Source organism: Melospiza georgiana, chromosome 2 (genome assembly GCF_028018845.1).
Source record: "Melospiza georgiana isolate bMelGeo1 chromosome 2, bMelGeo1.pri, whole genome shotgun sequence".
In the NCBI taxonomy this organism is placed as follows: Eukaryota; Metazoa; Chordata; class Aves; order Passeriformes; family Passerellidae; genus Melospiza; species Melospiza georgiana.
Genome location: NC_080431.1, coordinates 83,132,393 through 83,194,967, shown reverse-complemented (window position 1 = coordinate 83,194,967; position 62,575 = coordinate 83,132,393). Strand labels below are relative to the sequence as shown.

General features: G+C 47.4%; 1 protein-coding gene across 1 annotated transcript; it reads right to left on the bottom strand.

Moving 5' to 3' along the window:
• Window positions 1-2,104: 2,104 nt before the first annotated feature.
• On the bottom strand, window positions 2,105-35,764 carry CASQ2 (calsequestrin 2). Its single transcript, XM_058045561.1, has 11 exons — window positions 35,302-35,764; window positions 21,360-21,444; window positions 19,843-19,943; window positions 17,508-17,619; window positions 15,725-15,798; window positions 14,829-14,959; window positions 10,567-10,612; window positions 7,812-7,866; window positions 7,077-7,177; window positions 6,663-6,737; window positions 2,105-2,925 (listed from the first exon to the last, which is right to left on the bottom strand). The coding sequence occupies exons 1-11, from the start codon at window positions 35,533-35,535 to the stop codon at window positions 2,716-2,718; spliced, it is 1,224 nt and encodes a 407-aa protein (XP_057901544.1). The 5' UTR covers window positions 35,536-35,764; the 3' UTR covers window positions 2,105-2,715.
• Window positions 35,765-62,575: the final 26,811 nt, after the last annotated feature.

Here is a 62,575-nt window from a genome sequence, read left to right as displayed (position 1 = left end):
AGGAGTGCCAGCTGTAGGATTAGCTCTTTCCTGCATAACTCAAGGGAAACTTTCCACAAACAACTGGCACCACTCCCCAGTATGAGTTCACCTCTACACTTGTACATCATTTCTTTTCCCCCTAGAGGTCTCTTGCTCTGACATGTTCAAGTGCCTGTGCAACACCTGTGCACTTGAACATGTCCCTAGTGCTGTCTGCAGGGTCTGCCTGGGCAATCTGTGCCTCTCAGAGCATCTAGAGTGGGGCACTTCAGAGCAGAGGGGCATCTACAGGGGGAGAGGAGCACACAGAAAGCACTCAGGCACTCGGCACATCTGGAGATTGTGCCAGTAAGGAAAGCCAGTAGAGGAACTTTTCATTATTCTTTGTGTTTGGAGTGACTGATGAGGAGGCACATGGTCATTGCAGGCTGTTACCTTATGCCAGGTGAAACTGTTCATGATTTGCTCCTGGGAATAGCCCAAAGGTAAAGATAATCTAGTTCTTTCCTCAGGTCAGTAGCTGACCCTTAATCACAGACCAGGAGGCTACCAAAGGGCTGCTTTTGCCTCCTCTTGCTCCTTACCAGTGTGGGTGAATGAGACCTTGAGTCCTGCTCGCTCCCCCAGCAAACCTTGAGGAAAAAGGAGAGTGCTGGGCACCCTGTCAGCCAGCAGAGAGTAGGAATGGAAGAGAGGAGGAAACCTCCATGCTGAGAGCACACTGAATTTCAAGACTTTTGGAAGTTATTCATCACCTCAGAGCAACCAGTTGATTGTTCTCCCTGAACAAACTTGGTTCATCTTCTGAGCAATCATAAGAAAGCATGGAAGAGCAAATGGTTGACCTGGGGGCTTTGCTGCCCTATCTATTCTTCCAACAAGCTGTGTCTGAAAAGCACATGTTGAGGGTTTGATGCTCAGCAAGGAGCTAAATTGGGCATAAGCCATCTACCATGTTAGCATAGTATTCATTCTATTGCATAGAGACAGAGAGAAATCCAGCTATGTCTTGTTCATACTGGTATTTTCCAGCAAGGGGACATGGCACAAATGGGAACATAGCAATACTTCAGCTTTTTCATACCAGTAGTTTCAAATTTCTATTTCAGCTAATGTAGAGAGAGGGAGTCAAAGAAACTGATCAACAGGTAGGGGAAAAAATATCTATAAAATCTTGCTTTGCAGTTCATCTGATAAAGGAAATATATAGTGTGTAAACCTTGTTTCTCACCAAGATTCACATTTGTGTAACTGATTCTTTTGTCCCTCACATCACATTTCTCTGTCCTAAGCCAGTATAAGGATGGTCAGAACAATGTTTTTTGTTTGTAGCAAGAGAGGAGATGCGTACACTACCTATGCTAGCAACTCTGAACAACTGCAGAACATCTCTATAAATGTATTTATACATCTCTGAACTCTCCATACATTGCACTATTGCCAAACATAAGAAGCTGAGACAATTGAAATTTGCCAGCATGGGGAAGCAGGGAGACCTAATGCAGCCACAGTGCCTGGCACATGGATGGTCCTGCACTGACCAGGACCATGGAATGGACCCTGGGCTTTGTGAGTGACCCCGTTGACTGCAAACTGGCACCCTCAACTCCTTCTCAGCCTGCAGCCAAGAGAGGCTTCTCACATGGGACATCTGAGTCTCTAGGCAGGGAGTAGCTGTGCAACTAAGTACTCAAAAGCCAAACAGCTTGAATCCTCTTCACTGCTCACACCCCAACACACCTCATCCACTGTCTAATGTGTTTGGGTGGATGTGTTCCCTCCTGACGTCTTGATCATGGGAAAAGATGCTGCATGGGCTTTGGGTGAAGAGTCAGCAAAAGCTGGAAGGTCATGGGGAATAGGAGTGCTTCAGGATGGGCCCCTGTGGATGTTTCCATTGGCTTGGCTCAGTGCCTTCAGGCTCAGTGGTTTGGACTCACACTGGGCTCAGAGCTGGACCAGCCTGTCCAGCAGTTCAGGAGTTCATGAGCTTTGTGTCTCATATCAGGATCCCTGCACTGACCCCAGCTGTGGCCTGAGCTTTCAAGAAGAAAGAGGCTCAGAGAGGGGACCCGGTGTTTGGTTTTGCATTGCGCTGCCAGACAAGAATATCCTGTCGTTATGTGGAATCACTGAAAACTTTAATAGCATCCCTAAAACCTCCCTCCCCTCCCAAAGCATTTTTCTGGCTCTTAGCATGTTAGGGAGTAGCCACAGACTCCCACAGCAGAACTTGCAGGATTGAGTGGTCTTGGCAGAGTAGCTGCAAAGGGCATCGTGTTTAATAAAAGGGCTAGACTTTACAGTTAGGGTTTTCCCTATGTCTTGAAGTGAGATTTGGTCTTTGGATGTTAAGTGCTGGGCTGATGAACACAGAAAATACAAAGTGGCTCCCTGCGTCCCTCTGGCAGCAAGCAGGCAGGCACTTTTCTCCTGCCCTGGGACACTGGGGCAGATTCCCTGCAGGTTCCTGCAGTCCTTGCTAAGGAGGCGTGATTCCCAGCGGTGCTGGGCGCCCGCAGGTGCTGCCCTCCGCAGGGGCGGCCCTGGGGGCTCAGCACCGCTGGGAATCAGGCCAGGGGCTCCCGGCAAGGGCGAGGGCAGGGGAGCGGGGCCGGGGGAAGAGAGGAGCAGCGGTGCTTGCTGATGCTCAAACAAAGGTCTTCCGATGGAGGGACCTGCCGCAGGGCCGGGGCTCTCGGGCCCCACAAGTCAAACTGCACAGAGTCACAGTTAGTCGTCGTCGTCATCATCATCGTCATCGTCGTCGTCATCATCGTCATCGTCATCATCATCGTCATCGTCGTCATCGTCGTCGTCTTCATCGTCGTCATCATCCTCGGTGTTTATCTTCCCAGAAAGCACGTCCTCTATCCAGTCCTCCAGCTCCTCGGCTGTGGGCAGGTCGTCATCATCCCTGATGTCCATCCAGACGCTGTCAGCCTGTGGGGACAGGTGATGAGGGTTAGCTGCCCTCAGGGACACAGGGTGGGACACAGCTGTTGGGGGGAGAGGGCAGGAGCGCGGTGGGATGCAGGCATTGGTCCCTCTTTGCACAGCCTGTGGGCAGGCTCAGCAGAGCATCTCTGCCCTTGCACTGGGATCCCCACCTCCCCCTGGGGTGCTGCTGTGTCTGACCAGGGCAGGGGGGCTGCTCAGCAGGTTTATGGGAGTGTCTGGTGCTGTGTGCCCTGATGAGGTGTGTGCCTGTGAGCAGGAGCACTGCCCACCTGATGCAATCGTCACTCCATCTGGACAGTTCTGTGGACTCCAAGTCTACGTAAAGAGATATCAAAGAGGCCTCTGCCAGCACCTGCTGCATCATCCCAGTTTGCAGGACATCACAGTGGTTCCTTCCTTCCATCCAGAACCCTTCTGGGACCTCTTCCTTGGAGCCTTCACAACCTCCTATCAGCACCCTTTCTCCACAGCCTCCTTTACAATCACCCTTGCCTCAGGACCTTGCTCTGGACTCTCCATGTGTGATAATGGCTCCTACTCTTGGAAGAGCCTTTCCTTAGATCATCTCAGCCATGCTCCTGTGCACATCAGGGATCTCAGCTGAAGAGTGGTGAGAAACACCAATGCTCTGGACTGCAGGTGCCCCTGTTCTTTCCCCCTGGCTGTCTGCATTGCTTCCATAAACAAAAAAAGATGGGAGAATTCAATAAGAATTGAATTCTTATTGAATTCAATAAGAATTGAATAAGAAGACAATGACAAATTTGTGACTGCTACCCAGGGACAGCAAGATTATTTGGTCTCTGAGGTCTGGAAATGAAAGTTTTCCTCTCTGCTGTGCTATAGGTTCCTTGGGTAAATGCCTGGATAAGCCCCTTTCTGTTCACTGTCTCCCCTCCATAAAACAGGATCAGCCTCCTGTTTTGCAGAGGCACTGTGAGCTTATCTCATGCAGCATTTGATGTTGCAGAAGCAACTTCACATATCAGAAGACATCTACCAGCTTTTGCAAATGCATCCAACTTCTTTCCCTGTCTGTGGTATTTAATTCTCTTTGATTTACGGCTCGCTAAAAAGCCAGACCAATTTCTGCTCAAGGAAAGCGGTGTCTCCCATACAATATTTTCCTCCTAAATCACCAAAACTGCACTAATAAAGAACCCTGGAGAGGCATGCAGTCCTTGCTCCACTCAAATGTTAATGTTCCCAACCTCAGGACTGTTCGTGCGGAAAAAAGTGACACTTTTAAATAATGGGAAGAGGAGTGGCTCCATTTCACCTCCAGAAGGTGCTGTGCAAATAAAGCAGTGATATTTTGCAGGGCATCATGGCCCTAGTCCTGAGCCACAGTCACCACAATGTGATGAGCCAGCTGGGGCTGCTGGGAGCTCTGGTGTTTGCATTGGCAGGTTTTTACAGAAGTGATGGGGTCACAGGGGTTATGTCCACTGAAGCCAGCAGCAGTGTTTATTTTCACTCTGTTGTGTAAGTCCCACTTTGTACCTGTGTAGCTTGGCTGAATGCAGTGATGTAACACTGAAATAATAAAATGAGCTCAATGTTTGTTTTAGATATCACCTGCCAACCTAGAACTTTCTTAAATCTCTCTCGAGAAATAAAGAAAGGACTTAAGAGGAATGAAATAAAACCTGCAAATACTGTAATCAACAGCCTGAAACATTTACTATATCAAAGCCAGATAATGCAGGAGTTTTTACAGGTCTCTGAGTGACTGCTGAATAATAAGGCATATGTTCTTACCTAATTCTGCTTTCTATATGATTCTCATGCCACTGATAATCCCACTTCCATGAACTTCCATTGAGTGCTGTTTAATGTAGCTTTGACGTGACTTAAACGTGACCAGTCACAGTAAATATAAAGAAGGGAGATACTGTGTTAAGGGCATAAGACTGGAAGACTTGGGCTCTCTTTCTGGCTTGTCCATTCATTTCTCTCATGGTCTTAGGTGACAGGTGCTGTTTTGGCCCTTTTTCCTTTTGTCTCTCCCTAAACAATTCTGCTAAGGAGCATTAACTCCCTGGGTCTCCACTCTCTAGGGGTCTGCCCCATGGTCTGGTGGAGTACTGCTCTATTGCAGGCAAAAAGCTCACGTGCAGCCAGGGCTGAAACTACTCCCTGACTCCCAACTCAGCCTCTCAGCCACCTCAGTGGGATGAGCAAGACCCAAGGACTCTGCTTTCTTCATGACACCATTGCTTTGCCTTCCCCACCAGGTCTCCTGTGTTACAGCCTTGCAGCATCTGTTCTAACAGGAGGCACAAGCATCCAGTACACCCTTGCTGTCCCTCTTTTTCTGGGGCAGTACAGGAGAGAGGATGTGGAGGCTGGAAGCAAGGTCAGTGTTGAGCCAAACCAGCACCCAGCCCCACACATTTGTCCCAATTTTAACTCCCTCTTTGCTCTCTTCTGATGAAACATCAAGTTCACTTATGACTCAAATTTTTTGAAACATGAAGTCAAGCACCAATTTACAAACACTTCTGCAGTGGAGAGATTTCTGTTTCCAGAGGCGCTTTCATACCCACACAGGTTCATTTTAAAGAGATTAAAACAAACACCCAGCACTTAAATGTTAAAAATAAACTAAGGTAACAGTTTAGGCAGGAGCATGCTGCATTACAGGTTCTCTGATCATCTGGACTGTTATTGACAGAAAGAGGAAAGAATGGTTTCTCTCTGTGTCAGGGCTGTTCCATTGCACTCAGCAGCTCTGCTGAGATCTCTGCTGGTGAGGGTCAGACGGGTCCCTCTCCCACCTGCCTTAAAAGCTCACAGGGTATGGGCAACCTGAGATCAGTCCCATGATTTCTGGTCTGAAGGCCACCACAGTGAAAACAGTAGCTGCTAGAAACTCATCCCAATAGCACAAATGTGGGTGCTGTGGGTATTGTTCTCCCTCAGCTGTGCCAAAGTAGCACCTCTGCCTCTGCAGGACTCCCTCTGCAGCTGCTCCTGTGGGATGGTGTGGGAACCTTCACCAGGCATGGGGCAGGCAGGCAGGTCTCCTCTTCCCACCCAGATCCCACCAGCAGTGGGTGAAGGGCAGGAGGGCCTGGATGAACCCCAGTGCACCCTCCTTACGGCAGCAGGATTCCTTGATTACCAGTTTATGCTGTACTTCTGTTAAAGCTGTGTATTTATTTAGCTTTTTTCAAGCTGTGCAGTTTCTCCCTGTCATCTGCTGGGGATAATCTTTCCCTCCTACACTCAAGCTGTGCCCTTTTGCTTCTGTAGAAAACAACAACCTCCTGTTACTCCTCTTCTCCTCCCCTAAGCATGGCTTTCTTTTCCCCCTACACACACTTTTTCTACACAAAGCCACCCAAGCTGTTGGAGCAGGGAATGGATGATGGTGCATGCTGTGAGTTGGGGTGAAATATAAGATCTTGAAACCAAACTGGGCAAAGCCCTGAATCCCAGGCCACAGAGGCTGGTGCTGTCCCCAGGAGATGTGGTTTGTGGTTTGTGATTTGGCAGCAGAAACACACTCAGACTAAAGCCCTAAGCCTGACATCAGAGGTGTTACAAACCCTGCGCCATGTGGGAAGGGTGAGGCTTTCATATTTTTTCTCTGTTCTACCTGCACTTAACAGTGGAAATCCCACTGATTCCAGTGTCCCTCCTGAGGGACATCCCCAACCCTTCCAGCACCCTAATTTTGGGATCACTGGACTTTCTGGGCACGTGCTACTCACATCTGTGACGTTCACCACCCCAATCTGTGGTCTGAACAGGTCGATCTTGAAGGTCTTCTCCCAGTAAGTGATGAGCTGCAGGAGTGAGACACACAAAGCTCAGTCAGGGGTGTCTGGGGAGTGAGGAATGTGCGTCCATGTGTGCATGCAGAAAGGAGAGGCTGAACACAAGCTTGGCCTGCCACACATGGCAAAGGAAAGCGCTGACTCCAGGGGTGTTCCCAAGACAATGCCCACTTGGGAGGCAGACCCAAACAAGCAGCTTTCAAGGGCCTGTGGTCCAGTTTCCCATCCTTCCCTGTCCTACATTCCCTGAGGCAATTCCTGCACTCGTGTGTGCACCCCCCCACACCCCCTCATGCCCATCCCATCCATGAATTAAAGCAAGAAAGGCAAACAGCCTCTGCCACTCACCAAAGGAAAGTCGTCAGGGTCAATCCAGACAATGCTCAGGTCGGGATTATCGGTGTTGTCCCTGGCAACCTGCTTCAGGATTTCCAGGAACTCAAAACCATCTGAAATGATACATGAACCACTGCAACTCTCCTGCAAATGCACAGGCACTTTTTGCTTGTGGGGGTTTCCAGCTTCCCTGGCTCCCCTATGCACACAGGAGTTGTTTATAGTTCTCATTAAAATGCTGTCTCCCAGCGCTTTCTTTTGATAATAAGGCTTTTAATTTCAAGCATCCTCCTCGGGTATTGAAATTAGTTACACATGAATTAAGCCCCATAATCCTTCCGTGGAGTGAAACAATGTCACTATTTTCTTGTGGTGAGGAGGAACTGAGCCCCCAAGAGGCCAAAGCTTTCCGATTTGCTGATGGCTCTGAGAAGCACTGATGGCACGGCTTTTCAGGAGTCAGTGGCTTTGTGTTTCCCACATGCCTATCCCACAGCCAGCCCTCAGCACACTCTCAGAGCTGCACAGCAAGATGGATGCAGAGTTAGGGAGCAAATACTGGTACCGGGGTGAAAGGAATGATTATTTTTTTCCCAGGCAATCATCCATTTCTATCCAAAATTTGATCCTGGCTAGCACACCTGCTAGCATAAACACCCAGTAGTTGTCTACAATGCAAACAAAGCAGATGAAAATACATTTTCTTGAAGGATGAAGAGTCACACAAGGAAGAAAATGGGCTCCTACCTGGGTCATCTTCTTCAGCAAAGGCTACGATGTGAATACCCTCCATGTCATCCTCCTGGAAACAACACAACTATTACTGATGGGCCAGGGAGGGAGGACAGAGTCCGGGTGGTTGCTGGAGACAGGAGCACTGGGATGGCTTCAAAAAGGGCAATTACAGAGGGAGGCTTGACTGGAGGCCCAGAGAGAAACCAGAAATGGGAGCTGAGGTGAGGCTGCCTCATGAAGGTATTTAGTACTGAAGGGGGTAGTTGGGTAGTGTTGCTGAAACTCTTTGGATAAAAATTAGGTGGGCACCATGATGGCAATGGCAAGGGAGCTTCTGATGATGTGAGGCAAAAGCTTCTCTGCAGAAAAGGTCAAGGGCTTTCTAGGATGAGAATAGAGGCTCCCCCTTCATGCCTGAGACCACCTATCCTCATTAATTTTCAGCTCCCAGGGGATGGTTTGCAAGGAAACAAATATCTGCCACCATGCTCAGCTCCTTTGGGGCCAGCAAAGAAGTTTTCTCACAATATGAGAGGCAAGGTGGCTCATTTGGGCCCCTATTTGGAGGTGAAGGGTCTCTGCTTTAGGTGAGGGTCTCCGAGAGCAGTGAGGGAAATTGAGTGGGGGGCTCATTTCAGGGCTCCAGTGAGTGGAGGACAGAAATTACAGCCTGGTGGATTACGTTTCTCCATGAAACACATGAGTAATCATATTGGCAAAGGCCAATGGATCTGCTGGCCGGTTCATCATCTGCCTGCTATGAATGTCATCTCTGAATTATCCCATGGATCGGTTTCGCCTTCCTCACCCGCTGTCGGTCCCAGTTTCCATTTCAATTGGTTTTAATGCAAGCAAAAATTCCCATCTAAATGCTAATTTCTTTTCCCTTCTGAGCCCAGAGGTGAAAAAGCCACCATCAAATACTGAAAGGGAAAAAAAACCCTGAAAGATTAAGTGGAAAACATTATCTTTAAAAACAATAGTGGATGCTCAGCCTTTGTGGATGTCTTCAGGGAATACGTTTTCACCGGGACATTCCAGGCAGATTTACTTGGGATTCAGACCACTTACAGCTGGCAAAATTTACACTGTTGCTTTTTCTTCATATTCACCAGCAGCATTGTCAGACAGCAAAATAAAATTAATATGTCTATATGCTACATATAATTACATGTATGTACTGATATAATGCAGCTCTATTCTGTCCTGCAAGGCAGCAAACAAAACTGGACTAACTCCAGGGAAGGCAGTGAGGATGTTGTGACCTGGCAATGAGATCAGAATCCAGCCCCCTGCCTTCTGTAGCTATGAGCCCACTGCTTGTGGCAGAGGCAAGCTCTGTATTCCCAGGCTGCTGGTTGAGCAAGCATCCCACCATTGGGAATTCACACTTTTCATGAGGCTGTTTTAGAATATGGCCGGTATGAAAGTGAAACCACTGCTTGTGTAATTTGGGTCTCGCTGAAGTGCCATTAGAAACCTTGGAGGGGCTTTGGTGGATCTTGGAAGCTGTGTTCTATACAGAATCTGTATTTCAAAACAAAATGAAAAGCTATTGTGCCTAAGTGACTCATAACTCCTGGTTCAGTTTTATTACCTCTTGCCTTGCTATATTAAAGACTCCCAAGGTTTTTGCCACTTTGGAGTCCCGTGGTGTTTCATGTTACACAGCCAAGAAGGGGACATCTAAATGCTGTTATATATGTGTCAAGTCTTTTGGAAGAATGACTGCATCTTCCTTAGTGTCTGTAAAGCACCTGTTCAGCCTTGCTTTTCTGCATTCATCTGGCACTTGACTAGCTTTTAACACCATATTCACCCACAGTGAAGGGATAATTTTGTTATACACAATTTTTCCTTCATTTTCACCCTTCTTTTCCCCTCCCCTGCAGACCCCATGACTCCTCTGTGTGAGATAGAGGCCAAAATGCAGGTTAGTTCTTCACAATTGCTGATTTGCATCTTGCTTGCACTGTGAGAAGTGCAGTCAATACAGGATCTGCTTTGAAATCTATATAATTAACTGTACTGGCTGCCTTCACTTCCATTTTGAATTGTTCAAGTGCTCTTGTACTTTTACAAGGACACATAGTGAGAGGATGGGGGAGAATGGATTTAAACTGAAAGAGGGTAGATTTAGACTGAATGTAGGGAAGCAATTCCTCACTGTGAGGGTAGTGAGGCACTAGAACAGGTTATCCAGAGAAGTGCTGGATACCCCAGTCTCTGGAAGTGTGCAGGGTTAGGTTGGATGGGGCTTTGAGCAACCTGCTCTAGTGGAAGGTGTCCCAGCCACAGCAGGGGATAGGAAACAGATGATTTTTAAGGTCCCTTTGAACCCAAACCAGTCTATGATTCTGTGAGTTTCCATGAGACATCTGCACAGTGAGCAGGCCACAGAAATCATCCCACCAGCAGCTCTGGTGCCCTCAGCACTCAGCTGAGATGGAGCATCCTTGGGCAGGATCTCTCACAGGCCCCACACCTGCCTGGCACACTGCTTATCTTTCCCTCCTCCTTCTCTCTGTGAAGCAAGCAGGAGCCAGCCCAGCTCGCCATTGCTGCTGTGCAAAGCCCTTGAGCACCCTGGTTGAAGTGAGGCACTCGGCAGTGCACACAAGGCTTTCCCATTTTCCCAGAAGAGACAGAGTAGCTTTGCAAGGAAGGAAAGGTGATGTTCTGCCCAGGCAGAGGCTGCAGCTCTTGAGCAGCAGTTTCTTGTCGGAAGCTGGCAGGGGACACGATGGTTCCCACCACAGGTGCTTACCCACGTCTCAAACATGTCCTCGGGGCGCAGCTTCCTCAAGGTGGCCCTGCAAGGGAGACAGAAATGCTCTTTGAGGACATATCCAGCACTGCCACACGTGACACTGTCAGCATCACGGGAAAGTCACCATGGCAGGTTTGGCTGGTGGCTGGAGTCAGCCACCACATTTTGAACGCAAGAATGGGGGCACTGTAGGTAAATTTATGCCTTTATTTTTGGTGATAAAACCCTGCCCATGGCCCCACTGGAGTCACTGCAGTCACTGTTTCTGCTTGGGAAGATGAGACACCTCTCTGTGCTGGGATGTGCTGATGAATTTGTCCCACACATGGCAGACTGGTCTGTCTGTCCTGAGAGCATGAGACAACAATCACTTTTGTTTTGGAGTCCCTGGGACATTCCTAATGGGCTCTGGCCCCCTTTTCTCCTGGTTTCACCCCAGCAAAATTTCAGAACAGAAATCTTTCCCACCTCTGCGGAAGCAAAGAAGACAGCATTAACTCTGGGAAGAAAATTTGGACCCTAACAACTACTGACAAGAAAATTTACATGCTAAGACTGGTCAAAGAATTTTGTTTTTGAGAAGTAGTACATAAAGGTAAAAAAGATTAATTTTCAGACACACCTGTAGCAGGAAGCCTGGCAAGTTGAGAGTTGATTGGTGTTAGAGGGGCACTCAAAGAACACAAAGCCATAGAAGATGAACACAAAGCCATAGAAGACAAACACAAAGCCATAGAAGACAAACACAAATCATCCTTTGCACATCTGCTTGCTGTGGTATCAGCTGTTTGGGAGGATCCCCCAGCAGAGCAGGTCTCCCTGGCTGACCTGCCCCAGGACCTGCTGCAAAGAGAGGTGTCAGTCTGTGAGGTTTTAGAACAGATTGGTAGGAGTGGCAGCGTGTTGCCAGACCCAGGTGGAGTAAGTGAGATGTGTAACCTGTCACTTCAATTTTTCTAACAAACAGAGCAATGGAAACAAGAAAACATTTTGTAGAGGTTCCTAATGGACCTTAGGAGCCACAGAACTGAGCTCCAGTTAGATCAGAGAAGGAGAATCTCCTGTGGATTAATAACATTGAGGGGTGGAAATGAATGGTCAGTTTTCATGACAGAGGGAATTCACCAATTTAGATTCATAGCATATTCTTTGGCATGATCATAAGCATAACATATCCTCACATAATCTGAAAAAGATGGGAAATAGGAATATGGCAACATTTGCTTATCATATCCAATTCTTTGGCAACCAACAAAGGCCTGACTATCAGTTGATACAGAAGATCTCCCGAGACCTGAGTGTCTGCATGATAGACAGACATACAGCAAGTAACACACTTGCAGAAAACCAGCCCTGAGTGTACAGGTGCAGCAATTGGTTCTAAATTAGTTGTAATTAATTTTTGCCTCTCAGGAAAGGAGCCCAGGTGTCACAAATTGAGAAAGAATCAGCTCCAAAGGAAAAAGGCCAAAAGAAGGTTGCAAACAGTTGGGAAATGGCCAAGAGTAAAACAGACCATTATGGCAGTGGACAGCTACAGTGTGAGCCATGACAGTGGAGTTATGTGCAGTTCTGGTCATGCCATCTCAGAAATTATATGGATAACTGAAAAAGGCACTTGGAAGCGTGGGAGTGGTGAGTGAAGGTATGGAAGGACCTCTATTTGGTGAAGATTAAATAGATAAGAATTCTTTATCTTGTGAAAGAGGTGACTGAAGAGGGTTTTGGCAGGTATTCTAAATACTGGGAACGGTAAAGAAAACGTGAATAGCTTAGAACATGGCCACGGCTCTAATGACATCAAGGTTGCAGATTTGATCCCTGCACAGGTCATTCACTTAAGAGTTGGACTTGATGATGCTTGGACTTGATGGGTCCCCTCCAACTCAGAATATTCTGTGATTCTCTCTCTACCTTAAGTATTAATCATTGTTCCTCTTAAAAAAGAGTTAGTAGGTGCCCAGAGAAATTATTAGGTAGCAGGTATAAATGAAACAAATAAGAAAGGTCTTTTGATACAATGCATATTTTAGCTGCTGAACTCATTACAATTTGGTACATTCAGCATCAAAACAGAAATAAGGTAAAAGGAGCTATAGAAATTGAAGAAATAGCCACTAAGCACAAGATCAGGGATACAGTTTTTGAACCAGCAGGTCCTTTCATTGTTGATGGTCCAAAACTAGAGATTAAATCAGGTGAATGTGTATTATGTATTTAGGTGCACTTGTACTTGGCTTTTAAGACACTTTCCCTAGCTGTTCTCTGGGGGCAGCTCTTGGAGAAAGGAAACTCAGTGGGAAGGATCTGGGCACACCCACGTGTGCTGATTGCTGTGTTGACTCTGGGTACTTCCCCGTGTTGGAGGAGTGAGGCAACTGGGGTTTGGGTTAGTAAGAGAGAGCAGCATTCAGCCCCCATGTGGCTACACCACAGCTGCAGACAAGTGGGGTTCCAACCCCAGCATTTGCATGTGAGAGAGGCCCCAACCCAGAGACTGCACCTTGTAATTTGTATTTGTGCCACTGAGAGTGAAATCTGGGCTGAGCCCTTGGAGTGGCAGTGACCCCCGTGCTCAGATGGACACCCACCTGTGCAGCCTTGGAGGGGTCACCCCACGGTGCTGAGCACCAGCTTCCTGACCTTCTGTGGACAGCAAGGACCTTCCCACCACAGCCTGCAGCTGCCCAGCTGACCTGTCTGTAGGGAGCCAGCACATGGCACCTGCTGAGGTTGCTTCATTTCAATCTACAGATCCTCTCCACGTCTGACCAATTCCAGCCTGTGGCTTTAGGTCCTTTACTGCTGGCAAGGCAGGATGAAGCACTTGTGCCCTGAGAAGCTCAGCATGAACTACTGGGAACATATTGCTGTCACTCACTTCTTCCCCTGCCATGGCAGCACCTTGGCAGGTTTGGGATTTCAGACATACTGTTTCATGGACTCCTTTTAATTATTTTCTGAGCTTTGGCACTTGCAAAATACATGCCCATCCCCTTGCTTCTACCAAGCACTGCAAAACATCCTGAAATATCTAAGACTTGGAGAAATTCCACTGCAATTTTGTGCTGGTGATGAGTTTGCCTTATTAGGATAGAATTTAGATGGCTGTGTCTAATCAGCCTTCTGATGCTGCTGCTTGACAGAAAGAGCCTGGGGAAAGGAAAACGGGAAGGACTAAGGCCAAGAAGCCTAGAAGGTCAGCAAAGTGAATTGTGGGTACATGGAAGATAGAGGAGCCCTTCATATTTCAGAAAAAGCAGAGAACTGTTTCTGGTGAGTCTCAGATTCTGGAGATGATCTCAACCTCCAGCTGAGCCTGATTTGAGATCCCCTTTTGATATAGATGGCCCTGCTTTCCTCAAACTCGTCTGGCCCCTTGATTGTCTGCTGAGAAGTGCAGTTGTAGGAGCAGCAGGCAGCCTGTGTCCCTCTCCTGAGGCATGGTTCTAAGGGTATAAAAACACAGCACCTCTGGGTAACTCGGCCCAATACCTAACCCTGTGCTTTTACACAAGATCAGCCTCTCCAGTGGCTTCCAGACTATTTTTGTAGCTGAGTCCCTAAGCAACTGTGCAATAAACCTGATTGCAAAAAGCATGAGCATCCACAGCTCCTCCTGAGTTGATCAAACACTGTAGGCGCTCAGCATGGTTCCCACACAAGGCTCAACACAGCCATAACAGCTGTGGCTTCTTCTCTGTGCCTATGGTCAGCAGGAGCCTCTTAGGCCATTGTGGTTCCTCTGAGCTTGGTCTGAGCTCAGAGCCTGCCTCCAGACAGATCTGACACCAGGAGAGGGATACACCCATTAGTAAATCAGTAAATCTGCTTTTGGGAAGGAGGGGATTGGACAGGATTTGGATTTGGATTTGGCTTGAAAGGCCTTGGAGAGTGTAATTTTCTGTACAGACCTAAATTAAAAGCATGGGCAGTTAGGGCAAGGATTTCACTCTCCACTGCTTTCCAGCCTCACTGCTTTTTGAGTGAGGACTAACCAGGGAGGAAGAAGAGCAGGAGGAGGGAAGCTGTGTTATCCCAGCTCCCTTGTGGTGAACTATGACCGCTGAACAGATACTTGCACCTCTGGGAGTAGGAAAAAACCAGCAATTTCACAGTTTCAAACCTGGGTCAGAAAATCATCAAAAGTAGTCATTATAATAATGTTTTTTGAGAGCGATGCCCTAGAGAGGCAAGGTCACAATGACAAACATCTTAACCCACTTTTCTTGTCCAGGAGCATCCTGCATGCTACTTACCTTCTGTGCTCTCTCACAAAATCAACCAGCTCCTCTTCTGAGTAAGGCTTATCAGGGATGTGGACAGGCTCATCCATAAAGGGTTCGTAGAAGTCCACCTCATTCATCTTTAGGCCAAGCTTCTTGGCAACCTGTTGCAGTGCAGAAGTCACAGGTGAGAGAGCCTGATGTGCCTCTTTGCCTACCCAGAGTCTTTGCTGCTGGCAGAGCTGAGATCAAGGTGCTTCTCCCAGAGCGTGCACTCCTAGGGGTGGCCCACAAAACAGGATGGATCTCTCCTTGTTTAAAAATCCATTGATGCCCCCTACACTACTGGTGTCAAGCACTGGGGCAGAGCAAAGCCTCAGCCCAGGGCCTGTGACCAAACCCACATCAGGACCTGTCTCCATGCTGCAGAAATTGCCTTCTGTCTTGCAACAGGGCCAAAATATCAATGCAGACACCAACACCACTGATGCTCTTGAGTCAGGGACAGAAAGAAGACTCCAGTCTTCAGGTGGATCAGAAGGCAAAAGTGTTTAATGAAAGTAGCGGGTCTTTTTATAATGTGACTTGCTAAGGTGATACTTGATTGGTCTCAAAGCAGAAACATCTCACACCGTTGGTGAACTATGAATAGCACACTTTGGAGAACCATATCTATAAACAATGGTTACAGAAAGAGAGATAATTGTTTGAATTTTTTCACCTAAGTTTCTTACAGTTTCTACACAGCTTTCCAGGATTTTCCCGGGAAAATTATGTCTCTCTCTATTCAGAGGATATGTAATTGCTACACTCCACAAAATCCAGGAATGCTGAAGCTGAAACTAGACAATAGATCTGGGAACATCCTGAGCTCTCAGCAAACAGGTGGTGGCATATGTGAGCTACCATGAAGATGTGTGGATGCTTACCCCTTTGTCAAAGGTGGCAAAGAACTTGACGTAGGGCTGGAATTGTTCAGCAGCTTCTTCAAATGCCTTGAAATCTGAAAGAAGAAAAGGGAAATGAAGAAGATATTTCACAGACAGCTGGCCACACTCTGATCAGCCCAGAAGGTATTGGGGGAAGAATAAATACAAATTACTGCAAACTCCATCAGATGATTGTCCAATGTTTCTTCCACCCTTCCAGGGTTTACAAAGAAGGATGATTTCATGTGCAGAAACGTGCTGTGCAGTCCCACAGTGTTCAGTAAAGCTGCAGAGCCCTGCATGCCACACTTAACTGGGGCTGAAATCAGCAGCTCTGTGAAGCAGGTCAGGGGTAGTTCAGCCTGGGAAATACATCCTTAAGGATTGCTGCCATTCCCTAACAGTCACCAAGGGTGATCAGGCAGGCTTCCCCCGCTGCAGGAGAATGGGCAGGAACCAGGTAAGTTTTTACTGTAACTGCTACCAGGTCTCTCTGAGCCTCAAGGTTCAGGAAAGATGCTCTCAGCCTACCAGGGGATTTTACAACAGGCATTTCCCACCTTTCTTTCAGTCATTATTACTGAATAGTGTTAGGATCACAGCCCTGCCCAAGCTGCTCTGCAGCCCAGTTTGAGAAAGATGAAGGGAGAGGTGGGTGGGCTGTTGCATTGCAGACCTGGTGATATGTGGTTTGTTCACTTAGTTATGTGGTCTTTCTGCTAAAGGCAGGACATGCCAGCATGAGGTGCACACTGCCAGCACTGCCCAGAAAGCAGGGAGAGCACTTGGGGCTGGCACATGAGACTGCAGGGCTTGACAGGGAGATTCTAACCTGAGGATTTTTCTAGGCTGGTGAAAGTTGGGTTTGTCCAGAATGGTCCCTGTGTAGATGGGACAGCCTGGCCAGAGAGTGAGAAAATGAGATTAGTTTTCCCACAGTGGACTTGTGAGACTTCTTAGGTAGTTGTAGAGAAATGATGATAGCTTGTCTTTATAAACAACTTGCAGGTGGTGTTTTCTTACTCTTTTTTTTTTTGTTCTTCTAAAGGACTGTTTGTGAGAAAGATGTTTTTGTTAATTAGCTAATCAAGTGGAATGTATCTAAACTGTTTATAAAAAGAGAAGAGTTTTTCACATTAAAGCTGCTGTTGTGCAAACAAGCCTGCTCGGAGTCCGTGCCGCTTTCTTACTCAACAGCGACATCCCTGAGTTGCACATCCCTCAGGGCATGGGAGCAGCCTCTTCCCAGTCTTGGGGTCAGCAAGGAGGAACAGGCCAGTGCCTCTGCCAGGCTGCTCCAAAGGACCCTGCTCACTGCTGCTGTATGTTTGCCACGGTGGTATTTAATGTGTGTCCCCCCTTCCCTTCCCTCCTCCCTCCTTTGATGCTTTGGGCTCACTGCTCACAGGAAGGGGCACTTTGCTCCTTTTGGTTGCTCTCTCAGTGTAACTGTAACCTCAGCTGATTTTTGGGTGAGGTAAACTCACTTTTACTGCAGGAGCCCCTGGATTATGGCCCTTTTCTCTTGCCAGCAGACACCTTGCAGAAGGGTCACCGATGTTGGCGTAGGCCTGGGCTCACGCATTACACCAGCAGAAACCTGCCTGCAAACACACTCATCCTCCAGCAATTTTCACTCTGTCACAGGCCAATGTTCCATATTCACTCTGTCACAGGCTGCCATATTCCACACCACCCTTCATGTTCATGCAGAACAACCAGTGCCCAGTCCCTGGAGCTCCCAGGCAGGCTCCAAGGCCCACGAGGAACACATTTATCTTACGTTCTGAGTCTTCTCCCTTGAAGTAGCCGATGAGTTTGATTTCGTCGTCGATCTGGTCAAAGGCCTGAAGCTCCAGCTTGCTGTTGATGATCTCCACGGGGTCCTCCAGCAACTGCCATGACAAATGCATGTGGTAACGCAGTGATTTGCAGCACCAACCTATGCCTGGCAGGCTGTGCCACAAGCAGCCTAAGCAGGGAGAAAGAGGTCACCCAATTTCTCTGCTGTTGGAAGCCCTGCTTAGTGCTCTCTGCCTTATTGTGAGGAGCTGAGAGAAGCAGGTCACCTTCAAAGGGACATGTTAGTAGGTTCACTGCAGAGGTGGGAGCATCGAGAGGGAGGCCGATAGAGGACTGGGTAACTCAAATGAATGCTGAGGGACCTACTTTAGAGAGTGATAAGAAGTAGCAATTTCAGCTGGCTTTAAGGAGGTCAAGTTGAAAGGAGCCGGTATGATTATTGTGACCATCTGTGAATGATACCTGTGTATCTAAATCTATATATACTTTTTTTCAAGTGTCATTTGCTGGAAGAAGTCATTACAAAGATCTTGCTTTTGAAAAACATTAACACCAGCTTGCTAGAGGGTGACTAAACAGTGATTTGGAGCAGTAGAAAGTCTGGATGTGAAGTTTCCTGGCTGATCCTCATCCTATACAAAATAGTTTAAACCTATTCTTTGGTCCTACACACATCACCATGTTAATGAGGAAGTTGGAAGACCTGTCTGGCACTTTAGACTGTCATTGATGCAAACTTTGTTTCTCTTTTCTTAACTTTTTCTCTTTTTTTCTTAACTTTAGTCACTGCTGGTGAAAAGGCTCAGTCTGATTATTTTGCCCAGCAACAGTGGTGTAAATCAAGTGTATTCTCACTAGAAGAAGAAAAAAAGCAGGCAACCCACTGCCTACAGAGGTGTAGAGAACCTCTGGGTTTCTTTTACTTTTCAGATGAGGCTGCCAGGGCACCACAGATATGTCTGGTTTTATTTTCTTGCTTTGCCGGGTATTTTCTGTGTGGAAAACACAAAACCGGCAATCCTTGCTCTCTTTCTTTTTTCACAGAACATGATTTTTCAGTGACACATCGCATGGCATAGCAAGGAAAACCTCATGAAGTGCCTTACAGCATCCTTGAGAGTGATGCTCCAGCGTGAGGCTGTGCCTTTGCATGTGCAATTTCCTGCTGCCAGCGTGGCCTGAGCCATGGGAACCTGGGGATGCCCCTGCTGCAGGGTCATGGCAAAGCTCTGCCCTGTCTGTGGCCCCTATGGGATTGCCCATTTCTGTCCCTGAAGCCACTTGCACGTGTTTTGGTCACAGCACCCAATGCACACAGCCACAGACATTGCCATGGGAGAGCTGAGGTCCAAGGGATCTGTTTGAATTTCCTGGCCATGCAGTCCTGGAGCACAGGTGACCATGTAGGCAACCTGGCACCCTGGGAAACAAACCCTGCCAGCTCTGCTGCTCACCTTACCTCCCTTATCTGCACTACTGCACGGCCACTCACAAAGAAAGCCTCACTTCAAAGCAAAGCCAAGCCACTGCAAAATGTTCTCATTTATAAAGCAAAGACGATGGGTTTTGTTGCCTCTCCTAGGAATAAAATGTAAATAAAGAGAAGTGCAACATATAGTTGTGGGATTCAGCATCACTTTTGCATTTAGGCACAAAGGTGAGTACATCATTGTGCCCATGCACAAAATGACTCAAAACTATTTAGTTCTAGGACCCTGATCTCCTCTCACTTGTGGCAGTGCAATTTGGCAAGTACACTGAAGAGATGCGAAGTTGCTTGTGTCTAGAAATGGGCAAATAGTTTGCAACATTGTAATAGCCTGTCTCAACATCACACTGCAAGACAACATAAGCCTTTTTCAATGTACTGAGCTCTTTGTAGTTGCTTCACTAGAACCCTATTTCTTGGATATTCTTTTTATGAAAATAGCTATTTTTTTAAAAAAAGAAAGAAAAAGCATGAAAGATTTTGCAAATGGTGAAGTGTTTGCATGTGGGCTTGCTAGCTGAGGTGGGTGAACAGCAGGCAGTTATAAGGATTGTAGCTGATTTCCATTCAAATACTCTATATAGGAAAGAGAGAAGGTTGTCTCTAAGATATAAAGTGTTTAGTGGCATGTAAGGATACCACCTTTCCTGGGATCTCATGGTCAGACAGGTATTGGGGAAGATGTCAAATGCCATCTCTACCAGTGAATAGCAAGAAGGGATGAAATTTCAAACAAAGGTACACTACTTGTTTTTTTTATCAAAGTAAGTATTTGCAGGGTCTTCTCTGAGAGGTTTTATCTAGCTCTGAGCTTATCTGTACTTACATCCAAGAGGAATTCCACCAAGACATCTGCAGACAGTTCCCCATCAAATTCAACCAACCGCTCGTCCTTAAAGACATAGAGACTCCCCTCTTCAAGCAAGCCTGAAAGAAGAAGAGAGGAAACAACAAATGGTTAACATGCTGTTAAAAGTATGTTTAGTGCAGAATGTCTTTCTTGTTATCCCAGCAATTCCTCCTGGGAAAATGCAATTGCCAGTTTGCTGTGTTGGTCCAGTTAGAAACAACCTGAGTGATCTCCTGATGGATGTTTCATGACACAGGGGACAGACTTCAGCCATAACTGGTGCTGACTTCTTCCCAAATGTTGAACTTTTCATTCAGGTCGCAGTTTAGTCTCAGCTGGAAAAATTCTACCCCAGAAACTTGTTTTAGCTTGGCTGTCTATCTTGCAGTAAATACTAGGCTCTAACTGGCAGCTCAGATTTTAACAACCTGTCACTAGATGGAAACTGGATTTTGATTCGGGCTGTGCTCACTGTCCAGAGAAGGCTGAACTATGTGAGTGTCACCAGTGACCTGAAAGCGAGCTTCAAACTGTCTGAGGCTTAGCTGGTCTTGGCAAAAGGGTTAGAAACCAATGATAGAGATACCACAGACTGCAGGGTGACAGGTTTCAATGCTGTATGACTGGACTGAGGACTGAGTGCCACAGAACCTTGTTGGAGGCTCCAAAATCAACAGCACTGGTCTTCTGCAATGCAGGATGGCAGGGTACCACTAGCCAAGGAGGCTGGTAGTTTTTCTTCTTGGAGAGGCAGAAGCTCTTGTCTTTAGTTTACCTCCCATTAGCACTCACAGCCTCTAATTTAGGAAAGAAAATTACAGTCCAGTATGTTTAAACCTTAGGTTTAGTGGTATATTTGTGTACTGTTGTATTAATGTGACACAACATTTCCATATTGATTTGTGGGCTAAAATATGAAGGGCCTGCCAGGCCCTGGAAGGCAGCTGCGTCCAAGGTGGGCAATGCAGCAGCCTCCCACCTGTAGAGCAGATTTCCTCTTTCACTCTGGGGAACAAGACAGAATGATTGGCACCTGACTGCCAAGCCATTGCAAGGCTGTGGCTGCCCCAGTGTTTAACAGGGTCACTGGGTCATGGGGCTGATGACATTTGGGGGACTAAGTGTTTTCCCTGAATGTTCTGGTTCTGCACTGCTGTGTCGGTCCTGTCTCTGGGTAGAAAGAGCAGGAAGTTACTCCATGGCACCTATTTACTATTTCTGCACAGAAAGCTGTGAACTTACACCCTGTCATCATTACAGCATGAATTGACTTTCTTTTTCACTTGGTTTGGTTTGGTTTGGTTTGCTTTTTCTGGAAGGGTCTTGGCTTGTCTCTCTCATCCTCACCCCCGCCCTGATCCTGCCCCTGTTGGGGTGTGCAAGTGCCATCATCATCCTCCCCATGCTTTGGCTGTCCTCTAAGGGACTCCCATAGGCACATCACTCCCACAGTCTCTCCAAGCTATTCCAGAGATGTCAGACCTGGGACTCACCTAACTTTTTGGCAAGCTTGGCATCCTTCTTGGAGTCCACCATCCCAAAGCCAATGCTCCTGGGCTCCAGGACCTGAGCTGCCAGCTGTGGGAAGAAGCAGAGAGGCCAACATTAGTAGTGTTAATACCACAGGGTAGCTAAAGGGCATCATGCTCTGCTAGCACAATATGACAGACACAAGTGACCCATATTCTGCTGCTGAACAGCACCAATGGTGGCATGTGTCACATGCTGCCTCTCTGCTGAGATAACCCAGAGGTCACAAGGGTTGGGTTTGTTCCCATTGTGTTGCAGCAGGGAGTTTGCTGGCACTACCATGTTCTGTTTGACACTGCCCTCAGGAGAAGGCTCCTGAGTGAACTGGGGACACCAAAGCAGGGGAGTGGCTGGAAGGAAGTCCTGTGCCACCAACACAAAGCAAAACCTGTTTCCTCTGTGGTGCCTTGGTGGCCTCCTGCAGGGGAGTGTGGCAATGGCACCATGGACATTTTAACTCTGGAAGTGCATGGTGGCAGGCAGCAGTGTGAGCAGGACTCTGCAGCATCGTGTTTTCTTCATGCATGTGGTGGGATGGCCAAAGCAGGCTCCTTTCCCTATGACGTGCCTGAAGTCGTGCCTCCTGTCCGGGCTTCAGTCAGCCCCCAGATCCTGGTCCCCTGTTTTTACTAAAGAAATGCATCTAAAGTCAGCCATGCTCATGTTCACCTTCTCACAGCTTTGCAAAACCACTGCACCCTGCTCCCACCATCTTTGACCAAGGGGCCTCTGGAAGATATCGAGTTCCTGCCTGTTTTGTGAAAATAGATATGTGAGGAAAGGAGAGACGCTCTGCAAGGGCTGGTGGTGAGAGCAACCCCGGGTGAGACCCTGTGAATTCCAAATTGGCTCCCAGAGATGCACTGACCCTGGTAAATGGATCCACTTATGCATTGCATGACTGACAGCCCCACCACAAGCATATTAGAGACCCTACAAGGTAGTAATGATGCTCTGAGAACCACCAAGCAGCTGTAAGAGCCTTCTCCTCCTCCCTCTCCCTTCCTGCTGCACAAATGCCTGTGATGCTGATGGTCTTCTTGCTGCTCCTCCTCCCAGCCCTGCCGGATGGCAGGGGATGATGGAGATGAGGGTCAGGAGCCTCTGGGGCAGGAATGTCCCTATTAGGGCACAGCTGTCAGTGCTTGGCAGCACGAGGCTGGAGGGGGGCAGAAGAAAGCTGTGGCCAGAGAGATGGTGGGTTGATTTATGAGGAAGCTCCCCCCCGCCCCGGCTCATTTTGGCTCCCCCCCCAGACTCAAAGCCAGTTTGAATGTCACCCAGCAGGGCTGCCACCGTGGCCACGTGGCCCCTTGGCTCCCCTGCTATAAATAGCTCCTGCCTGTGCCAGGCCTCTGTGAGAGTGTGCAGTGATTAGAGGCATTGGGGAGCAAAAGTGGCGGGGCAGCCACCTCTCCTGTGCAAGGGGGTGTCATGGGGCCAGCCAGCTCCCTGTGCTGTCAGCCTGTGCCTGAAATTCTAGGGGATGGTGGCAGGCACCCTGGGGATCAGGGCTCAGGGACCTTGCTTGAGCAAAAGGGAGAGATGGAGCATGTGGTTGTTTTCTCCCTTCCACCAAATGCACGTCCTCAGGGCTGTCCCAAAGCCCTCCAGGAGGAAAAAAGACTCCACCAACCACCACAGCATTGCTGCAGCTTTGATCCCCTGCAGCCACCTGCCCTGTTGTCTTTAGGGGCAAATGCCACCATGGAAGGCAAAAGTGGTGCCTGTGTCACACAGGAAACTGGGGTGTCAGTGCTCTTTTCCCTGCTTTTTGCCAGAGCTTTGAAATGAAAGTGAGGCTGCAGATTCAGGGCTTGTGCTTACAGTGGACACAGCCTGAAAGGGCCAGAGCACTGGTTTGTGTTTGCACATCCACTGATTAGGCTGATAAGGCACTGGTCTGGTTTAGCATCCCATCTGGTGGCTCAGGTCACCTTAGAGCACCTGAGAGCAGCTGGAGCCCCATATTTGCAATGAGAGATGGACACCTCTCATGAGCTCTCTAGACATCTGCAAGTGAGTGGTGATATGAGAAGAGATTTTCTGTTTCCTGTTATGGGGATTTACCCTGACTGGACAAAAGGATGGAGCCTGTAGGACCATCAGGGTTATGGGACATTGTTCCTGCTTGTTGGTGGTTGTGTATACCAGCAAGTGGCTCCTGAGAACCACCACATGAGGCTCTGGCTGCTTTGTGACCAGAGGAAAACACAGAATGGCCAAGGGAAGCAGACTTGTTCAGTCATGTCCAGTCCAGGCCATATTGATTTAGTTACTTACAGTTATGTCAGCAACAGGCCAGACACAGTCAGGGCAGTTTAAGCCCAATGGTTCTTGACTCCTGCACACAGGAGATGGTTAGGGTTTCTTGTGAGTGTTTGAAGGTCAGAAATATGCAGAAAAGCTGCAACACTTGCTACAGACAAGTGGTTGGATGTGAGCAGGGATGTGTGCAAGGGAGGAGGCATTGATCAGAACTCATGTATGTCAGCATGCAGCACACACAAGGCTGCTCTTTGGAGGGGTGTGGGTGCAGTTCTGTAGCTGTGAGCATGGAAGTTTGCTGGAAAAGAGTAAAAGTGTCAAGAAAACGTGGGTGATGTGATGAAAACCTCTTTGTGTGAGACTGTGGGAGTGCTCAGTCATCAAAAAGAGTCTCAGTAATGGTGGAGGTGTGCCTGTTTGTGTGGCAGGGCTTGTGTGACTGTGTCTAGCAAGACTGTCTGCTGGAGGTGTATGTATGGTGGGTGTGAGTGTTTGGAGGTGTTCCTCTGAACAGGCTCATCCCAGAGATGTGCAGCAGTCTGGGCATGCAGGAGAGAGCTTGTGCATGGTGTGTGAGCGTGCCTGAGGGGGCAGAGCTGGGAGCTCATGGACAGGCTGCCTCCTCTGCAGGGACCTGCATGCCAGTGAGACACTGAGGGGAACAGTACAGCCTGAGCTCCTCTCCAGAGCAGGGTCTCACAACAGGGAGGTCTTTGTGCAGCATGGGACTTTCAGGAGCCCTTCCTACTGTGGCAGAGCCTGGAGGCAGGAGGCTTTGCAGGGCGTTTGGGGTGGCATTTGCAAGTGCAAGCTATGCAGGGGCTGGGCATTGCTCCTGGCCTTGCTTTCTCTGCTTTCCACTGCAGCAGGAGAGTCTAACCCATGCATAGGTGACAATACATTCCCACACCTATATCTGAACCCCAAAAAGCAGCAAAATATGGGGCATGCCAGAGGCACAGCAGTTTGGCTAATTCCCCCTACTCATTACAGTATCAAGCATTTATATATCCCCTTACAGTATTTTCGGATTCCATAATGCTAGTGGGATTTGAATGCAGATAATGTTTCTAATCTTGACAATCCTCTTGGCTCAGGGCCTTGGGACAGAGGCATCTGTAATCTAAGAGCACAGTCCCTCCTCCTCCTGCCTTTAAATTCATATTGCTCGAAGTCTTGGCCAGCCAGAGCCCTTGCCTTTGTGTCAGCCTCTATCTCTATAGCACATAATTTAGCTTCAACAGCTGCACGGAGACATGGAGGGTAGAAAGTGCCCTGGAAGAACTGGACATAACAGATCATGCAGTCCCTGAAGTAGAGCAGGAGCTTTGAGCTGGCAGAGTTGGCTGAGAGCACGAGCAAAGAGCCCAGTAGGTTGTAAGTTCACGTCCCATGCACATTTTGCAGCCTTATTCTCATGTTCATGAAGTCTTTGCAGGGCATACTTTCTACCCATTGGATCCCAAGCTGTGTCCTCTGCAGCACTGGGAAAAGGAGATGGGAGTTTGGCAGCACTACTCCATTCTCCCATATCCCTCAGGTACTTGAATTTGGGGGAGTGTGAGGGGGTGAATGGCCCTCTGGGATGTGTGGGAGCTCCAGCCCAAAGTGAAGTTTGACTGCTACCAGGTGTGCAAGAACCCTCTCATGCTGGATGGTGTCAGCAGTTCCAGGCACTCAGAATAATGGATGTGGAAAGGCACAGCTCCCTGCCCAACATCTCAGCTCCACACCCACTGTACCCACCTGAGCCTTGGTGTGATGCTGAGAAGTTTTGGGAGATTTAAGCAGTCCCATAGGGTCATTCTGAAATCCTTGGTTATACAGCAGCAGAAACGTCACTCTCTGCCTAACCATGCTCCTATTCCAGCTGCAGGCAGCAATGACTGTGCCAAACCTTGCACTTGTCAGTTTTGCTGCTAAATGGCAGACAAAAATCCCTCAGAGAGGGTTAAAAATGGGAGTGGGAGGAGTGGCTGCGTCAGCATGGTCAGTTTTCATTGTGAAGTGACATTATGGCATTCTGGCCTGGATTTTCTTCCCACTTCTCTAGCACCTGCCCAGAGTTCCCACAGACAATAAGGCTCATCTTCCCCAGCTGCTCAGGCTTGGGAGGAAGGGCTGGGGGCATTTGGGTGTCTCTGAAAGCCATCATGAGTACACTTCTTTTAACCATGGGAGCTTTCTCTTTTGCTATTTAGCAGTGCAGGAAGAACAAAACTCCAGCAATGCAGGGAGAAGAGCAACAGGAGATGATGAGGAAGTCCCCCAAGCAATCTACACTCCTCTGCTACTTCTCTCCTACTCTCTTTAATGCTGCAGTTGATGCTGATGGTCAGAACCTGGTTGATGAAATGATGATGATTTTATATCCCAGAGTGTTAGGTTTTTATTTTCAGCAGCAAAAGGAGACAGCAAGTTTTTAGTGTATTTCCCCAGAAGTTTTGAATCCTTACGCAGGACTCCCACCTACACACTGTAGTTGGCTACTCTGAGACATTGGGCAGTTTCTTGGAGAACAGAGGCCATTATTTCTCTTCCCTAATGCTGTGCTGTCCCCACTAGCACCCCCTTGCATACCACACCAGTAATATCTTAGTCTTTTCCACAGTTCAGGCTGTCCTGGAGCACTGTGGTGATCAAAGAGCAGGGCCAGAAGCCTGCTGAGCAGCTGCCACTAGAAAAGTCACTTTGCTGGCAGTGGGGACTGAAGGAGAGTATGTTGGTCCCACCTTGCTACACTTTTCCACCACCTGAGCTGCTTGGAGAGGCTGAAGCCCCCTCCTAGAGATCACTACTCCTTGGACTAAAAGGCAAGTCCCCAAATATGGAACACTCAAAGGTCACTCCCTCAGAGCTGGCTTTCACAGGTAATGCTTCAAAAACGCTGCCCTGGAGCTTTAATTGTTGCGCGGCCGCTCAGCGGGGTCAGCCACACAGCAGCGTGCTCTCTGCCTGCCTCTCTAAAGGTTTCACATAGCTGGGGCTGTATTTTTATCTGCTCCTGGCATCCCTAATTTTAGCCAGCTGCAAGCCAAAGCACAGCCTCCCCGTCCGGGAGCTACTCGAGGCTGGTGCCCGTGCCACCGAGCACCCACGGGCGCAGGGGCCACCTGCCACCGCTCCTGGCTGGTCCCTGCTGGCACGGCATCAAAGGTGTGTTGGCAACTCAGCTGTGCCACTTGCATGTCAAGGGCAGACAGGGACGTGTGTGTGTGTGTCTGTGTGTCTGTGTGTGTGTCTGTGTATGTGTCTGTGTGTCTCTGTGTGTCTCTGTATGTGTGTGCTGCCCCAGGCATCTGGGACAGGGCAGCTGCCCTTTCCAAAACAGAGACTGACAGCGTAGTTTGGGGCTGTCCTTGTCCTTGACAAAAGTGAGGCTGTTGCTCCCTGATTCTCCTTCTGGCCTCAGAAAAGCTGCTTTGAAACTGAAGGCTGGAAGTTGCTGTGAAGCCCATGTGAAGCAGGGCAGAAAGCTGGGTGCTTTTAGTGGGTGCTGCAGGAGGGAGGCATGCTTGGTATTAAGCCCATTCACCTACACATGCCCATGTCAATCCTATGCCTCTGGCTCTCAGGAACAAGCCAGATTCCTCCAGTTTCTGACCCAAGTGAGTGTAAGCCAGCACCTCTGGAATCCCAGAGAGTCCAGGATGCTGTGGGCAAGAGCTGGGAGCTCCCATCCTGCATACACAAGAAGGATTAGTGAAGCAGGGCCCTGGGGGAACAGAGTGGTCCTTGAGACAAGAAAGACCTTTTCCCCAAGAAGTGAGCAGAGAGAAATAAGAACTAAAGAAAGCTTTAAATATACCCAGCCCTCCTTGCACTGGGTTCGAGGTGTCAGAGGTCTGCTGGCTGATGGCAGTGTCTGCTGCCAGGGCCGGAGAGGGTTCCCAGAAAAAGAACATATCATGTACAGCAGCTGGCCTTCACCGGAGCTGTGTCAGAGAGCACGCAGGAATGAGCACCATCAGCACTGCTCAGGAGGGGGTGCCGGTGAGGGGAGGAGCCACTGCCTGGGAATTCAGCTCTTGGTTGCTGCTCCCTCCATTTCCTTGGGCAAGTTTTTTTCTTTTCTCATGTATGTAGGTAAATCCCAATGTGCAAAGGGGAAAAAAAAAAAAAAAGAAAGGAGAACTTGGACCTTGTTAAGTCACTTCTTTCCTAGTCCATGGATTTCGTGCCTGGTTGCCTGTTATTTAGGGACAGAGGCTGCAAAAGGACATCTTTGGTCATCAGACTCAGAATCGTGTCATTCAATCTCTGTCACAAAGCAGCCAGTGTCCATTTAAGACTCACTGGACTGTTCTCCCCTTCCTCCTCTGGTGATTAGGGACTTTGTAGTTCCAGACTTGTTTTATTCATAGCCCATTTGTCCTTAGGCTTTGCGCTTAAATAGCTCTTCTTCCTCCCGGGTGTTTAAAAGGAATTATCATATCCCCTTTCCATCCTTCCCACAAATGAAGCTCAGGCACGAAGGAAGGGCAGTCATGGGCTTTGATTCCTTTGGTTTTAGATGAAGGGCACTGGCAGAGCAGGCTCTGGAGTAAGGTCGGGGTGGGCGAGCATGGCATGGCCACCCCTACCCAGTCTCAACAGCTGCCCCAGCCTGCCGTCAGCTCCTGCAAAATGTCAGGGTCCAGGGCAGGCAGCTCGAAATGGTAACCACAAACACCACACATGTCCTCTGAGTAGGTGAGTGTGAGGTCAAGCTAGCCCTTCTTGGGCCCCTCGCTCAGGATAAGGCCAAGAAAAAAATGCTCCATTGTGAGCCTGGTGAGACAATGGAACAGGTTGCCCAGACAAAACATGGATGCCCCATCCCTGGAAGTGTTCAAGGGGAGGGGCCGTTGAGCAACATGGTGTGATGACCCACCCTAAAGAGGAAGTCACACCTCATTTAGTGGAAGGTGTCCCTGCCCATGGCAGGAGGGTTGGAACCCGGTAATCTCTAAAATCCCTTCAAATCCAAACCATTTTGCATTTGTATGAAAGGCATCTCATTTTACAAAAATGAGACCCTGCCTCCTGAGGACCAGCCCAGCAGAAAGACACCAGGAACACTTGCTGGCACTTTTAGGGGAACCTGACTAGCATGGCAGGATGGCAAGACCAAAGTGGATGGACTTTTCCACATTTTTTCTCAATTGTATTTCTGAAGGGAGGAGTGGCTCAGAAATTCCTGAGTCTCCATGCAGCTCAAGGTCTTACATAGAAATGGCCTCAAATTGCACCAGGGGAAGTTTAGATTGGAAATTAGGAGAAATCCCTTTGTTGAAAGGGTGGTCAAGCCCTGGGACAGCTGCTCTGGATAGTGGTGGAGTCACCATGCCTGGAAGTATTTAAAAGACGTGTAGATCTGGCACTCAGATATGGTTTAGTGGTGAGCTGTGCTAGGTTAATGGTTGCACTCAATGATCTTAGAGGTGTTTTCCAATCTAAATTATTCCATGACTCTATCACAACCACCTACAGAGGTTGTCTGCGACAGCTGGACTGTGATAAGAGCTCCACACTTCAGGGCCAAGACTTGGCCTCGTACTCTGCCAGCAAAGCAAGCCCAAGCTCACAGGGGTCTGCCATGTCTCCAGGAGATATTTGCATTCTTTAGATCCCCTCTCCAGTCATAATTTAGCAGATGAGAAAGGTGCCTTTCAAAGCACGTTTATGGCTGTGAAAGTGCAATTTTAGGAGAGATGCTGCTCGTGCAGCCTGTCCAAAGTCACTGCTTGTAACTGACAGAGGGACTTCAAAGAAAGAAACATGTCAATAATAGGTAATTCAGCCTTGGAAATTATTTTGGCCACACTTACACAGGAAGATCAAGGCACACAGTTGTTCCTAGATGTCAATGTGCCTATCTGTGAAACAGGGAGTTTTCTGCAACCTGTTTTTGTGACTGGCATGTCAGTGAGTGAAACCCACTGGGTGCTACTGCTAAAAATCAGTACTCTGCTGGCTGTTGCTGAGTTGAGACCTACTTACATGGCCTCAAATGGGAAGTAATCAATGCACAATTTTTCTTTTTCTTCCTCCCTTCCTCATTTTCTACATTAACTTATCTGTAGTGGAAGCACTTCTTTTGTAGACATAGAAGCCCAAACACCCTCTTTTATTACAGGCTTTTGCACACTTTCCTATCCAGCCAAATGCCCCTCATCTCTCACCTTGAGACTTGTTCTGTAGGGACTCAGAGAACTGAGAATTTTTGTGGCATTCATTGAACATGTCTTCTATATCCGTATTTATACTCATACCTCAACACTAAATTGTGTTGAGGCACTGTCCCATAAACATGGCCATTTTCAAAGAAAATGTCTGAAATCTGAGTTTGTGAAGCGAACATAAAAGGGTGCTTAAAGAAAGGGCTCGGGTTTATATTTCTATTTTTATATTTTATATATTTTTAAGATTTTATATTTTTATACCTAGAGATGGGAAAAAAGTGGAATCTCATTTCCTGGTTCCTATGGATTTTATGAATATACAGACCTAAACTCATAAAACTTTTTTCTATGTTGCATCAGAAGCAGAGAGAGGCTTTTTGCTATGTATTACATGGCTCTGAACTCTTGTGGGAATATCTGCTCTCATATGAGGGAAACTACCCCTAAACCAGCTGATCTTGTACTACTTTTTCCATCCTAAGCTGGAAGCTGCAGTAGTTTCAGCACTTGGAAATAAATGAATTAGAAGGTAGAGCTTACACACAGTTTAATCCTTGCCTTTTACTGGACTCAAAATCCTTCTTTCCCTTTCACACCACAGGGAGATACTGGCTGTGTTTCCATGTGTTACAGAATTGGCCAGGAGTTTCACTTTGTTCTGCCATTTATTGCTAGAGGCTGGACTGATCCTAGGCCTCATCTGGAAAGGGGAGTAGTACATCCCTCTTCTCTCTCCTCTTATCAGACTGGCTTGTGCTAGGCAAGTTCTCCATGATCTTTCAGTCCAGGGGCACTGTTGCATTGAAGGGACTGAAGTATCTGGGCTTGATGAGCCTCTCTTTTTTAAGGCTATTACACACGCACACAGATGGCAAGGGAAGAATGGCAGGGGAGCTGGGACTGAGGGAGTTTCAGCAGAAAGAGGATAGCAGAGTGCATCACAGGCAGCCTGCTATGATAGTGAGAACCCCTCAGCTGCTGGAGAGAGCTTCTCAAGTGCAAAAGGAAAGCCCCTAACACTAATGCTTATTTATTCTTGCTACGTGATTCCTAGAGACAGAGGCTGGCCACTGGAAGGCCAAACTCTCTATTTAGGACATTCAGAGATGAGAAGGGAGAAGGTCTTAGAAGTGATGGTAGGAGACATGGTGAAACATGGTAGAGGAGATAGAGAGGAGAAAAAGAGCAGAACATGTATTTCTCAGGTTCACTGCTTTGATCTCTTCCCCTCTAAACCCTTCTTCATGAAAGTTGAGACCATTTAGGACAAGTAGATTTTTCTTTTACTTGTCTGTTAAACAATTATTGTGATTTTTTGGCTTTTTTTTCTTCTTCACTGTGCTTACCTCATGGAGTGTGCAGAGCTCTTGCAAACATCACTACAGGGTAGGAATGGCTACTGTTATCTCTGGGACTTCTTGGATCAAACTCTGCATTTTCCTGTATGGAGGCTTTTCCCTACTCCAGGTGCAGGTGCTTTCCAGTAGCCAGTGGTGCAGAGTGGAGTCACAGGAGAAAGGTGCACAAAGGAAAGGAACCCTTTAACCTGAGCTGTGAAACAGCCTGTGTTCATAGTATCTCTGCCCAGGGTTGTCTTAGGACAATCCTTCCCCAACTCTTTTCCATCCTAGCCAGAAAGCAGTAGGCGTCTCAAATCAGTCCTTTGGCTATTTTTCCTGACAGAGCAACCCAACAGCCTCCATCTTCCCAATCTGGACCTGAGGGGCTGGCACTGCCACCCCTGGAGCTGTTGTCATGAACTAACGATGGTCCAAAGAGCTGCTTTTGCTGCCAGAGGGGTTCAGTTGTCCCTGGAGCCTGTTGTGACCAGGTGGCACCCAGCAGTGTAGGTGGTAAGAGCTGTTAGGGCCACTTCATAATGATCATCATCTTCATTCCCCTTCTAAATTGGAAAGTGACCCTGGGCTGCGTGGGAATTTGTTGATCCAGTATACCTGGCTACAGGGAGCTGAACACCCCATGTGCTGTGCCAAATGCAATATCAGCTTGATGACATCATCCCTTTTCTGGTGACAGTGGGTGTGCATCCTCAGCTTTCAACAGTGTCAGTCAGTCCTACATGCTTCTCTTGGAAGGAAATTTTTCTTATTATATCACTTCTTGGTCTGCTGTACATAGTTATGGTTTAGTAAAGTCCTTAAATAAGTGCTTAACTTTACTTATGTGCTATCATGTTGTCAGCTTGATTTCCTAAGTAAATGAGAGCCTTGTGATTATCTTCTCTCTCCCATATCAGCTGCCTTCCCTAATAAGCCTTCTACCTGTTGGCCCTTTTAAACCAAATTTTCCAGAGTGAGTGATCTCAAACATAATGAAGCTGTTGCAAGTTTTATGAAGAGCAAAGACTTGGAAGGGAAAAGGCTGAAGTGCCCTGAAAGAAAGAAATATTGCCATATGAGCTGAGCCCCTATGGAATTTCAAAGGACTCAGTTAAGAGAGAGCCTCGCGTGTTCTTCACTCCTGAGAGGGGCCCCAGTCAGAGCTTGTTACTGACGAGCTACATATTTCAAGGAAGCCGTGGTGGATTTCTCTTGCTCTTTTCTTTGGTGTCTAACGTAATTCTTCATGCCTTTGATCTTTGGAATTGTACATTTCTTATAAGAAATATAACACGTTAGAGAAGCAGAAAGGATGGACTATTTGGGGGTTTTCTGGAATGAAATTCTTTGAGCCCATGTGCCCACCCATGCATGTCCATGAGACAATCTGATGTAACAGACCTTAACCACCTGCTCAGACCTTTGCTTTGCTCCACACCTGCCTGTGTGTTGGATAGAGGCTCACTTTTATTCCTAAGGATGGGCACTGATGACACTGTATGGAAGGGGGCTAAAGACATACTGTATTGCCAGGCTGTGAAAGCAGCATGTCTCAATGTGAAACAGCAGGAAAATTGTCAGCAAAGTTAGATGGAAAAACTTGAGGTGCTGTAGAAAGGAGCATCTTATCACAGGCAGCACCCTGTGCTGGGAACCTCCCAAGAGAGCTGGCAAGGATTAGAGAGGGCTGGAGTATTTACCTCTTAGATACTTCATTTCAGGTGTAAAGGACCTTCAGCACTCCAAGTCCTGACCCCTCTACTGAAATTAGATATGTAAAACCTTCCTGAGTGAACTTTTCTCAGGTTTGGCTGGAAGGAGAGCCCTGTCACTGCTCCTGTGCCTACAGAGCAGCTCACTACTCTAAGGCTTGCTCAAATTACAAGCGACCTGGGTTCAGCTGCTGACTGCTTCCAGGAATAATGATCCCAGGCAGTTCATCTCACAGGCAAACAGCTCCACATCTCAGTCAAGGAGCCACTGCAGACATTTCTTTCCTTCTCCCTGTGCTGGTGAACATGCAGTGAAGTCCAGCAGCTGAATGAGCTCTGACAGGGAAAATTAAGAGTGACCCCCTATGGTACAACACATTATGGCTTGAACTGAGGGAGTTGAATGCTCTCACAAGAAGGAGCAGATTACAACCTGGCTTGCCCACTCAGAGTGCTCCCATGGCTTAAATTAGTCCAGAAATTGGGAACTGTAGCACCATTTTGGCCTGTGTCCTATGCAGAATAGAACACATCTTTGTTGCATTCTGAGACCCTCTCTCCTTCTGATTCCCTCTGGGTGACAGAAGCAAAGAAGTGCTCAGTCTGCAGATTCCTCTTGTGCCTGGGCTGTCAGATTGCTGCTGCTGCAGTTCCCAGTCCAGGGGAGGGACTGATCTGAAACTGTGATACATGCACTGAATCAGCACTGCAAGTGCTTTGGAAATTTTGAGGTCAAAGCCACAAGTGCCAGTTGATGTGTGGCACCATTAGCTGGAAGCTGAGCACCAGGGGACTGGAGCACTACAATTATGTAAAGGTCTAGCCCTCAGTCTCTTGCCCAAGGTCACATAAGAAGTCCATAGCAGAGAGCAATTGGAAACCAAATAAATCACCAGAATCCCAAGCTAATGTACTCATGGATGAATCCAATCCTGAAAAATAAAAGCTTAAGGCCAGATTATATTGCAGCTGTTGCACCCTTGATAGCATGGGTAATGGTGTCATGAGGACTCAAACTGATGGTAGACATCAGACCATAGAGTCATGGAAACATGGCCTGGTTGGAAGGGATCTTAAACATCATCTAGTTCAAAGCCACTGCCATGGACAGGGACACCTTCCGCTGTTCCAGGTTGCCCAGTACTCCATTCAATGTGGCCTTGAACATTTCCAGGGATGGGACATGCTTCTGTCAGGTTTCTATCAATATGTATCTAGTAACTGTTTGACACCTATCAAGCACAAAATAGCTATTCTGTTAAACAACAATGTCATTATACAACCAACAATACTCATTTCAGCTGGAGTTCAAGCATTACTTTTTTCTTTTCTTTGCCAAATGTTATTTGATCACTCACCTGCAAAAAGTAACCCTTGCCTGACACGTGAGTAAAATCTGGTTAGTTTTTGGACCTTTCTTTCTGGCAGTCATCAGGCTTGCTGAGGAGGTCAGCAGACCTTCAACTTGACACTGAACTTTTTTGGGTCCTATCCCTCAGCAAGCATATTTTCTTATTCACATTTCCTACACTCTCAGGGGTGCAATGCATTTTTTCTCTGGATCTGACAAATAAAGCTGAAGTGTTTCTTCTGCAATTCTGAATTCACCTTCTTTTCAAATATGTCTTTTAGTTAAGAGGGAATATTTGCAAGCTCCTGGTAAGAAATATGCACCTAACAATCAAGGATTGCAGCTGTGTGATTCCCTGCATTACAGCTACAATACAAGAAAGAATGCTACAAATCTACATTGTCACTTTTGCCATGATTTATTTTACTGAGGATTAATGAATCATTCGTTCATGAAAGAATTAACAACACTCTTTTTCCAGCACAGAAGAGAATGGTTGCATTAACAAGCAGCTATAGACTGATTCCAAGCAGGCAACCAAGTGTCAAAAAACAAAAAGGGATTTAATGCTGCTGCACCAGCAGGGAGCTTTTGAGATGGGGAGCTAGGACGCCCATTTGCTGCACAGCTTGATAAGGTTTCTTGGCTGACTGCTGCTAGTGGGATAAAAAATAGGACTCAATCCAGAATACAAGTGGGATACTGGCTTGTACAGAATGAGAAAGGATCAAAAAATTTCAAGCTACGGATTCAGGTGCTGAGATTTGGGAAAGCTGAGCTGAGCTGAGTTCATGTTTCTGAGGTTTGCAAGGTTACTTGCTATTGCCTGAATTTCTGACAGACAATCCAGAAAAACTATTTCCCAGCAAACTAAGAAGAGCACAAAAGAGGCTTTTTCCTGGGCTTTGCAGAATTCAGGCAGGGGCTAACTGAAATCCAACCAAACAAACTTTTGGATGCCCAACCTCCCCTGCACGAGACCATTTGCCTCTCCTGTCCTGTGGCTCCTGTCCATGACTCTGAGCAGTGCTGTGGTCCTGACCCCGACTGGGACATGCAGCAGCACTTACCTCCAGCACCATCTCTGTCATCTGGAACTGCTTCTGGGAGACCTTGTCAGAGCTCACAGGCTCATGGAAGAGCAGGCAGAGCATGTCATACTTCTTCAGTGCCTGCTTGTAATTCTTCTCGTTCAGGTCGATCACTCGGTCTTTCCCATCGTAAGTAGGGAAGTTCAGTCCCTCTTCTGCCTTGCAGCAGAAAAGCAGGTAAAAACCTGCCAGGATCCAGCAGATTGCCTTCATAGGAGCACCCTTGGAGTGCAGCAAAGGGTGGGTAAATGTCCCCCTCTTTCTTGATATGAGAAGAGAGGGAGACCAAGGACTCCAGGTGAAATTTGAACTAAGTTTCTCCTAGTTTCTCTAAGTTTATCTCTGCTGCTTTCCTAGAGTTGAGCCCAAACACTGCAAGGCTGGTGGGGAGCAGCAAACTTTGCTGTCCTGTACTCACAACAAAGAGAGAGACAGACGGGAGAAGCTGTCAGGCCAAGCCCTGGATACCTTACATAGCTGTGTCCAGCTCCCGTGTCATTAGGAACTCCATTTTTAGGAAGCAGTTGTTTCAGGCTAAAAATAAACCCTGCAATGAATAAAAAGGACAGATATGACACCATTGAGGGACTTGCTGGCACTCTGCATCATCGGAGAGAGACGGAGTGGGCAAGAGGGAGGGAGTGGAAGATGTCAGTCCTGGGAATATGCAGGCAGGGTTTGAGAAGGGACAGACTTTGCTCACACAGGGAGTCAAGGCACAGGCTGTCCTACTAGGAATTGACAAAAATAGAAGGTATTTACTGCGATTTATAATAAGGGTATCTCTCTTTATATCCCTTTGGGCATCACAGTGATTAAGATTTTGATAACAGATCTCAGGTTAAACAGTTTCAGAGCCTCATCTGCACCACTAGAGGAAAAGTCCTGTTTCCTCAGCAGCAAAGGAGGTGAACACTCCTGGGACTTCTTTCTCCTGCCTGGAGCGCCATTTGGAGCTGCTAGCTGACATTCAAGGTGCTCTCTGAAGCACATTTTCTGCTTGTGGGGCAGCAGGAGAATTGCTGGCCCTTGGACCTGCAATCCAAAAGCAGAGGGAAGCTTATGTTGCAGCCTCCTGTTTTCACAGCAGTTCCCAAGCCACATACATTGCTGCCAAGTGGTTCAACCTTGTGCTAAGGGGGCTGATGGCTGGGAGGCATGTGCCCAAGCCAGTGTCTTGGGGCAGGAGGCAGGGCTCTCCTCAAGAGGATGGTCAGAAGGCACCATCATCACCAGCCACTCTTTCTGGGGCCTGCCTGTTGGACTGGAGCTGGTTTTTCACATAACTCTCTTGCATTTCCCAGCAAGCTGTCCTGAATATTCCTCCTTCTTCATGTCCCAGGGATGGTGGCCTGTTCCTCCTGAGCACAGCTGCTGCTTTGCTGTATCACCTGCACAGCGCTGCTGGGGGAGAGCGGTTCAGAGGCACAGTCCCTCAGCTCTTCCCTGCTCTGACCACGGTGTCACCTCTGACCCATGACTGGCAGCAACAGGCAGGTGGAGGCAGGCCAGCTGGCCACAAGCCAGCCCTGGGGCTGGCATGGATCCACTGGAAAAGGCCTGCTGAAGGGCTGGCAGAGAAGAGCTTGACGGGGGCACGGCTCCCTTCCCCCTGCCAAAATGATGTGCAGACAAGTGGCCTTATCAGGTCTTTTCCTTGCATGCTGCTCCATCACAGCTTTGCTCCATCCACACCAGGGAAGAGACAATATCCCTTCTTAATGCACTTGTTTCCATTTAATTGTATGTCTGGGATTGTTTCAACATTTGGGGGAAAAGGTGAGCATCACTTAGCAATTACAGAATCATAGAATCATTTAGGTTGTAAAAGACTCTGAACATCATTGAGTCCAGCCATTAATCAAATACTGCCAGGTCCACCACTAAACCATGTCCCTAAGCATCACACCTACATGTCTTTTAAATACCCCCAGGCACAGGTACTAGAACACTTTCCTGGGCAGATTAAACACATCTCCTGGGTGACTTAGGAGCACACATCCTTTCACTTCTATGTCAGCTTTCACTTCCCACCTTAACAGCCCACAACATATTGACTGAAACCCTCTGGGTAATAGCTTCCAAATCTGTCTGTTTCTGATCTGTTATTTCCAAAGCCTTTTCAGAAGTTCAACATTTGCTGTCAAATTAAAGTCCTAATGACAAAGCCTGAGGAATATAGGTAAAAGCTGAAGCAAAACAAGCCTCCAAAATACACTTCTTAGAGGCAGGCTTCAGGGGCAGTCATTTTTAGAGGGAGAGGTAAGTCTGAATTGCTTTTAGTGGGACACAAGTCTTGTGTCACCATGGGTGGCAATGGCTGGTTAGGTTTATGCTGAGTGTTTAGGATGTAAAACACAAACCCAAGTTTGTGGGATGATTAGGCATACATTAGGCTGGTTGCCTTTGAAGGACTCCCATGGATCTGGGGTGCAGGAGCAGGCTTCACTGGTGTCACAATGTGTTTTAAAGCAGAAGCACATTAGACAGGGTGTGAAAATAAAACATTCACAGCTTCTTCAAAAATTGGCTTCTGAGGCTCCTGACCTCCTTTATCCTTGTAGGTCTTCAGCAATTGCTCCACTTAGATATTGCTCAAGCTATTTTTGATGCGCTTTTTCTCTAGTCTGAATAACTTTTTAATCTGCCTAAAAATAGATACAATCCAATTTTCATTTTCTCCTCTTTTCTTTTTTTCCTACCAAAAAAGGGAAAAAATGCTTCTTGTTCACACAAATTGTTGCTTTGTTAGCCCCACATGAATCTTGTTTATCTGCTTGTGGCATTAGTAGCAAATATTTGTGAATTTTAGGCTTCACCTCTGCATCAAAGGGAATTCTTCCATCAGATCAGCCCTGGGTGTCATGGTCACCAGAGAGTCCATCTCTTTGTGTCTCCAACCAAAACCTCAGTGGGGCTGCTAGAACTAAATCTAGTGGACATTTTCTGTGGTCTTCTAGCTCTAGCTGCATCTATATGAAATTGACACTGGCTTAAGTTTTCTGTGCATGTCAGATCTTCTTTCATAGGGTAGGAGAAAGAGCAGTTCTTCTCAGGAGGGAAGGATAAGAGGAGCAAAGACATTTTGCAGGCTTCTCTGTGAAACTCCAGATTTTGCACTCCTCTGTTCACTGGAGATATTTTGTGGTCTCTTCCTGCATAGCCTAGTGTCTTCCTGATCCCACTTAACTGCCTGTGGTTTCAACACATGTGTTTCTGTGGGCAGTGTCACACAAGGGAAAGATGGTCTGAACTAAATCCTGGGACACTTGCCTTTCAGCTCAGATATCTCATTTCCTGGCAAAGCTGACATCTGTTAGTCTCTGATATAAGCTGACTGCAAGGTTCAACCTCCCAGCCCTGATTACTTAGCCATTGACTCCTTCATCCATTCTGCTGCTGCTTCTCAGCCCTGCCTCAAGAAACCAGTACAATGCTTTCCCTCAGCTAACTATCCCAGAGATGCTTCCCTGAAAGCTTTCTGAGGAATGAACTGGTAGCGCTCACTGCCTATCCACCCTGACAGGTGCTTAGATTGCTTAAACAACCTTCAGAACTGGCCCAAAACTTGAGGCAAAGAAAGAGATAATTAAGTGGAAACACTTGCTGTTGGTTTATTCACTACTGTTGGCTTTCTGGGTCCATCCATACATCCATCCATCCAGCAAAATCCTAGCTCCAGGGATTTAGCTTGCAAACCCAACCCTGAAATTCATTGAAGTAGGATTTTACTTTATTTCTTCCAATTTTGTGAGGATAGGTAGTCAATAATAGTGCTCAAAACAGTACAACTTCAGCCCTCCAATCCAGGCTTGCAGAAATGCAGGGTGGAGATGTAGGAAAAATAAAAACCTCCTTCTTCATGATTTTTTTTCCTGCTTGTATTATAAATTAGGGATATACACTTGCTGTTCCTCCCTCCTGGCCACTGCAGCTGCACTCCATGCTGCTGTTCTCACCTTCACCGTCCTTTCTATCTGACACAGTAAAAGACGTCCCCAGCCACTGCTGATCCAAATGCTTCAGTGAGCCTTTTTTCCAGGGCTTCAGGATTTAGGGCTCTGCTTTAGCTAATCTCTTTTCAAGCTTCTAAGACCTTGTGTGTTTTGCAAGATAGGAGTATTCAGAAAATATGCCTTTTGCCACCGGCTAGCCAAGCAAGGTCAGAGCGGGTAATAGCTTGCAGGGTATTGCCATGACCAGGGTGGGAGCCTCAGAGACACACTGAACTTTCCTAAAGAGACCAAGGGGAACACTGAGAAAAGCTCTGCAGTGTAAAAACATAGTTCTCTCTCCCTTCCCTTCAGCCCTGAAAGGTGATAAGTCCTTCATGGTGCTTTACATTGCTTGTACTCCAATGCAGTCATGCCAGTGACAGCAGGCAAGTGCAAGGCAGAGGAGCTGTATCATTGGAACTCCCTCCCTTTCTCACCTGTTACAAAAAGCCAGAGATCTTTGTAGTACCTGACACTACTTTTACTGAGGTGTCTTGAGACCTGCTGTGTGATAAGAAGATGCTATAAACCCTTTCTGACTCATGGACACTGGTTTTCATGAGGAAAAACAAATACAGGACAGTCAAAAGCATTTCTATGAAATTATATAGAAGTTGTAAAGGGAAGGTAAAGAAGATAATCCAAGAGTCCTAACTCATTCTCAGACACACAGGCATTTCAGAAAATCTTGTGTTTTTTTAGGCATTGTGTCCCCCAGAGCAAAGTTGGTCTGTGCCATGTTAGGGGGATCATTGCACCTCTCTGCCTTTGGGACTTCGTCTGGCACCTGTGACTTGTACATGTCAAAAAGTAATTTAGAAGGTCAAAACTGGGACTGTCCCAGAAGGATGGGGATAGTCACCTCTTAATGAGCTAATAATCTCTACACAGCAAGAAAGGATTTAACTAAGGCATCACTGTGGCCAAATGGAAATGTGCCCATTGGCATATATGGAAATGGGAGGGAAAGAGAAAGAAACTAATTGAAAATGAAAAGCGTTATGAGAAATTATGGAAGGAGACAAGGCTGCTGCTTCATGCAGAGGTCTGACAAGGGACTGTTGTTGTGGTTGTGGAACCCATCAGGTGGACTGGAAAAGGTGGCAGATAGTTTGCAATGCGACACAGAGGCAGTGACCTGCCTCCCCCTCCCAGCTGGGCTGGGAGCTCTGCCAGCCTGTGGCAGCAGGGTTGTATTTGTCCACATCCAACTCACCCTGGAAAGGGTAGAGGGGATCCCTGGAGGGCTTTCTGCATGTAGCACCAGGATGGGAGAATTTTGTGCATGTGACAGGCGTAGGCTGGTTAGTAAAATCTTTCCTTTGCTGGTAATCACAATGAGTTGGGGCCCTCCAGCTGTGACTCAGAACTATTCCAGTCATGCTGCACAAAACAGCCCACACAGAGCCCTAGCCACAGTGCTGCCTGCAGTGGGCTCCTGCCCATCTTCTCTTCCGCAGGACCTGGGAGCAAGAAGGGGTCAGCCTGCATCTGGTGCTGGCACCTTCAACCTTTGTTTGATGTATAAACTCCTAAAATATGCTGGTGTCAGTGAAGATCCCTGCACAGCAATTTTAAGCTGACTGATGAGAGGTCCTTTTTTTTCACCAGATGCCTCTAATACACCCTACTTCAGAAAAACCACCGCACCATTTCAGTCCACCCTGCCCTGTTTAATGCCCCTTTCTTCTGCTGAGATATCACAACTGAGGAGTTAAAGCAGTTGCCCCTGAGACAGTGGCATCATCTACCCTCAGGGGGAAAGGTGTGGGTGGGTGCTTCATGAGGGACAGGAAGGGGCTGTGGATAGGAGATGGATGTTCAAGTATTCCACAGGGCTTTGGAAAAACATTTCCATGTGAATTATATCAGCAGGGTCCAGGGATGATATGATGCTGCAAGGCTCTTAGACATCAGACTCACAGGGATTAGTGCTTTAGGTGGGCAGGGAGCCTGGGTCAGGTCTGGGCTCCTGAAGGTTTTGGCATTCTGAAGAGCTGGAGAAGGAGATGCATCTGCTGCTGACCATGTTTTCAGAAGAGCTGGCTCAGAAACCAGGCCAGGTGTGTTCCTGTGAAAGGTGCTGAGATCTCAGTGAAAGCCCAGTGATCCACAGCCAAGCCATGAGCTAGTGTGAAAGTTTGGCCCAAAGATAGTGCCCCAAGAACTGGAGTGTGAATGGTGCAGACTGAGCTCTGACCCAGGGACCTGAGCAATTACAAATGATATCATAATAATTTAATTATTATTAATAAATAAAAGAAATAAACCACATGATCTGACACAGTATGTTCCCCTCTGAAAAATCTTTAGGGCATGTACAGCCCAGCCATTTCCATCAGTCCCCTGCCTTTTTCTTGGAGGAAGTGGGATCACTGGACTCTTGCCCAGCCTTGGCCATGATCGGTATGTCCGAGCCTGTGTCCATGTGTCTGTCTGCACGCACCCATGCACGCACGCATTAACCACCTGGCACTGCTTTCACCCAGCTCTGCCAGGCCAGACTCTAAAAGATGGAGCTCACATGGAGCACACTCATTTGGGGTGGACAGGTCTGGGGTGACACCTGCACCTCAGGTTTCTCCTAGCCATGAGGGCACCAGCATATTTAATAACATCTTGATGATTGGAGGGGTGTTTAATTTAGTGGTGTGGCGCCTGCTGCTGCTGACGGAGCTGTTCCCAGCAGATTTACACCTGTTTCTGTGGAGTGGCTGCTCAGCTCTCCTCTGCTCTCAGCCTCTTGTGCTGCCCCTCAGAACTTTCCTCCTCCCCTGCCTGGACAGTGACGCCTGTTGGGGCACAGCTGACAGGCTGGGAAGTGCTGGGGTGAGCTCACTGTGCCACCAGGAGCCTCATTCCTTTTGAATGATGAGCCAGACAAGCTTAGCGCGCTCCTTAATTTTGTAAGGAGACAGAGAGGATTTGCTGCTCTTGAATTTCTGCTCCATTTTTACCTTCTTCTCCTCTAACTGGGTTTTATACTGTCTGGGATGGCCCTGAGTCACTCTAAAAAGTTACTTTATCAGGTACTTGTATTTCTGGGGCGAATGAGTTTCCAGGCAGTCTAGATGTCTTCCAGGCAGTCCATTATGCATCCTCTGGGCATGCTTTTTCTTTTTTTGGTGCCAGGCAAATTGTGCAAAATTTTCAAAGTCTTCAGGTGAATAAGTCCTACTGGCAGCAAATCCACCATGGATATTGGTATGTAGCTGGGTACAGTTACACAGTGCTCCCAAGAATTCAGACAAAATGACTCAAGTATCCCCTTCTTTGGATCCTTAAGTCAGCCTAGAAATATGGAGATCTGAAAAGAGTCTTGCTTGAAACATCTTTCTCTGGCAACTTCAGGGTGCTTTTGCTCAAGTTTTTACCTGCAGTCACAGAAGAGAGAAAAGCTTCTCTATTAAAGTATCTCTGTTCAAAAATGAAAGTGGAAATATTTGGGTAATAGCATGAAACCTGTCATGAAAAGCCACAGAAGGATCTGAAAATCATAAACTGTAGGATGATATGGTGGAAGGTTAGCAGAAAGTTGGAGACCTTGCCTCCCTCCTTGGGATGGCTGCAAACTGTTGCTGAATCTGATGGTGGGAAAAGGCCTGTAACAGAATCACAGAGTCATAGAGCAGTTTGGGTTGGAAAGGACCTTAAAAACCATCTGGTTCCACCCCCCTGCCATGAGCAGGGGCGCCTTCCACTAGACCAGGCTGCTCAGAGCCCCATCCAGGCTGGCTTTGAGCTCTTCCAGAGATGGGGGATCTAGAGCTTCTCTGGGCAACCTGTTCCAATGTCTCACCACACTCAGAGTAAAGGATTTCTTCCTAATAGGTAATTTAAACCTACTCTCCTTCAGTTTAAAGCCACTATCTCTTTTCCTATCACTACATACCCTTGTAAAAAATCTCTGCCTTATTGAAAAAATGCCTCTGCCATACTGAAAATCAGCCACAACCCACATTTCATGCGGGTAATGGAAACATTTGGGCAGTGGAAAAAATTTTTCAGCTCCTTCTGAATCTTTTTTGCCCCCTCCGTAGAAATGCCCCCTCACTCTTGAAGAAACATTGGCTTGCCTTGATGAAGAGTCTCGTCATCCTGGGACAGAGCTCTGGCCCATTGGCTGTGTCTGCTGTGGGAAGCTGGGAAGCAGAGGCTCCACCTGGGTAGGCTGGATGCTCAGAGGAGCCCTGCTGGAAGGAAGCTCCCCCAGCAGCAGCCTCCTGCACCAGCACTGTCCTGAGAAAGAAAGAAAAAAAGCCCAACACCCCCAGAAACATGCAGCCAGTGCTTTCCTGGAGGAAAAAGCAGAAGCTGTGTCTCTTCAAGACTGGGGCTAGCAGGTGTTATACCACAGCATGGTTTGGCTTTTCTTTCTAACCTGAGGTTTCTAGTTAAGCACCACCTGGCAGCGCCCCTGAGCTGCAGCCTGGCTCATGGTTTCCATAAAGGGCTGCTGGGTTCACTCATATTTATAACGCTTGCCCCGGCATGGCGTGTCAGCTTGCAGAGGTCAGCTCTCCCCCGGAGCAGGGAGTCATTCCACAGGCTGTGCTCCTGTTTCCATCCCTGCCTGCCAAGGGGCCTCCCACCCCTTGGCAGATGGGACCTGGGGGTGGCTGGCAGAGGGGCATGACAGAACAGTCTGAGGGGTGAAGGGCACAAGGAAACAGGGTGCACAGGAGATACAGTGCCTGGTTTCCCGTGTAAACTGTATGAGGGAGGGAGGTGTGTGCCTTTCTTTAGTGCTCCAGGGAAAGTGGGAACCACTACATCCCTGTGGGAGACAGGCTGTCTGCAGGCAGGTGAAAAGTTTTCTTCTTCAGGTGCATTTTAGTAGGTACTGTGGGTAAGGAGGATCACAAAAAACTAAGGCATGGCTCCAGCTTGGTCCCTTCTGCTCTGAGTTCATAAAAGATGGCTTCAGACTGACTCTTAGAGCTGCCAGCTGTACCACGTGGTACACTCCAAATGGAGTTGTACCAAAGAGAAGATCAGACCTCCAAATGCCAGCCTGTGGCCAGCATTCAGACATTCCTCATGGCTTGGCAGCAAACCATGACATTGCTCTCAACAGGTCCCTTGCTGGGTGCCGTGGTCCTAGTGAATGCTGAAGGTCCCTGACTGAGGGGTATTTTGATGGGCTGGAGACAAAAGCCAGCTTAGAGGTTTTAGAAGTCAGGCTGTACGCGGATGATGTTCCTCATCCTCTTGTGTCTCAGAGCACGTGCGTGGGGTGAGGAACCAGTCCTGCCAGCTCGGCCCTTCCGCCTCTCAGGAGCCACGTGTCACAGCTGTGTGTAGCACCCACACGCTCATGGCTGCAACTAAGCTCCTACAAAGCTCCCTGGATTAGCAGGTGTGGATATACAGGGCAGGGATGCAGTAATTTGAGCTGGAGTAGTTAGTGCAGTCAGGCAAATGTCACATGGAAAAAGAGGACCTGAAATGATCTAGCACAGCAGTTTGTGCTCAGTCCTTACTGGACTGTAGATAACTTTATTTTAGTAAATATAACTGATACCTGTTCATCCCTGGTCAGTGTATTTTCCTTCCTTCCTTCCTTCCTTCCTTCCTTCCTTCCTTCCTTCCTTCCTTCCTTCCTTCCTTCCTTCCTTCCTTCCTTCCTTCCTTCCTTCCTTCCTTCCTTCCTTCCTTCCTTCCTTCCTTCCTTCCTTCCTTCCTTCCTTCCTTCCTTCTTCTTCTTCTTTCTTTCTTTCTTTCTTTCTTTCTTTCTTTCTTTCTTTCTTTCTTTCTTTCTTTCTTTCTTTCTTTCTTTCTTTCTTTCTTTCTTTCTTTCTTTCTTTCTTTCTTTCTTTCTTTCTTTCTTTCTTTCTTTCTTTCTTTCTTTCTTTCTTTCTTTCTTTCCTTTCTTTCCTTTCTTTCCTTTCTTTCATTTCTTTTTTTCCTTTCTTTCATTTCTTTTTTTCCTTTCTTTCTTTCTTTCTTGAAAGATTTTCAGAAGGATTACAGATCTTTCATTATGCTGTCTGGGATGTTTTGACAAAGCCACAAATACCCACCTCACCATGAAGTGGTGCTTTCTGGACTACTTATATTACTGTTTTGCCAGTGTTAAAGCCTGCAGATTCATGACCTGAATTTTTTAGCTGCTTTTAAAGACCAATTTCAAGCTGCAGTCGTTTCAGGATCATTATTTCATTTGCAAGTAGCAGATTTTTGGGGTTTAAACAGCCAAGAAGATACTTAAGGCCAGTTTTGTGAAGATGTGAAACCCTGATGTTTTTCCTGCTCCTAGAGTTTGTTCTGATTGCTATTTGTCCAGATCAGACCCACAGAGGAGAGATTTAGGCAGCTAAATGAATCAGAACAGGGCCTGAGTCACTGATGAATTTAAAATTTTTCAAATCTGATGAAGAGCTTGAGTGTTTAAGACTGACATTAGTCCTTTTGACTTCCACGTGTTGTGATCATATACAGAACTATGTGGCTGAACAAGATCATTTATCCTGACAATGTCAACCCAAATAACTGCACATGCTGAAAAGGAGACTACTCAGCAATCATCTCAGGCAGGCTTTCCACGACATTAATTGAAGTGCTAATTGAAAAAAACAGAGTTAAAACTCTCCAGTGGCAGAAACCACAGATCCTGCAAGATAAAGTACTTTAAAAGTGGGTTTTAATTCGATAGAATGGTTTGCACTGAAAATATGTCTTTTGACATTTTGAACTGCAATATTTTCATTTTTATCCAAAATTCCCCTCCTGTACCTAAACTGTGTCTCAGATGAGAGCTGGGACACCACTGCTTGAGGATCAGGAATGTGCACACACACACACATTTACTGGAAACATTTGGAAGGAAACCTGGGGAGCCTGATACTCAGGAAGAGGTTGTAGGAGCAACAAAACCTGCCCAGAGTTATCCATCCCCGAGAGATTTCACTTATTAAACTCTAGTGAACCAAACACTGTGACCAGCTGCTGTCTTATAGCTATCCAGTGTCAGTAGCTTGGCTTTTTTTTTTTGGCACGTAAATTACTGTACACAGGTGGGGAATTTATTAGCATAAGTAAAATTAGGAAGCAGCACTCCATCTATCTCCCCACTGACACTGACAGGCTGTGAGATGTTGACCTTCTCTGAAGTGTCAGTCTGTATGGCCCTGAACCCAGCAAAAACACTTAGGCCTGCGCTTAATTTTGCATCCCATTAGGTCTGCCCTTGTGCTAGAAGTTAAGTATGTGGGTCACTGTTTTCCTGGATCAGAGCCCAACTCCTGAAGGTCCTTCAAGATTTAGCTAGATAGAGCTTCTTAAATGATATGACGCAATTAATGGAATGGGCTTCTGCTCTCTTTTCTGCTAGTGGCTGATTTGTGATGGGGAGGCTGGGCTGCACAGAAGTATACAGCCAGCCATCAACAGTTTCTCACAAACTATCAACTATAAAAACGTTAATAAGTTTAATTATCAAAGTCTCTGGGAGATCAGCCTTTTTGTAGCTGATAAAAGCTGTCCCTCCTTGCAGACCCAGAATCCACATGCTGAGGTCTAAATTAAGAGCCTGAAGCTCAAAAGTGACTTTGGTTTAGCAAGAGATGTCAGAACACTCAGAGCAGCTGCTGCAGGATGATCAGGTCTTCAGATTGAGCTGGTGGCTTTTGAGTATCCTTGGTGGTGGGATATGGCCCCCTGTATCACATGTATGGTGGTGAGCCTGGCATGGCAGGAGACAGGGACTGATCTTTCCATCTCCTCCCACACAGGCAAAGGAGGTGTCTGTGACCTGGAACCACAGAATCACAAAATGTTTTGGGTTGGAAGGGACCTCAAAGATCTTCTAGTTCTGGGGATCTGAGAAGCGTCTTGCTCATGATATTTCTCTGGCATGGCATTTCAGGGTGCCTATGCTCAAGCTTTTACCTGCGGTCACAGAAGATAGAAAAACTTCTCTAAAAGCAGCTCGGTTTGAAATGTGAAATAGAAATGTTTGGGTAATAGCACAAAACCTGTCATGAAGAGCCACAGAAGGATCTGAAAATCACAAACTGTAGGATGATAACAGTGGAAATTCAGCAAAAACTTGGAGATCTTGCCTCCCTCCTTGGGATGGCTGCAAACTGCTGCTGAATCTGATGGTGGGAAAAGGCATCTAATAGAATCATGGAGTCTTAGAGCAGTTTGGGTTGGAAAGGACTTTAAAGACCATCTGGTTCCACACCCCCTGCCATGAGCAGGAACACCTTCCACTAGACCAGGCTGCTCAGAGCCCACCCAGCCTGGCTTTGAGCCCTTCCAGAGATGGGGGCATCTACAGCTTCTCCGGGCAACCTGTTCCAGTGTCGCGTTTTTGAGACCCTCAGCTTTTCCTCAGCTTTAGCGGCTTGTGTCCAGCCGGTCCCTGTTTTCCCTCTGCTCCTTTGCGGCCTCTGCCGTGCCCGCCTCACGTCCCCGGCCCGCGGCCGCCGCCTCACGGGGAACCGCCAGGTGGCGCTGCCGCCCCGCGCCTGGCGCCGCGCGCCCCGCCCGCCTGTCCCGGCGTGAGGGGCGGCCCGGGGGGCACACGGGGACAGCCCGGCGGGGACAGCCCGAGTGACCAGGGACAGCCCGGCGGGGACAGCCTGAGTGACCAGGGACAGGCCGGGTGACCAGGGACAGCCCGAGTGACCAGGGACAGCCGGTGGGGACAGCCCGGGTGACCAGGGACAGTCCGACTGACCAGGGACAGCCCGGCGGGGACGGCCCGAGTGACCAGGGACAGTCCGACTGACCAGGGACAGTCCGAGTGACCAGGGACAGCCCGGCGGGGACAGCCTGAGTGACCAGGGACAGGCCGGGTGACCAGGGACAGCCCGAGTGACCAGGGACAGCCGGTGGGGACAGCCCGGGTGACCAGGGACAGTCCGACTGACCAGGGACAGCCCGGCGGGGACGGCCCGGGTGACCAGGGACAGTCCGACTGACCAGGGACAGCCCGGCGGGGACGGCCCGAGTGACCAGGGACAGACCGGCGGGGACAGCCCGGGTGACCAGGGACAGACCGCCATGGACAGCAGGGCAGCCCGCGCCTGATGCCGCATGGGCCGTGCCGTTTCGTGCCGTGCCATGGCCCGTCCCGCCCGCTCGGTGCTCCCCGGCCCCTCGGCAGCCGCGTTCAGAGAGCGGGTCCGGTTCTAGGGGCGCCTTCGCCGTGTTTCGCTGATGGTGCCCGCCGTGCGCGCCTATGGCCAGGAAGTCCAGGAGTATCCTGGGGTGCTTTAGGAAGGGCAATGCCAGCAGGTCGAGGGGGTGATCCTGTCCCTCTGCTCAGCCTGGTGAGGCACATCTGCAGCGCTGTGTCCAGTTCTGGGCTCCTCAGGACAAGAGAGACATGGATATCGTGGAGCAGGTCCAGTGGAAAGTTGATTAGATGATTAAGGGACTGGGAGCACCTGCCGTGTAAAGAATGGCTGGGGGAGCTGCACCTGTTCAGCCTCGAGAAGAGAAGACAGAGAGAACCTTATCAATGTGTTTAAATATCAGAAGGGAGGATGCCAGGAGGATGGAGCCAAACTCCTGTCAGTAGTGCCCAGCAACAGGACAAAGGGCAACAGGCAGAAACTGGAACACAGGAAGCTCCACCTGAACATGAGGAAGATCTTCTTTACTGTCCAGGTTACTGAGCACTGGACAGATTGCCCAGAGAGGATGTGGAATCTCCTTCCATGGAAATATTCAAGAACCATCTGGACACGATTCTGTCCAGTATGCTCCCCACCCTGTCTGAGTGGGGAGGTTGCACCAGATGATCTACAGAGATCTCTTCCAGCCTTACATATGATGAAATTCTGTATTTTAACTAGGACCTATACAGAGGTCTGGGCTCCAGACTGGTCCCCATGGACATTGTTTGTGCAGCTGGCAGAGTGTCTGCAATGTAAGAAGGAGTGGCAGGGAGTCACAGGACTTGGAGGTAACTGCTGGAGTGAAATCAGGTCTTGGCTTTCCACTTTCAAATTCTGAGGCTCCCCCTGGCCCCCAAAGTTGCAGAGGGCTCAGCTCATAGCTTGAAGCCATGACCTATGGCAGGGTTTTAAAGAGTCAGAAACCAAACTGTAAAAAAGCTCACCCCTTCCCAACCGAATACACACATAAAAGTCTAATTATGTAAATTAAATCTTATGATTTACAAATGGTCATGTAACTTAGGCAGCTGCAAATTTTTGAACAGGTAAAGATGGGTCTGCTACATTTTAGGGGTGTGATAAACCCTTCCCCCAAGGCTGAACCCAGCGCCAAGGCACACCCCCACCTTCCCCACGGTGGGACGCTTTTTGTACCTTCCTCCAGCACTGATGGAAACAAAGCTACACGGCCAGTTGGGCTCAGTTTTAGCCTTGTCTGCTGGGGCCCCTTTTCATACCAATTCAGACAGCCTGGCATCAGTCCCCCTCTTTGTGCGCGGGGGAGAGGGGCAGGTCGGGGCCGGAGGAGCGGCGGGGGCTGCAGGCAGCGCTGGCGGGCACAGATGGTGTTATTTCCCCCCAGGGCCGCGGGGTGCCCGCAGCGATGCTGGTGCTGGCTGAGCAGCGCGCTGGGATTTGCATGTGCCCTTTGCACGCCAGGCGCCGGCTATTTAAATGACAATGGGGCGAGGGGCAGGTTAGGTGTATATATATAGACAGAGAGATATTTCTCTGTCTGCGCGGGCTGCTGCTGGCAGCTGCAGTCCAGCAGCCATCCTCGCCTCCCCTATCAATATCCTTTCCCCTGAGCTGGAAGGACTAAGGGATAATTTAGTCTTTATGCTAGTTTGGACTTTGTCTGATTACCAGCTGAGCCTGATTACACAGGCCTTGCTGTCCCTTCTGGGAAATAGTCCAGACAGCACAGAGGGCCCACTGCTCCTCCTGCCTGTTTTGCCACTGCCAATCCCTCAGATTTTATTTTGGATTGCAGGAGGGGTGACTTGTTCTCTCTGCTGTCCTCCCTGTGCACCCACTGTCAGGGACCAAAGGACCCAAGTTTTTCTTGAGGTTTTCGTAAATCACATTCACACACAGGGCTTGAATACCACCATGCAGCTAATGGGGAGCTGGGCTCTTGTGACTACTGATGACATGGAGCTGGGTCCTGCAGCAAGGAGCAAAGTGGGGCCCATCTTCAAGTGAGCTTCCTTATTCACCCCAGTTTCCCTTTCCTTTCTGGCGCCTCAGTATGTGTCAGTGGGTGCTTTGGATATGTGAGTAACTGGGAGAAAGGGTGAGCTGTCAGGTAGAAACCAGTCCAAGCAGCAAAGCTGAAGATCTGTTCCAGCTGGGCATCCCAGCTCCAGCTATTTCACTGGGAACAGAGCGAGTGGCAGGCCAGGCAGCATTGAAGTACTGGGAACTGATAGCAGCCAGCAGTTGCAGTCCAGCAGCCAGCCCATTCTCCCCCACCACTTGCCACTTAGGAGCACTTGGATCAGCCAGACACAAGATTCAGATCTCCATCCATATCTGCAGTTCTACAGAGTTCAGAGAAAGTGAAGTTTTGGCTTTGGGCTTGTGCAATTTTCAAAGCTAATGAACAGATGGTGTTTTACTTGCTGTCTCCAGCCCCTTTGTATTAGCTGTGATCCAAGTCTAAACACCATAGATGAATTAGGATGGTCATGTTCCCACATTCACTTGGAGAGGAATTATGTGGGGAGATGGAGGGACATAATGCAAAAAGTCCTGGAGCCAGAACCAGTTTAAAAACACCTCTGCACAGTTGGAGCAGTGTGTGTTACACAGAGGAGTTGCCACAACTTCTGAAGCTCAATGAAATCACTTGACCCTTGACTTGAACTAAGACCTCTGGTTATTGATCCCAGGAAAACTTTAGAGAGAGGGCTGTTGCATTCTGCCTGCAGCAGCTCTGGCTCCTGAGTGGCTCCTCCTGTTTTTAGGAACTGTCACACTGAGCTCTCCTTTCAGCCTCTCTGCACTGTCTCACGCCTTGTGGGTGACAAGGACTGTACAAGAGTTTGGCTCCAGCATCTCTGGGGCTCCGTTTGAAATAAGTGTAAACTGCTCTTATATTGCCTGGTAGCTTCTCTTCACTAGAGTACAAGCCCAGCTCCTAAAACCTTTTCTCATAGGTTATGTGCTTCAGGACCCTCACCATCTCAATTGATTCTTCCAGGTTTTTCAACATCCCTCTGGAACTTGGGAGGTCCAAACAGAACAGAATATCTAAGCACAGTCTCACCAGCACTTAGGAGCAGATTGGGATAATTTCTCTCAATCTGCTGGCCACTTTCCTCCTGATGGAGCCTAGAATGTGGATGGCATTATTTACAGTGACAACACTCTCCTTGGCCTCTGCTTGTAATCCCCTGGGCCTTTTCAGCAGAGCATAAGCAGGTATATCTTCACTGACAGATCATACAGGCCCAAGGAGTGCTCCTGGTAGCACTGGTCATGGGTCTAGGTGGCATTTGGGATTTGACCCCCTGAGTCCCATTGGTGGTGGCACCCTGGCCATTTTCCGGTGTCCTGTTCCATGAATCTGAGACACTATGAGAGCTTGGGGAGCAGCGGGGTGCGCCAGCTGCTGAGAACTGATGCAAGCAAGTGTCAGAGAATGGAGCTCAAGCACTGGTTTGTCTGGTGGCACCGGGGGTGCTGACCTCTCCTGTGACACTGCAGGCTCAGGTAGCACAGTGCTGTCCTGTGCTCTGAGGCACAGATGGTCTGAAAGAGACTCTCTAGTACATGGTGGAGCAAAACATCACACACAATGTTGTGACAACTCTATTGGACCAGAGAGCTGTCTGTCAGTATCCTGTTTCCAAGCATGACTAGCAGCAGCTGTGTAGGGAAAAGGTCTCGCTACCAGGAGGAGGATCATTGTCAGGCTTATCTTTGTAGCTTTGGGACATTTTGGAAATATCCACAGAGAGGAATTTGATCAATCTTTCCATAAGACAGACTGAATGAAGCTGGATAACTCACAGCCCAAAACATTTGCTGATTTTGCAGTGGCACTCTGAGCCCCTTTTCATTGTACACAGATACTTGTGCCCTCATAGGTAATTTAAAGGTGGAACACCTCCAAGTTATTGAAATGTTCTGTATTAATAGTTCATTTTCAAGCAGCTTTTTGCTTAGGCTTTATTTAAGGTGAAGCAAAATGTTTTCATTGATCTGAAACTCACTTCTTTGAGTTTTTTCTAAATGTGCAATTTCAAATTCCAGGCTGCTTTTCTGGTATGGGTTGAACACAAGAGTTGAAGTTTTAAAATTGCCGCTGCTAAAGACACAGAGGAAAACGATGGAACCTCAATACTCCTAGACTTCAGTTGATCTTTCTGTTAAGTTTGGGGGAGTGGGTTTGTTATTGTAATGGTCTGGGTGAAAGCATTGCTATTTTTTGCCAAGAAGAGTGCAAGCTGCTGAGCTGTGTCATGTTTGCCAAGCCCAAACTTCAAGTGTTTTGCTTTGAAGAGCTTGGGGGCCTGTGTTCCTTGGTTGGCTAACTGGGATTTTAGGAATAGAATCTATTTTTGATAAATGATGCCATGTAGACATGCTAATGGACAAAGTGTCAGCCTCCAGATAACAATATTGTTCTTACAGCCTGCTGAAAATGGTGGTTGGTGATTTGGTCTCTCCTGCTAACCATTGCTTGCCTAAAGAGCAATTAAAGCTGATGTGAAGTCCAGTTCTGGGCTGGGAGCAGTGGGAGGTGTGCTACAGAGATCTAGGGCTTTCTCCTGAACATTGCCTTGTTCCAAGTGATGTGTCCTGGCCCTGGCTCCCTTTGCCATGCTATTTGTGCTGCCATCACTGAGGAGAGCTGTGCTACGCCTGTTTTCTGCTGCTGTGGGCCCCTCCAGGTTCATTAGCTGTGCTCTGCACCGTGCTGAAGCGGTGCTGCTGCAAGACACGAGCTGTGCTTCTCTGCTGAGAGCAGCTGTGCCTGAGGTGCTGGGCCATGGGGCTCAGTGCAGGGCCTCCACCTTCACGTGCAACCTGGACCCGCTGCCTGCAAGCCTTTGGCCTGCTCTGTGCCAGTCCATGGTTGGGTAGCAGGGGGCTGCAGTTGTGCTCTGCCCCCGGCTGCTGTTATTTATGGAAACTGGGCAACTGTTCATGGAAAAAGCTGTTGGTGCCTCGCCAAGCGCTCCTCTGCGGGCAGTAACCTGCAGAGCACGTGTGCGTGCAGTGGTGTTCAAAGGGGGCGTGCGGCTATGGAAACCTGCCTCTGCATGCCCAGAGAGCGTGTGAGAGCCTGCAAACAGAGGTACTAATGCTCCTCTGCCTTGGCTCCCCTGTGATCTTCTGCAAACAGCCCTGCGGGGAGAACCACTTCATTTTCTGCTCTGCATTCCCCGTGCTCGCAATACCTGGGGAAAAAATGACAGCTCTCTTTTCTTGAGACTACATGTCAAATGCCCGGGGCTGTAATGAAATATAGATCTACCTGATGCTGGACATAATACACGGGTGTTTCATTCTACACTTGAGGAAAGAGCCTGCCATGTCTCCAGCTCACTGCAGCCTACTGCAGCTGGAGGAGAGCCATTCCCTAGCTTCACTCACTTTTCTACCAGACACCTAAAGTGTCTGGTATATGGTGCTCTTTAGGGTGTAGTGAGGCTGCTTGGGAAATATGATCGACTACAAAGGTCAGTCAGGGGCTTTAACCAAAGAACCTATTTGGGGAATTGGCTCCTGACTACTCATTTCACCAGTGCTTGTTCCAGAGCCACCTTGGTGTCTGTTATGCTTCTGGTCTGGAAGGTTCTTGTTAAAGCAGTGCAGATGTCTGGCACATCTTCTTCTCAGGCCTGGCCCATTTAATGCTGGGGAGGACAGATGAACAGAGCTGAGCCAGAGCTGACCTGGAGAGGAAGGAGGAGGCAGGGAGACCTGAGTTGCCCAGAAATGCTCTCTGCACTGCAGTGACAGTCACCACCCAGAAAGGGGAGCAGAGGAAACTCTGTATCTGGAGGAACCTGCCATGCTCAGACAGAAGAGACCCATTCTGCTGCAGCTCCAAGCGTGGCTTGAGCCCAGTGTGTGGCTGCAGTACAGCAGCTTAATGAGTTGCCACATGTCAGCCACACTGCGGTAGCCATCTGTGTCTGATGGATGTGTGGTGTGCAGTGGGGTGCTGAGGAAGCTACCTCACCTCCCCATCTTTGCTATTTCAAGTGGCTTTGAGTTTGTCACAGGCTGCAGGCATTGATCTCTGCTCAGCTGCCATGGTGTGGTGAGCCACCAGGCTGCAGAGCTTGGAGCTGCTTGCCCTTTTCCAAAATGAGGAGTCAAGCTTTGCTGGAAGGAGACATTTCCTCACATACTGCCCATGAAGGCATTCACTGTGACAGGAGATCACTGAGGCCAATGACTATGCCCAATGCAAAAAAAAGCATCAAATATTTATTTAAGTGGGCCTTCCAAGTGATCTATCAGTAAATATGCAAAAATATGCAAGAGCCATGAGGGAAATGGAAGAACCCAGCTTTGAAGTGTTACAGCCTACCCTGGCCACAGTGTTTATGAGATATTCTTGATGAACAGGTAGTGCATCATGGAGGACAGCAGGTTTTTGAGCACCTTTTCCAGACAAGGCAACCTTGGCCCATGCCAGGAGACTGAGCTACACGAACCTTGTCCTTAGTCTGGCAAGTTCAGCCTGAAACCTCTTTACACAGCTCATATCAGACCAAAACAAAACCATTGCTCCCAGATCAGGTGTTAGGCTGATTTAATGACAACCTTTTTTTAAAAAAAATCTCAACACCACATCGGTGAAGGTTATTTTTTAAATTGGGCAGCTGAAAAAGAAGAAACAAAATGAATGACCTATAAGGACTTCTATTAAAAGAAATAATTTTTAAATAGTTGCTGAGGAGTCATCTTTGGTAAATGCCTAGTAGCTGGCTCGATGTGGGTCTTCTGTCTGCCTTTGTGTGCGGGTACATATGGTCTCAGTGGATATGTGTGGAGTGGAAGCAGTCCTGTTCTGTAGGTCCCCTGTGCTCAGGTTTGTGTTTGTGTACTGGGAGCGTTAATGAGAACAGACTGCCTTTCTTTCCCTTCGTTCCCCAATCCCATCTGTTCAAACAAAAGGCTGAAAGGGAGAGAGAGCTGAGACCCTGCTGGTCAAGAGGGGATGGATAATAACACATATCCTTGGGCTACATTTCAGCACATGCAACCCTTTCAAGCTGTGCTAAAGCTTTTATTCAGGCAAGAGAAAGAACAACCAATATAAAATAAGGATTTTTTTCTTCTTTTTAGAAAAGCTGCATCAGGCCCGAAGGATGCAACATTCCGTTCTTTCCCTCTAACATTTTATAATGCTGGATTATCCAAAAAAAGGGTCCAAACCCGTACTGATTATATATTTGTGTGTGTACAGACAGAGCATGATATTGGGCTAGAGCGAGTGACATATGCAGAGGGGCCAGGGATGGCTTAGAAAGTCAATTTTCACTCTGTTTGCACATGGTAACAGTTCCAGATTCGTGTAATTAACTATACATCAAAAGGGTGTGAAGGAAGATATATTCCTCTCCACCTTGGGGATTTGATAGGTACTTTGCAATTCATGGTTAACCCCCCATTCACATATTTGTCATTATGGTCGTGCCAAACAACTCATCTGAAGATCAAAACAGCTTTCTTGGGGGCTGTAACAGCGAGAGAAGCACAAGAGATGGCACCTCGAATCCCAGAGTGGGTACGGAGTGGCAGAGAGGGATGCAGCCCTGGATGGCGGCGCTGGTGTTCAGCCCTCTGCCAGCCGTTCCAGGGACGTCATAATGGTTTACGGGAGAAAAATGGTCTCAAATGCCATTAGTTTAATGCTTCATAATGTCGTTGTGTCTGTTTTAAATGCAATCACCGAGCTCAGGGGACACCCAGGACTAAAATAAAAGAAGAGGAAAAGCGCTTCCAGAAACGTAATGATGGAAAAGGAGGCAGGGAAATCTTTGGCGAGTGAAGAAATGAGATTCACTGGTTCTTTTCCACTGAGCAGGTAGCACATGAGTAATTGGTATTGGATGGCTAAAGGGATATTCATCATGAGAACTGATTGCACCCAGGTTGTAATAAATACACCGAAGTAACATAATCAGTCTGGAGGCAGAGGAGAGTTTTGCAAAATATAAGACCTGATCCTGGCTGAGATTTTCAGAAAGAGTCATTTCAAGTAAGATTTCTAGTGCCGTGTTACTGTCTTTGCCTTGTTTTCAGAAGTGGCGCACAACAAATCCCACTGAATGCATCCGTCATCCCCTACCCCTACCCATACACATTCATTGATGTGTATGTGGGTGCCTAACTCCAGGGTGCACTGTCTCAAAGAGAGGCAGCCAGAAAAAATGAAACATAACAAAACCAGTGAACAAGCTGAATCTGATCTGTTTACACTAATAGAAATGCAAATAGATAAATTGGAAAAGCAATGAGTACAAGCAGTAGTTGTGTTCATGCAAGCTTTAGAAATCTTTCTAAGTGTCTCATATCTTATTTCAATCGCACAGGTGGAGCTGTTTCCTTAGGGATGAAATCCTCCCTTGGTTGACATCTCCAACTCCAAACGAGGCAGGGATATGTTCCTTTCAGACAGGAGCTGCTTAGTTTCAGCAGTCATCAGTTATTCTCCTCCGAGGAAGGATTAAACAAGGTGAAGGGATCATAGGACCATCCAGCACTGCTCCTTTGTGTCCTTTTTCTTTGGAATCCTAACAATTGGGAGCAACCTGCTTCTAGCATTGATGCTGGCAGCTAATCTAATATAGAAAATTTACATGAGCAGCACATCCCCTCTCATCTCTACGCCTCTTCTCACAGGGCATCCATCTCACACATGGGTTGCACACTGTGGCTGCCCTCATGTCTATCATTAGAAAGCAGACCCTTGAGCCTGGCCTAACTGTGCACCATTGATGTATTGCAGGACAGGCCTCTGCTGAATTCATCCATCAAGCAACCACAAGAAGTGATTTCTGCGGATTAATGTGCTGGTGGGTGCATGCAGAGGTTGAAAGAGGAAAGGTTCATGGTAGTAGCTGGCTTACTGAAAAGACAGAGAAATGAGTGTGGCAGAAATGGGGTCCTTAGCATTGCAGATAGGTACAGATCAATAGGTTGTTGCTTTCAGCTCTTGTATTTGCTTTCTGCTACAGCTGTTGGTAAAAAAAACAAGAAAAAGGAGTTTTTGACAATGCTTTCTACAAGGCTGGCTTTAAGAGTCTGTTCCCAGAGTATTGCAACCCAGATGAATGTAACTGTGGAGGCTGAGATTCACCATGGTGGATGTCTCTGGTGGTTTGCGTTGAGGGAGCTGAGTTTAATCTTGGAAAGAGGTTAGAAAAAAAGAAACAGATGTATCTGTAGTTTAAAATTGACTAGCAGTGCCTTTCTTTGAGAAGATCTAAAGTTTCTGTGGAGCAGAGATTAGAAATTTGGCTTGAAAGGAGCTCCACTGCAGGGGATATGACTTCTGTCATAGCCTGAAAAACTGTCCCAGTTTGGCCAGATTGTGAATCTCCAAAGAAAACCAGATTAAATCTCATTGGCACTTGGCAATGGAGTTTTGTCAGAGTTTAACAGCTGAACTGCCTGTCCATCCTTGACATGTATGACCAAAGTGCCTGACCCATCCCCTCAGAGCACAGCCCTGAGCTGTGTTTTCCTTGGAATGCACTTAGCTATGTGGGATTGCCTTGGTGATGGGTACCACAAGTGCAGACTGTGGGAATACAGCTGAGAGGGGCACACAGAAAAGTTTCTTTTGCATTTCACCAATGGATAAAATTGTAACCAGATGGACTTAAAGCATCAGGAATCACTGAGAAAAGTCAATGAAGCTATTTGGTGTAATAGATGAAATAGATAAAATTCTTCCATTAGCTCCTGATGTGAAACAAATAAACTAAGGGAAATGTTTTTCACTGCAGGCCATCATTTTTTGTTATCCTCAAATATATTCCCTGAGTGTGATGTATCAGCAGGCTTCCGGCACAAGGCTTTAGAAAAACTGAGTGTTTGTTGGCAATGTGTTCAACACCCTTTCTAGGAAACATCTTTTCCTTCTTCTGACATCCAGGTTGTGTTTCATATCATACCCCGCTTCCTAGGAAAATAACATCAAGATTGGTGATATTAGGATATTACTTTGGTCTGCAGAGGTGGTATTTGGATATGGGAAATATCATATGAATAGCATGACTGGTGACTTGGAGTAACTTTTGAAAAAGCTGGAGGTTCCAGATGAATTAGCAAAACGGTCTGTATCTTATGATGGAAATGGTGTGCCTGGAAGAGAAGTTAATACAGCCAGGTAGACAAGAATAAATATGTTCAAAGAATTACATCAAAGGTGTTCAGGAACTGAAAAAAATCAAAGAGAAGAGCCAAAGAAGTTTCATGCTGGCATCAGAAGGTCAGTACCATCAAGGAAGTCAAGGAAGCCTGTCAAATACCTAGGGATAAGGAACAGCAATAGAAGGGTTACCATGAGTGAAATAGTAAGATTACTGTAAATGAAACATGAACAAAAATACTAGTTTGTGTGATACCACAAGAAGCAAAAAATAGAGCAAATGTTGTTAAGCTGGTCTGTATTGAACATCAAGGGTATGACTTCAGCAATCAAACTGTAGACTCTGAGGAAGATGCTGTTTATGTCAGGCCTGGACAGGACCCCAGCACAGACAATTCCTCAGCAGGTACCAGCTCTGATAAACAGGAGGATGGCAGCAAGGTTGCAGCACATTGAAAGTGTTGTTCTTCCCATTATCCCTAAATGAAGTCAGGCTAGGAACCATGAGATGCTCAAAATGAGAATTCAGAGATGTTGTGTGCCAGCTGTGCCCAGGGTTTATGGAGACTGAAGTGAACAAGACTGTGAAGCAAAATCTGCTCCCATAGATTCTGCTGACTCCAAAAGAGTATAAAGGACTCATTTCAAAACCAGGTAATTGGCAGCCAGCAAGGGGGCTCCAAAAGCATGAAAGAAATTTTTCCTGGATACAATATACCTGGTACCAAAATATCTGTACTCAAGAATCTATCAGATTGGATACTTAAGTACTTACTGAGTATGGACACAGACCCAAATTCAGACAGATGATTAGCACTGCTACACTTTAGAGTAGTACCTCAACAGTGTGGGTTGTCACATGGTCAGTAGGAAACTGAAGAACAAGAAAAATCCTGACAAGGACTCTGAGAATCAGAGTCCCTGGTGATTCTAACATAGAAAAAGCCAAGATAAAAAAAGTAATATGTGATTCATGGACTCAGGAGTTGCTATTATGCATCCTTATGATCAGAGATAAAGTTGCAAATGGTGAGTTTAGTCCTGCTACTATGGAAGACAGGTGAATACATCCAGTGAAGGAATAAGGAGCAGCTCCTCACAAGATGAGTGAAAATGAAGCTGGATTGATGCACTCTCTGTTCTGGAAGGGCCTCAGACAAAGACAGCAGGATCACGAGGAGACAGTTGATGTTACGTGACCACAACAAGCAGGCTTACTGCTGCTTGCCAGCCGTGCCATTGCTCCCTCAAAGGAGACATTAAGGCACAATAGACTCAGCATTGTTGAATCAGCTAATCCAGAGGCTCACTGGATAGTTCTGCTTTTTGTAGAAATTTTTTCAAAGTTCTGTGCTGCAGGGATGTCAAGCAGGGATCCCATTATATGGTGAAGCACATCAGTAACTGGCTTTTGTGACAATCAGCTGTGGTGCAGCACATATGGAGACTGAGGTCATCCTGTACCAGTCCCTCCAGGAGAGAATGATGGTAACCTCCTTGCCTCTGAGTGCTTGCTGAAGGGTGCAACCTTTTACTCACACTCCATAATTAGAGACAGTTTCTGCTCTCATAAAGCAGTGGCCAGCAATAAAGCAAGGCTAACCCACAGCTCTGGATCAAAACAGCCTGGGATGTTGATCTGTTTGAAAGCTGGCTCCTAGTTTGGTGGATGAATTTAATGCCTTAACAAACTGGCTGACTGCAGATGGGCATACACAGGCTGCTCAGCTCCCTTTTTTATCTCTTTCAGATGTCACTGCTAGGAACAGTGATTAAATCCCCATGTGACTACTTTCAATCAGTAAGAGCAGGACTTGTTTCTCCAGAGGCACGTACCAGAGTGGCTCTATCACCTCATGGCACTGAGAGAGCACCTGTGTTAGCCAAGAATTTAGGCACTTCTCATGGTGGGATGAAGCTAGATGAGACTGGTCAGCTTCACAGACAGGGTGGGACTGGGCAGGTTGCAAATTCTCCTGCTGTGTGGGTCAGGTCCTTGTACTGCTGACAGAGCATTTGCAGTCTAAACACGTAAAGGGTGGAAAAGGGGAGCATATGTTGCCTCCCAGGAGGATGTGAGACACAGAGAAATACCAGACTGGCTGTGAGATTCAGAGATTTAGAGAAATGGCTTTGCTGGTGTCAGTCAAGCCAGAAGCTGCAACTCTTAGAGAAACTCAAGGAGCCACCATGCAAGGGAAGAAGGAGCCAATCTGGTGTGGACACTTCTCTTGAGTGTGACAGTAGTATAACTTCCACGTGGCAGAAATTCCCCTGCTGAAGATGCTATTGTTTTGAACACAATTATCTTTTACAAGGTTCTTCCAATCCACCTAATCATCTTTATCTTAATGTGCTTTTCCTTTCTACATTGTAACATAAAATCCATTTCCTTTCAATTTACTTCAGATCTATCTGCATCCAGATTACTGTAACTTGGACGCACGGTAATTAAATGCGGTTTGTCTGACTAGACAGGCAGTGAATGCTATTACAGCCTGTTTATGCTAGCAAGCAATGCAGCTTTCTCTGTGCCATCCCAGCAGTGTGGTTTAACCCTACCCTAGAGAGTCTGTGTGCTAGGCCGTGTGCAAGCTTCACCATGCATTTGGTCCTTGGTTCATGGAATGACATTGGTGATTAATGCTCCTTGGATTTCAGATTCTGAGATTTCAAAATATTCATCCCACTAGGATCTACCTCAATAGTTCAACCTGTGTCAGCTCCCACCTGAACCTCTCTTTCTGGTGGGGGCATTTAAGAGGCTGCTGACAATACCTGCATGTTTAAAAAAGGATACAAGTGTTCTGCCCTTTGGCTCTACAATGTAGCCTTGTGCTAGAATCCCTGTGAGACTGACAGGATTTGACCCTGGCCTTGGCTCCATACAACACTCTGTGTTCTGGGAGCTTGTTAAATATGTACTCTGAATCCCATTTCATGTTGTACTTTCCCCTTCTGGATGCTACTGAGAAGCCAATTGTGTGGTAGCAAAAGTCCTGGATGTCTTGAAATGATACAGGGGAGGTATTATGAATGTCTGTAGTTCAAGCACGCACTGTAAATGCACCATTGAGAGGTGCTTTAAGAATGATTCAAGAAAAGGTCAAGTGAGGTAAATTCACCTTTACAGAGTAAGGTTCAAATGGGTTCAAATCTTGGATACTGTTACAAGGCAAATGGAGTAGCAAAGTTTTGTGCTAATTTACTTTGGACACTGTTGGGAGATACTTCATGGGCCAAGAAAGTTGGGAGGTGTCCCTTAGAAATCCTTCTAGTGATGAGCCTTGTGTGGGGAACACTGAACTGCCAGAGACATGGGGCCTGCCCTACAGTTTTTAAAGACACTTTTCTTTGAAAGCAATGCTTTCTCTGATAGAGCCTCAACTAGAGAGTGTAGCCTTTGAGACAGTCATATGATTATGTACAGCAAAGTGACTTTAGTGTTTAAAGACAATTTCTGAATCTCTGGATCCTTTTTGTGTTCTGTGTCAAGAGAGCGGGGTGAGTGCCCCCAAACCACTTTTGAAGACTCCCTCCCTAGCTGGTCAGCAAGACATGGCTCATACAGGAGGTGGTCTCTGGCCACAAGATTTAAGCTGCTCTGTACCGGGATTTTCTGAATGACTGCATATGGGGTCTGAGACAGGTCTGAGACACCTTTGATCACCCAAAAAAGCCCCAGTGGGATAAGCTTAGGAGATGATTGTCCATTACTCCCATAGTTCATGAAAACCACTGTTTTCACTCCTCCTCTCTTTGTTTTCATTTTAACTTTCCTTTCACTTTCCTTGTTTCTTCCTCATTTTTGGGGTTTGAATCTAAAGTATGTTAAAATTTGCTAGGTTTTGATGAACACAGTGGCTGAATCTAAACTCTTCAAGTCTCTGAGCAGTCCTTTCTTCTTTCAAACACTTTGCTAGATCAATATTATTTAAGGTCTCCCGAGCTTTGATCTTCTTGGGGCAATTTAAGCAATATAAGAAGCTGTGACCCTG

What these genes read in the sequence shown, in the direction of transcription:
- CASQ2 (XM_058045561.1), bottom strand. Translation starts at nt 35,535, where the DNA reads ATGAAGGCAATCTGCTGGATCCTGGCAGGTTTTTACCTGCTTTTCTGC. An exon ending in TGGTGGAATTCCTCTTGGAT is followed by an intron (nt 17,620 to 19,842) that starts GTAAGTACAGAT and finishes TTGTCATGGCAG; the next exon opens with TTGCTGGAGGACCCCGTGGA. An exon ending in TTTGTGAGAGAGCACAGAAG is followed by an intron (nt 10,613 to 14,828) that starts GTAAGTAGCATG and finishes TCTCCCTTGCAG; the next exon opens with GGCCACCTTGAGGAAGCTGC.